At 37.8% G+C, this 65,663-nt stretch overlaps 2 protein-coding genes and 1 long non-coding RNA gene across 3 annotated transcripts; 1 reads left to right on the top strand and 2 right to left on the bottom strand.

Annotated features, from left to right (window-relative positions):
* The first annotated feature begins 10,240 nt into the window (after positions 1-10,240).
* LOC129277733 (ATP-binding cassette sub-family C member 5-like) lies at positions 10,241-35,125 on the top strand. Its single transcript, XM_054913885.2, has 9 exons — positions 10,241-11,135; positions 15,050-15,325; positions 16,829-16,960; positions 23,382-23,529; positions 25,850-25,998; positions 27,657-27,905; positions 29,099-29,206; positions 30,123-30,629; positions 31,044-35,125. The coding sequence occupies exons 1-9, from the start codon at positions 10,704-10,706 to the stop codon at positions 33,135-33,137; spliced, it is 4,095 nt and encodes a 1,364-aa protein (XP_054769860.2). The 5' UTR covers positions 10,241-10,703; the 3' UTR covers positions 33,138-35,125.
* Positions 35,126-39,089: 3,964 nt separating this feature from the next.
* LOC129278319 (4-trimethylaminobutyraldehyde dehydrogenase-like) lies at positions 39,090-56,607 on the bottom strand. Its single transcript, XM_054914519.2, has 9 exons — positions 56,270-56,607; positions 53,712-53,836; positions 48,572-48,717; positions 47,710-47,839; positions 47,124-47,455; positions 46,199-46,339; positions 45,043-45,231; positions 43,137-43,363; positions 39,090-42,064 (listed from the first exon to the last, which is right to left on the bottom strand). Exons 2-9 carry the CDS (start codon positions 53,818-53,820, stop codon positions 41,857-41,859), a joined length of 1,482 nt encoding a protein of 493 aa, XP_054770494.2. The 5' UTR covers positions 53,821-53,836; positions 56,270-56,607; the 3' UTR covers positions 39,090-41,856.
* A 1,644-nt stretch (positions 56,608-58,251) lies between these two features.
* Positions 58,252-62,062, bottom strand: LOC135156892 (uncharacterized). The gene is made up of 3 exons (XR_010295936.1): positions 62,001-62,062; positions 60,652-60,912; positions 58,252-58,755 (listed from the first exon to the last, which is right to left on the bottom strand). It is a non-coding gene; the product is annotated as an uncharacterized LOC135156892 (long non-coding RNA).
* Between the last annotated feature and the right edge of the window lie 3,601 nt (positions 62,063-65,663).

Genomic DNA, 65,663 nt, shown 5'->3' with positions numbered 1-65,663 from the left:
CATAAAACCTGAGACCGGATTTTGTCAAACGATGTGCATACAAAACTTGCGACATCATGCTTTGTGGGTTTCTTTCCTCTCATCCATTTTTCAAATTGACCTTGCCTTTGAGCAGGTTCTTACAGCATTCCACTACTTTTCCTTGTGGAGTATTTTCCCACTGGAGAGACCAAAATAAATAGATTAATATATATTTTTGTATACCTTTTTCAATCTCAAGTTGTTATTAAACTCAAGGCAATTTCAGACTCATACAAGCAACTTATAGATATCGTGATGCACTCGAGTCCTGGGGGCCGTTTCATAAAGCTGTTTGTAACTTAAGAGCAACTTTCAGAACGACTGGTGAACCTTTCTTACATGCCAAACCATCGCCAATTTATTATACTATTTACCAAAAGAAAGGATCACCAGTTCTTAAAGTCGCTCTTAACTTACGAACAGCTTTATAAAACACTCACCAGGGCCCTTGCAAATACTGTAGTTGCAATTCATCTGATCTACTATGGACGGCCCGCAACGTCAACATCTAAAATGCGAGTTTGTTCAAAATATTTTCTAGATATGATGTTGGCCCATATGCATACATTTATCATTCTCTTGAAAATTCAGTGTGATTCTATTTGTTTACTAAGAAGATTGTGCAAATTTTCTGTAGAAAAAGTATAGCAATAATGGATTTTCCATGCAGTTGAGATTGATTGGATCAATCGTAATTCAATAGATGGGGCCCTGAACCTCAAATTCTGAATTCACTATGGTTGATTTGAATCTGTGGCCTGAAACGAAGGGTTATGAAGATTTTCATGGATAAATTACGCTTAATTCTGTTTGTATATTGAGAAAACATTCAAACAATTTTTTTTTCAGTGTGTAAAATTCTTGCTTGTTACTATGGTTACAGCATGGTAAACATAAAAACATAGCAAATGGTAAACATATACAAACATGCAATCCGTAATTGTAAATTTACTTGAATTACTTTGCATGAAAAGAGGAATATGATCATATAAAGTCAAATTCATGTACTTCCATTTGATATAGGGATTATTCATGCTCTTCCTTGAGACACCTATTTTTTTAGCTTGAGAAAAATTATATTATTTTTAGAAAATATCACTAACTATAGTTTCTGAACAAATATAAAAAAATATATTTAATCCATCAAAGTCGCTAGAAATTATTGGTGTTCTTAATTGTCATATTTTTATGCATAATTGATAATGCTCAGATGCCTGTTTGATTGTAATGAGGAATCTAGTGGGAAAAAATATGGAAAAAGCAAGTTTCAGTATTTTAACTGTTTCATTCAAAATCCATTCATAGTTTCACAGGCCTGAAAAAATGATGTTTTCCAAGAACTTCTTTGAACTTCAAGTACTTGCTGAATATCATGAAAATTTCAAGTTTTTCCCTTTTACATAAAGACTTCAGGTATTTACAGGATCTCCAAAACTCTAAACTACTGACTGAGTGACTGAATTGGGGTGATACCTTAGTCCAGGGGCCTGAAGTTAAAACACAAATCTTAGCAATGATAGTAGAACATTTTTTAACGATTGATTGCATTGACTACAATGTACAATCAATCGTGAAAATCAAGCGTACGATTGATCGCTAACTTTCGTGTTACGGGACCCAGCTTGTAGAAAAAGAATAATGCTAATGACAATGAAATGATAAATACAAAATAATGTAAACTGGACAGTGGAGTGTATGATGGCTAATCTTCATATTTATTTAATTGATATCAATTTTCTAGTGTTAAAACTATACACAGCACAAAATAAGCTTTCTTTGTAGAAATGGAAATAGATTTTAAATGCATTTCAAAATTGTGTCAATTTTGACTATTTTTTCATGTTTATATTACTAGTATATAATATGCATACTCTGCATTTAAACATCTCTGTGTGAATTTCGAGGGCATACATTGTGTATACATGTATGATCTATGTCAGAATGTATTTTGCTTTTACTCTTTTAAACATGACTGATGCGTGCCAAGCAAAATGGCACAAAAATGGCCCAAATTATTATCATTTTCAGTTGTAATTATATCAAACAAAATTTGTTGTTATGAACATTCTTAATCCTCACCAGGCCATCGTTGTTGAATTCCATACATATATTTAAACGATGAACATATTGCTCATGCTCCGATATCCTTATTTACCCTCAAAGCTTTCCGTTTTAGCGTAATCTTTAAGGCTCAGCAAAACACTGTTACAGTGAATGTTCCTCTCAACAAATTTTTGCGTTGAAACAATAGCTTTGAATTACATGTACTTTATTTTTGGAAAAGCCCCCCCCCCCCCCAAAAAAAAAAGAGATTACCATAGAAAGGGTTTATCAATATTTAAAATATACTATTGTCAGGTAGGCATCTTATGGAGTTAACCATAACTTTGTGGATTTACTTGTGCTTCCGAGAGAACCCCTTTTGCTTGGCACACGGTGTAATAGGGCATAGAACTGGCCTGGAGGAAATGATATATTCAAGTAGCTCTTTCCAATCGAGATGAAAAAATGAAAACAAACTTGTACATAGCAGATTGTTTTATATATATGGAACATTAATTAAGTCAGTAGAGACGGTTGCAATAACGCTTATTTCTTCATCTGTAAAGTTAATTATTTTGGCAGTAAACCTATAGGTAGTCATGTTTTCTAGATGTATTTAGCCGCTGCACTAATTATTGTTTTTTATTTTACTCTGTTTAATTTGTCTTCATATCTAAGTGTAGTGTCATGAGGCAGTATATCTGCCTGAGGGTCCATTTCATAAAGCTGTTCATTAGTTATGCACGACTTAATGCTTGACCATTTTTTAGGTGCTTAATGAGAATTATCAGTCATTTTTGGTTCCCATCAAAATACAGTTGAGATCTGATCAGTTTTTAAAAATCTCACTTTTAACAATCATCTGACAAGGCTTGAATTAATCCAAGAATGTCCCTATTTTTTTTATGGCATTGCATGCCTATCCCCCAAAATGAGCACTGCCTTTCTTATTCCTTTAAGTGCTCTTTCAAAAAATGCTCCTTTGAATTTGAATTCGAGCCTTGATCTGATGATAATCAATATTTTAAAACTTTCAAGGGTCGTGTTTCGAAGTTCCCTTTTTTCGATGGAAATTCCTCTTTTTTTGCCATTATTTTTTCTTTCTTGCACGAGGTTATCAGCTCTGTTTGTTAAGGTTACAAAAATACATTCCCCACAATGGTAAAATACATGTAGTGAATCTAGAGAAACCCTTAGAGCAGAAGAAAGGATCTCCAGTCTTGCGTATAGTATTGCATAACCCTTAGGGCTGGACGGTGTGACACATAGCTGCTCGTTATGCATTACTTACTCAAGACTTCCAGGTGGGTGTTTCATAAAGCTGTTGGTAAGTTACGAGCAACTCTATGAATGACTGGTGATCCTATCTTATGGTAAATTATATACACCAAATTTGCATTGATGTTGGTTTAGCACCTAAAAAAGGATCACCAGTCGTTTGTAAATTCGCTCGTAACTTACGAACAGCTTTGTGAAACACCCACTAGTTTTGCTTTATTAGTCTAAACTACAGACCTTTTCTTCTGCTCCATGAGAGTGTCCCTGAATTTTACCAATTTAAGATTGTGGGAGTGCATTTTTTGTAGCCTTAATAAACAGAGGTGCTAACATCGTGCAACAAAGAAAGAAAAAATATTGGTCATCAAAAGGATGGCTGCCATGTGAATGCATGCTAGCTAAAGCCTTTAAGGGGCGCAAGAAGGGCTTTAGCTTGCATGCATTCAGCTATCCCTCTGATAACCATGGAATGGAAGATTGGTGGGATACGGCAGAAGAGCTTTAACAAGGCCAGCCAAGTTCAAGTCCAACTCACATGATTTATGTCTGTTACATGTACATGTAGGACACAAGTGTCTTTTTGCCAAATTGATTTGAGTGATATACCGACTATCATGTTGTATTAGGGATAGTCTTTATTTTCCTTTAGGGGAGATAAGAATGATTTTCACCCTTAAAAGCCCATGCCCATATTAATGATTAAAAAATGATTATGGAATGTACTTTTTATTCCACAATGATGATGATGATGATGATTACATATTTAACATCTCTCTCAGTTTATCAGAACAATGTATTTCAACTCAATTCAATTCATTTATTCAACCATCAAAAGTATAAACAGAACAAGATAAAAGATTAACTAAGTAACAGAAAAACAAAACAAATAGATGTAGTTAAGGTTTTTTTAAATGGATATATATACATGTATATATATATATATGTATAACCTTTTTCATTGAAATCTAGCATGCCACACAGAAAGCTAGCACAATATCCACTCCCTTTGGAGTATTCCGGCAATTAACAGCCAAGACACTCTATTGCCAACAGATGAGCATGTCTTAATGGATTCCCATTGATATACACATGGGTGGAGGGTGGCAAATGTAGATTAACGTCTTGCTTGTCAAATGTAGGATGCTCATAACTTGATGGGACTGAAACCTGGGACCAAGTATTCCCCAGGAAGTGTAGTGGGTGCACACAATGTGTGCAGGAGGGGAAAATGAATCATGGCTATGCAAATGAAGCACCATGCCTCAAATTAATAAGCAATTAGGTTTTTTTTTTTGCTTCTGAAATAGAAGTGATATGTCTGAATGGTAATTTCCTTCATGGTTGAGGCATCTCATGTGTATGCATTTATTTACTAAGCAATTTTGTAACAACTCTTATGTCGAGGTCTGGATGAATTTAGCTAGAAGTCACCCATGTACTCAAATAATTCAAACTTAAATCATTCAGATTCTCACCATTTTGGAGCTTATTTTAGCAATGAAGATTTCCCATTATTATTACTTTCTTTGTCGATATGTTTAATTTATTAAGGTCAGCACTGATCTAATTTCTTCATGTTGTGGGGCGTTGTGGTCTAGCAGTTATGACTCTTGTCTTTCAATCTTAGGGATGCGAGTTTGATTCCCAGCCATGGCGTGTTTTCCTTCAGAAAGATATTTACCCACATTGTGCTACACTCAACCCAGGTGAGGTGAATGGGTACCCGGTAGGAAGAAAAATCTTGAATACTTCAGCACCTATATGGCAGCACAGCTACATGTAAAGCAGGGGTAGTAATAGCAGCGCTTGTATCCTCAGACAAAAAGCGCTTCATAAATCTAGCTATTGTTTTTATGTTTTATTTTTGTCTTATTTCTGTCACATGTTTTTTTACACATTTCGTAATTTGGGTACATAAATTATTTAGAGTTTTTTTTTTTTTTAAACAAAGGTGGTATTTCTTTCCTCATGTTATGTATTGGAATGAATTTCCTTTAAGCGATTCACTAATAAATCATTGGGTATTTTTAGTCTGTTTGCTTCATTTGGACCACCAAAAAACATGAATTCTGCGTTCTGCATTTTGCTTTAGTAATGGGCATCATAAGTTGTGTATCCTTTCTTATGCACCTCGTTTTAGATGAAGTTTTTTTTGTTATCCTCCCTATTCTGTGGTATTATATGCAAATTCATGTCTGAGAATTTAGAATATACATTATCTTGAATCATTCATTTCAGTAAGCGATTATTTACTGGTAAAACTGCAGTAATAGTAAGCGAAAACAAGGCAACTCAAAATAGTTTGTATAAAGATAGAAGTGGATATTTTATTTGTGTAATAATTTTCCACCAAGAAATGTTTACATTGTTTATTGTTTAGGGTTTACATGAACCGTTTCCATTTGAACATTTTTTGTCCATTTCATACAAACAAGAATATACATACTTCCATAACCTTGCTTCATTCATTCTTGAATCATGCTCCAACACACACACACACACACACACACACAGGTATACATGTAGCAGGGGTGTGATAGATCAGATTTTTTGGTTTTGATTTTCAGCTTAATTTCAGCTTATTTTTGGCTTTCCTCTGTACAAAAGGTATGGGAGCTCTTTCTATTTCAGATTTTTCAACACTTCAGCTTTTTTCAGATTTTTTTTTTGTGACCACTCACACCCCTGATGTAGTTGTATGATTGATTGCTTATATTCGCCAATGCATCCATAGTTAGAAATAAGCAGTTTCACCCAATGATTAACTGTGTGTTACAGGTCACAAGAGGGCGTTTCATAAATCTGTTTGTAAGTTACCAAAGACTTTATGAATGACTGGTGACCGTTTCTTATTGGTACATGATGATACCTACGTAGCACCTAAGAATATGTTCCAGATGGGTGTTTCATAAAGTCGTTTGTAAGTCATGAGCGAATTTACAAACCACTGGTGCTCCTATCTTGTAATTATGCCCACCAAATTTTCATTGGTGTTAAAGGGGAATCCAACCCAAATAAAAACTTGTTTTTATAAGGAAAAGAAAAATGAGACAAGATGATAGGTGAAAGTTTAAACAATATTGGACAAACAACAAGAAAGTTATGAATTTTTAAAAGTTGTATATATTGGTAATCACTATACCCATGGAGACTTCAAATTGGCCACATATGGGATGTCATAGTGATGTAAGACAAGGACTACTCTTCCATGTACTCCAATACATATTATGGCTAAAATGTCATTTTTCCCAAAAGTTTTATTTCAAATTATATTTTTCTTTCATGAGGACATAAAACATTATACTACCTGGGTTATATATAGATTACTGCCCCAGGGGAATGGGTACTTAGGAGAAAACCACAAATCCCTGATAATAAAGTACATGGCCTATTGGAAAGATGTCATTGCCCCTTGTCATAATTTACTTACCCAGTTGCCAATTTGAAATCACAGTTATCGTTCGAAAACTCGCTTGTACTGTAACTTCCAAACCGCCTCATGAAACACTCACCTTGGGCCCATTTCATAAAGAGTTTCAACTGTTGTAACTTTGCCATCATGGCAATTACCATGGCAACAGGGCTCATCAGCCAATCAACTTCAAGGTTACCATGGTAGTTGCCATGATGGCAAAGTTGCAACAGTTGTAACCCTTTATGAAAGGGGCCCCTGGTTTTCTCACGGGGTCATGTATCAAAATAATCATGTGTTTGAGGACTACTCAGAAAACTACTTTCTCTTACTAGTAGTTTTAATTCCAGACCCTCTGAAGAAAAAGTGCAGTTCTCCGTGTGTTTCAAACGTAGAAGAGTTAAATATTGACAGTTACGTTTTTGTTATTTTAGCTAAATTTAGTGGTGCATTCTACTGCCAAAGATTCCAGTATTTAAACCTCAAGCTACATCAACAGATAGAATCAAAGAGAACTAGAGTCTTCGCATCATGTATTTGTATACATTATATGTACTTTCTGGTTTATTTTCATTTTTGGCAATGCAGCTTGATATAGATTGATGTTCATTCAATTCTGTGTGATGTACGTGTACTGCGCACATGGAAGATTATTTCCATGATTAATACAAATTGTGGACTTGTCCACAAACTTTTTTTTTGAGAGTTGCATCACCATCTCCATGTTATGCATATTATACTCGCAATGTTCCTCATACAGAATACACTGTATTGTACAGTGATTAAGTGTACTTACTGTATATTGTGAAATATGAAACTCAAGTGACACTTGACCTTATTTTCTATGTTTTTTTATTACTACTACCAGGACTGAATAATTTGTTGAGTCACACAGTCGTATATCTTTATGATATGTACTACAGTAAGACCTTTCATAATCCGTTTTTCTCTGTATGACACGAAACGTTATATAACCCAATTGTGTGTATAAGCTATACTCGAACAATACCTGTACAAAAATCGTATTAAAATTACTGTCATTATTAATGCTACACAGACCTGAACACCTTTCCTATGATATATTATTTTTGGTGCTTAGGTACGGATGGTAGATTGTAATAATTGCTCTCATGTTGTGAGAAGTGGAGAAGGAGGTGTGTTTATTTTTTGTGTGCTATCAGCCTTGAAGGATGCCTCTTCAGCCTTGGTCAAAACCCACTGTGTTTTTAGTCACGTTTTATTTATTTATTCATTTTTATTTTTATTTATTTATTATTATTATTATTATTATTATTATTATTTATTTTTTTTTTTTTGGGGGGGGGGGGGCACTGCCGCCACGTTTTTCTGAAAAAGGGGAGGAGAGGACACATGAGTTTCCCATACGGGGGTTGAATCCATAGACCGCAATCTGCGTAAGTTCTTTATGCGGTAGAAGTACTACGTCGTATCTGCGAGCTCCCACGTTTTTGCAAGTAGACAGCATGCACTGCCATGCACGGTCTATTTGGACCAAGCCTTAACTGCTTGGATTATTTGAAAGTATGGATCGCAGAGAGCGGGAGAGAGAGAGAGAGAGGGGTGGGGGAGAGAGGGAGGGAAGGGGATATGAAATAGAGAGTACACGATAATATATGAACTGCTACAAAAGAGCATTATAGGTCCATGAAAAGAGAGAGCAAACAAGTTTTGTTTTATCAATGGTTATCTGCAGATTTTCATGTTTTTGGGGGTATTTTTTTTTTTTTGGGGGGGGGGTCACGATTGTGGGGGTGTGCCCTGGAAGATAGGGGATGAGGCTGTTATGAGGGGGGGGGGTTAAGTGGGCGATGAAGCTATGTGTTGGGATGTGCGAGTGTGTCATCTGTCTTTTTTTTCTGTATCATATTTCCCTTTTTTTCTTCTTCTATAATCAGTTGTTATTTAGCCCCATTTGGTTGTGAGTAATGTCAAGAAATAACACCCAACTCTCACTGAGGATAAATAGTACGCATATCTCCTGTTCAGATTCAAAGAAAGAACCAATTAAATTCATTGCTCATTATCTTCCCTTTTAAGACACTGATTTTGAGGCCTTGTTTTTATCCACCTCTCAAGATGAAATGGAAAATGGTTGACTTCGGCAACCCCCACCCCCCTGGTGATAGGCTTCGCAGTGCCAGCACATCTTTAGCTGTAGCTGATGGAGAAAAACCTCCTCTTTCGTCTCCAAGTGATTTCAAGAAAATAAAATTATTTTTTCTGTATAGACGAAACACCATTTTGCCACATGGGCGGGGCGGCGAGGGGGGGGGGGGGGCTCCAAATAAAGCACAATATTTTGATAGTCAAACTGCGAATAAGGATGGGGTACTTTCGACAGGCTCCTGCTAGCTGCTGGAATATGCTTTAAGTTGCACGAACGTAATTTGCATGTAACTGTCAGAGCAATGCATTCTCTAATTTTTCCAAGAGGTTTCCAAAACATAAAATTTGCTTGAATACGTAGAAAACGCCTTTTGCCCAAATTAGTATACCTTTCTGTTGCTGCGCACATGCGTGTTAGTCACACCAAGAAAGGCGATGCCAGACCGATATAAGCTTTTGTACTTTCTTAAAAGGAATGCCAACGAGAGCATGGTCGATTCAATAGTGTGACAAAGACACGGGGGTTGCTTTTTGGTCACATTTTATCGCAATATCGAGTATATTTGGAAGTATTTACCCTTTATCTAAGAAAATTGGGTCATGAATACTGTCACGAAGCACATCAATTTTCTCGTTTATAAATTGCTCTTTTTAATTCGTGTCAAATGCTGATATTTTGCATTAGTAGCTGATGTTAATGATAAAAAAGATATATGCACATACAGATTTTGGACCAAAACATGACAATTTGGCATAAATTCTCATTAAAAAAACATTAACCGGACTGTCCAGAAAAAGATTGCAATCAATTTCTACTATCTAAATCATAATGAAATCCATATTTATTTACTTTTCCCATTGTCTGGGCAAAAGTCTAAAAATATTTGGTTTTCATGAAAAATCAAAGAGGCCGCCCAAATTGCCAATTTGGAACCCCATGTGAAACCATTTGGCAAAGGGAACATCAAGATTCAATAACTAGACACTTCAGGCAATACCAAAAAAGTTATGGTTCACGGCAACCCTCATTTCCAATTAGACTTTACCTTCTTCTGTGTTTTTCTCCAGTGTCCTTGGTGCTATCAAGAAGCATAAAAATTGTATAACATGCTTTTGAAAGAGATGCTGGCATTCTCGATCGATAATTATGGCGCAGTCACATTTTACCTACGGGCGCCGTACGACGAGTAAAAAACAGCCGTTTTAACATTTTTTTGTACCAGCCTACATAATGGCTGGTTTGAAAAGAAATTAGATAAAACGGCTGTTTTCGACTCGCCGTACGGGGCCGAAGGGGAAATGTGACTGCAGCATAGTACCTGCATAAATACATATAATCGCTTCCACCAATACCATTTCACACTAAGCCATGAGAGCATAGCTATTTTGATCCACGACACATTTTGAGCACAATGCATAAAAAAAAACATTTTATTCTTCCTTGACTGCACTACTACTATAGCGTATCCAGCATGACAAAGGAATGTATAAATTATGGGCCCATATACCAGCAAAATAGATAGGCCAAGAGCAACGTGGAAATTATTGTCCCCAGACAATTGGGCCCAAGAAATGCTTTGTAGGATCTGATGTTGGATACGCGCCTGCTACAGCTACATGTATGTTGTTTACTTCCTGAGAACTTTTATAAGTTGATTCATTTGCTAATGAGCCTTCGGGTAAAACAGACTGTCCAGCTAATCAAGTTCCCAAGCCATCTTTCCAGACTATCAAACTTTGCACTTTATATCTCGCAATCGATTTGAGACAGCTCATTGGGTCGGCGTTTGACCGTATTGACTAGACGAAGACCATCGAAGAGATGAAGCTTGAAAGAAAGGGAGAGAGGGATGATGATACGAAGGATGCTGAACAGTTTCAGGACAATCGGAAAGGAGATGGTGCCAGACCAACCATAGCGTACGAGGGAACTAATGACGACGCCGCCGCCAATAAGCGTTGGGCGACAAGGGGCATCATCAGCAGTATAACGTCACAATGGTTGACGCCGCTGTTCCGTACCGCCAAGAAACGCGGACTTCATGAAGACGATCTATGCGGTATTGCACCCGAGGATTCAGCGCAGAAAAATGCAACGATATTTTCGCGGTTATGGGAGGACGAAATCAAACAAAGCGGCGACGACGCGGTCAAAGCGTCACTCGGACGCGTAATTCTGCGGTTCGTTTGGTGGCGTATTCTTGGCAGTATGATAATGGTTATATTCAGCCAAATGACAGTATTCCTTTTGTCGGTAAGTTGAATTTTGATCTAAATTATCTTTATGCCCACCGCGCGCACACACACGTCTCGATGTAACTAATTATATTTGCATTATAAAGTTCCAAGAAGTAAATTATTTTATCTGCAGATTAGCATAATGCATTAATCATAATGCCGAAATTCAGATATAATGAAATTATATGACGTGTAATTCTGTCCTCTTTATTGAAAAGCATGCTTAAAATGTTTAGTTTTCGGATTACAATATAAAGAATTTCAGCTCGCGCTTCTCGCTCGCATCATTTCTTTAGCAAGATGCACATTTTTCTATGATTACAAAAGTGAATAGAGTGTCCAACTTTTAGGTCCAAGATACCAATTCTGATAATTGGTACAAAAAATGCTTATAATGTCAACCTCTCAAGTCAGCGTATAAAAAATAAGCTTGCGCTTTACACTCGCATCAATAGTTTATTCAAATAACATCCTAATGTATCAAACGAGCTTATAGAATGTCAATTTTTCAGGTGAAAATATCAAAAAGGTTTAGCTCGCACTTCGCGAGCGCATATTATTCGGTTAGTGGGGTGAGATATGTATCGTCATGAATCACTGCAAACATTACTAAATATGCCCCAGGGGCGGTGGAACCTCGTAGGAAAAAAATCCCTTTTCAAAATGAAATATGCCCATTTTCAAAATGAAATACCCTTTTGAAGTAGAACACAATACATTTTAGGTTAGGAATTCACAAAAATTTTGGCTCGCGCTTCGCGCTCGCATCAATTATTGTTGTGAGGTACTCATTCTGTCCTTGGTTACAAAAATACTTAGAATGTGCCGTTTTCAGGTTGGAATATCAATTTTTTTGCCTCTCATTTTGCGCTCGCATCAATTATTGTTTAATAAGTTACTCAATTGTTCTTGGTTACAAAAAGAGCTTAGAATGCCCAGTCTTTAGAATTGAATATCACAAATTTTCAGCTCACGCTTCGCGCTTGCATTATTCGATTGGTAAGATATGTATCTATTAATCAGTCACTAAATGCACTCCTTATCAGGTCCTTTTTTCTGATCAGTATATTAAAAATTTAAGCTCGCACTTCGCGCTCGCGTCATTTCTTTTCATTTGTTAGATACACTGACAACCATGATAACAAAAACTGCTTGGAATGTTTGATTTTCATGTCTTATGAAATGTCCAAAAGTTTTAGCATGCGATATTCGCACTCGCAACATCTCGCGAGGATGCCTTTTTAACAGTAATTAGCGCCATAAAAGCGAGTTTCACAGTTTCAGATTCATGGGCGGAAATCCCAGGGGGGGGGGGGGGGGGCGTGTCCCCCCACCATTTGGAAAGGGGGGGGGGGGAGGCACAATATCAATTGCCCCCTACTATTTGTGGTCTTTTATGATGGAAAAATACATCATTCCAAAATGTATGACCTTACATTTTGGGTGATAACCTTTTTTTTTTGGCCTGTCAAATTTATTTTGACGAAATGACATCTCATTTTGGGTGATATCCCTTTTTTTTTTGCTTGTCAAATTTAACGGGGGAAAATCCCGGATCCGCCCCACGTCCCCCCTCCTACCTTTTCGCCCATGTTCAGATTTAAAAAAAATCCAAACCGCTCGCTCGCTACGCTCGCTCGCGGAAAAAACAAAGCCTTTAATGTATATTTTATCAATCAGAAATCACTTTAAAAAAGGCTTTGCTCAACTTAATTACTACAAAAACACACAACTACTTCACGCAGATGACAATCTCATGGTGAAAACATCCGTCTGCACCAAAATGCCAATTTTGACATATAACTGCCCTTTTTGGCTTTGCCCCCCCCCCAAATGAAAAATACGTTTCGGCGCCCCTGACATGACCCTTTTCTGTTTTTATCTCGCGCTTCGCGCACGCATATTATTGTTCATTTACCGCCTTAATACGCATCTTGCTCTCAGCAGCGCTCACTTTTCATGTCCGATTACATAAAAAAAAAAAAAAGAGCTTGCCGATCGGGGGAAATATGGACCCCCCTATTGTCGAAAACTGGATCTGCCCAGGGAGTAACGGAACTGATCATATACTAGAAATGTTCACTCTTTATAATTCGGAACCCCCTAATAGAAAATCCTTGTTGCGGCCCTGCTCTCTATATATGTATACAATGTATACAATGTATATATACCGATATTACATTTCGTGTGTTGGACACAGATGAGATAAAAGAGACAAAGAGGTAATGATGCATTGTAGTTCCAACAAAGTTTATTTCCAAGTCCAAATTTTCGACGTAAACCCCACGACTCCGCCAGGGATACAAAGCTCACAGTCTGTGAGCTTTGTATCTCCCTTTGAGCTTGTATCACTGTGAACTTTGTATCCCTGACGAAGACGTGAGGTTTACGTCGAAAATTTAGACTTGTAAATAAACTTTGTTGGAACTACAATGCATTACCTCTTTGTCTCTTTTATATATCTATCTATCTATCTATATATATATATAAGATTACAAATACACCATGCTTTTGCCAATCAAATTTTTAACAAAGCCTCATTTTTTTTTTTTTTTTTGAATTCATGAAGAGCAGACATATATCACAAATCCACTAATGCAATCGTAAGCACGGACTGGAAATATTTTATATTCAGACCTGAAAAGGGGACAATCACTTTAAGAAGTCATGAAAAAGAACTACATAAAATAATTAAAAAACTCAAATTGCGAGGAAATATATTTCGTGTATATTGACTCGAAAACGGCATGTTTTAGTACCATTTAATCCCCCCCCCCCCTGAACACGATTCTTTATCCCATAAGCCCTCTACAGGAAATAATGTTTCAAAAAGTTATGCAAAAGATATTTATTATGTAATTATACAATATTATATAACATAATATAATGCAATAAAATATACAATATTTTTTCCTTCCTCCACTTCGTTTCTCTTTCTTTCTCCCTCTTTTTCTCCTTTCCCCCATTTTTTTGCCAGCCGAGGGGGGGGGGGCGTGCCCCCAGTAGTTACACCACTGTATAGAGAGTTTGGACTTGTGCGTTGAAAATTGGAGGTTTTAACCCCCCCCCCCTACCAGAACTTGTCAAACTGATGGCGTTCTTCAAGTTTGATTTCTGCATACACATATATATATGTGTGTGTGTGTGTATGTTCTAGGCCTTATGTCATAAGTGCATTATTTACATAATTATCAACTAATTACAAACCAATTATAGGCATCAAAACCCTATTCTCATCTAGTTTCTCAAACTGGTTTGGTTAAAGGGGAATTCAACCTTTGTCATAAAATGTTACGTTGGAAAAGAGACAAATAAGAAAAACAGAATGGTGAAAGTTTGAAAGAAATTGGACAAGCATTAAGAAAGTCAAGGCTGCTTTAAAATTGAAATCCCTAAGACTATCTAAAATTTCAAATTTGCAACTGGGTAAGTAAATTGTGACAAGGGGCAAGGACAACTTAATTATATTGTACTTAATTATCAGAATTTTGTAGTTTTCTCCTAGATACATATTCCCCTGGGGCAGTATTATAATATCCCAGGTATATAGCATATTCTTTTATTTCCTCATGGACAAGAAATATGATTTGAAGTGAAACCTTTGACCAAAAATGACATTTCAACCATTTTATGTATTGGAGTAAGTGGAAAAGTAGTCCTTGCTTTGCATCACTATGACATCGTAAATGCGTATAATTTGAAGTCTCCATGGGTACAGTGATTATAAATGTTTACAACTTTTAAATATTCATATATAACTTTCTTATCGTTTGTCCGATATTGTTCAAACTATCACACATCAACTTGCCTGATTTTTCTTTTCTGGTTAAGGGGAACCAATTCAAGAAAAGTAAATGAGAATGGGTTGAAGATATGATAACATTGCCGTTTACTAACTGTTTCACATTCTATATATTTTACATTTTGCAGACGGTGTCAATCCGCGGTCTTCTCCGTTATTCCGAGGACGCGACCGCGCCGCTTTACCTCGGTCTACTTTACGCGGTCAGTGCCATGCTCTTCACCATTCTATACAACCTCACACTGGGTTGCTGTTACTTCATTGGGGCGAGGACAGGGGCGCGGTTGCGGGGCGGTGTGGTGGCGCTTCTACTGCGAAAGATACTGCGGTTACGTGGTCTTCACAGGGCATCGATGGGAGAAATTGTGAATTTGTGTGTCAATGATGGAAACAGGCTCTACGATGTAAGTCAGCTAGGCATTCCTCTATGAGCAAGGAGGTCATCCTATTTATTGCATTAGTGCAGACATGTATGATCTTTTTATGTTTATTGCGTGAAAATGTTGTGTTGATATCGTTTATATATACCTAACTAAGTACTGGGATGATGATTTATTAAAGGACAAGTCCACCCCAGCAAAATGTTGATTTGAATAATGAGAGAAAAATCCAACAAGCATAACACCGAAAATTTCATCAAAATCGGATGTAAATTGATAAAGTTATTAAAGTTTCGCTTATTTTTCACAAAGCAGTTATATGCACAAATCAGTGACATTCAAACGAGACAGTCGACGATATCCTTTACTCACTATTTCTTTTGTATTTTTATTGTTTGAATTATATAATATTTCATTTTTTATACAGATTTGACAATAAGGACCAACTTGACTTAACCATATAGTATTAAGCAATGTCTATTCTACATGCTCTGGGAGGAATTAATCGTATTTCACTTGACACTAAGGAGAAAATTTGAATATTTCATAATTCATATAATAAAATACAAAAGAAATAGTGAGTGGATGACGTCATCAGTCTCCTCATTTGCATACCGACCAGGATGTGCATTTATTGACTGTTTTGTAAAATTAACCAAAAATTTAAAATGTCATAACTTTCTTATTTTACATCTGATTTTGATGACATTTTCAATGTTATGCTGTTGGATTTTCTCTTTTAATTCAAATCAATTTTGTTGGACAGAAAAGCCGATGTCAAGGCCAAGGCCAGACTAACCGTGCCCAAGGACAAGGACTTCAGAGATGGACGAGCCATGTAAAGGTCAAAAGGTCACATAATTATCGAGGCTGATCTCTAGAGGCTAAGGCCAGACTAAAGAGATCACACCAGAATTACTCCAAATTATTTCCTATAATAATTTAAAAAACACGAGTTGAGATATATTGAAATATGATTATAGCCTACAGTTTGGGCAATTATTATTAGACCATACTTGATGGGAGCTAAGGAGGAAAGTGGTATATAATTATACATTATATATTTTTCAAATTGTATAATATATATATTTTTTTCCGGCATCACTATATATATATATATATGTATATTGTGAAAGATATGGATGAAGAGAACAATGGTAGTCGTAGCTTAAATCAAGGTTCCCCATGCAGAGCTATCTACCCTTTGGAAAATTTGGTGATGCCGAAAAAATGTACATATATGATTTCACACATTAATATATATGTATATATATAAATATATATATATAAAACGACATGTTTTAATCACGGCAAGGTATCCTGGAAAAAAAATGGTATGACAGAAACCCTTTTCTCATCCTGCGATCGGTGACTTCTGCAAATTTAGAATCCGGAGAAATTTAATGAGGAGATTAATCAATGTGACCACCATTTCTCTCATAATCCGTAGGCATATACGCACCAAATATATCGTCGTCTTGCTTCTAACTCAATCTTCCTGTTTCTTTAAATTCGTTTTATTTGCAGGGCATGGTCTTTTCACCTCTCATTTTCGGAGCACCAGTGGTATTTATATGCGCATGCGTATTCACTACGCACATCATTGGCAAATCAGCTCTGATTGGTATGCTGGTCTACGTGCTTGTTTACGCAGCGCAGGTACGTACAGTTTATAAACTTTATAAACAAAGCTGCCTGAGTTTATGTGCTGATGAATAGAGTATTCAACAAATATTGATAATATTGATTAAAAAAATGTTAATCATTGTTTTGTACAACAATATCTGAACGACCGTTCTGAGTACCCTTTTACAGGAAAATGAAATTACTAAATTAGCTGCTATGAGTGCAATCACATAGGTCAAACAGGAATGGTAGATCTATCACCCAGGGCCCTAGCTGGGAACTATTTTTTTTAGTGGGGGTGCTGATGAAAATTTGAAAAGAAAAAAAGAAAAAAGTTTTCACTACAATATAGAGCTCAATTAGGTCCCGAGAAATTTGAAAAGCAAACAAACAATAAAGGTTTCACTACAACTGAATGAAGATCATTATTGTTACATTTTTCAATTTTTACATAACTTCCAGAATACCTGGGGTGCTGCCTATATGGAGAATAATACACGCTGCACCCCCGGAAATTTTTTGAGGTGCTTCAGCACCCCTGCTTTCCCAGGGCCATGCTATCACCACTAAAGGGCACCACCGTATCTATCTATTTATCGTTTTCTTGATAATTATCATACATATTTTAGTCCTTTTTTAACACAATTTGCTCAAACGAAATGCTATACCTATACCTTTGTCATTAAACGGTTACTCCAGGCTGAAAATAATATGATTTGAAAAGTAAAATCAGACAAACAAAACACTGAAAATGTCATCAAACTTGCACAAGGCAGTGGCGGATCCAGGGGGTGGCGCAGGGGGCGCGCGCCCCCCTAATATTTGAGCGGCGCCGAAGGCGCCGCTCAAAAAAAAAAAAAGTAAAAGAAAGAAAAGGTGCTACTTGAAAAAATAAAAATAAAGGATGAAAAGAAAAGGCGATGCTTAAAAAAAATATACACTGATATAATATTAGCAACAGTAAGGAAAGACTATCCCCCAGCAAAGCACAATCATATCATCTTCCTTATCTTTTCTTTTAACTACCCTTTTCCCAACAACTTCGCCGGTTAAAAATAATCAGCAGTGCGCTGCCTGCATATAACTGGCGCCAATCAAGAATAATCAGCGCCACCTTAATCTAAATCGGCGCCGGACAAGAATAATCAGCGCCATTTGGTTATAAATCGGCGCCATTCGAGAAAAATCGGCACTGCCAGAGTCTTAACCGGCGCCGATCTAGGATAATCTGCGCCACCTAAATCTAAATCGGCACCAGATAAAAAAAATCGGCGCCATCTGGTTATAAATCGGCGCCGGTACAGAAAAATCGACGCTGCCTGAGTTCTTAACCGGCGCCGATCAAGGATAATCAGCGCCACCTAAATCTAAATCGGGGCCGGACAAGAATAATCAGCGCCATCTGGTTATAAATCGGCACTGCCAGAGTCTTAACCGGCGCCGATCAAGAATAATCAGCTCCACCTAAATCTAAATCGGCGCCTGGCAAGAATAAACGGCGCCATCTGGTTATAAATCGGCGCCGGTAAAGAAAAATCGGCGCTGCCTGAGTTCGTAACCGGCGCCGATCAAGGATAATCAGCGCCACCTATATCTAAATCGGGGCTGGTCAAGAATAATCAGCGCCATCTGGTTATAAATCGGCGCTGCCTGAGTCTTAACCGGCGCCGATCAAGAATAATCAGCTCCACCTAAATCTAAATCGGCGCCGGACAAGAATAATCAGCACCACCTGGTTAAAAATCGGCGCCAGTAAAGAATAATCGGCGCCTCCTGGTTCTAAATCGGCGCCAATCAATTATGAATTGCCGCTGCCTGAATCTTACGTGACGTCGGTAAAAATAATCAGCACTACTTGTTCTAAATCGGCGCCGGTCAAGAATAATCAGCGTCCCCTGGTTCCAATAAATAGGCGCCGGTAGAATAATGAAGAAGGGGCTATTGCCAACCAAATCTAGATCGGCGCCGGTCAAGAATGATCAGCGGCACCTGGTTATACATTTTATTGTTGAATGGTCATAACAAAGCTTATCGCATGCCCTTACAGAGTGGACTGGGGCGGGGCAGTTGCCCACAGAATGACAGATGTCATGAAATCTTTAATTTATTTAAAAAATCCCAGAATCATACAAAAGCGTAGAGCAAATCCTTTAATTTTGATCTTATTTTCCAATGCTTTAATAAAAAGAAGGTCAGTCACTTTTCTTCTTTACACATTCCACATTGTGCCACCTCTATGGCCTTTAGTTTAAGACAGCTACTATAGTCATGATAGTGTTTTATGAAGATGATTCGATATTTTAGCCCAAAACTTTGCTAAAACCCGTTGCTAGTACCGGGAGTGTATAATTACGCAACCAGTTGTATGTTGAGATTGACCTACACAACTCGTTCTTTATTTAAAATCGTGCTTAAATTATCCGCTTCTCAGATTGGAATATAAAAATTTTCAGCTCGCGCTTCGCGCTCGCTTCATTTCTGTAGCAAAAACCCCATACTTTTCATGATTAAATAGGTGAATAGAATGTCCCTTTTTCAGGACTAAACGTCAAAAGAACTCCCGCTTCGATTTGCAATAATCTTTTGCTGGATATAATCTTGTTCTTTATTACAAACGTCCATTAAACTGTCATTTTTTTCAGATCGAAATATCAAAATTTTAAGCTCGCGCTTCGCGCTCGCATCTTTTGTTTTTTTAGATACCCATCTTAATCATTGGTACCCAAAATGCATAGAATATCAAGCTTTCTGGTCAAAATATAAAGAAATTTCAGCTCGCCCTCGGCACTCGCATTATCTGTGTATCCTCCTCATGAGTTTCTACAAACAGTCCTAAACAGGCACCTTTTTCCTGTTTTCAGGTCAGTATACTAAAAAATTTCAGCTCGCGCTTCGCGCTCGCATTGATTTGTTGTTGAGATATGTGTTTCTATCTCATGAGTCATATATATATATATGCATATGTGTGTGTGTGTTTGTGTGAGTTTGTTTGTTTTGTGTGATATCGAGCGCCTTTGGAAAGTTGATTCATGATTTTGCCCCGAAAATCTTTAAAAAAGGATCGACGCCCCTGTGTATATATACCTATATACATATAGTAAAAAAACCTTGTATCTCTATTAATATACAAAAGTTTTGGCCTCATCGCAATAAAAGGTTTAATACACGAGATTTTGAAAACATTCGCGATCTGCTGTTGTGAAAAACATTTTTCTTCCTTAACATTTCATGAAAACTATCCTACATTTTGAAAAGAGCATTTAACAGGGTCAGACTTTACCCCTTTTTCAACATTTTCTTTTATGGCGCCGGTGAAGTGCAAAAATATGTGCGCCGCTCGGCAGTGCGCCCCCCCCCTTTCGCCAAAAGCTGGATCCGCCTATGCAAGGAATAACAAATTTATGATATTTAAAGTTTGTCATTATTTTGGTGAAACAGTTATGTGTTTGTCTTCATGAATAGGCAATTGGCGAGCTGATTATATCAATTTGCCACTTATTTATTTTATTGCATGAAATTGTATATATTCAAGTTGTACTCACAAAGAATTTTTAAAAATGGATTTACAACTGATTTAGGAAATTCAGACCTGAAAAGGGGCATTCTAAAGCTTGTTTGTAGAAATGCACTAAGACCATACGTATTTCATTAACCAAATGATGCGAGCTGAAAATTGTTGATATTGAGATCAGAAAAAGGGACATTTTAAGGACTGATTCTAGGAATTCATGGAGAGCAGACATATCTCACCAATCCACTAATGCGAGCATAAGCAAGGACAAGAAATGTTTTATATTAAGACCTTAAAATGTGGCAATCACTTTAAGTAGTCATGAAAAAGAAGCAAACTGTCACAAAGTCAACAGGAATCTTAATCTTAGAACCATTTTAAATAAGCACTTTAAATAATGGAGATGGGAATCTTAGTAATCTTAGCAATCCTAGCAATCCATACTAACCCAGATAAACAATAGGCTCCCATATCATGCCAGAGTGGTCTGGTGGAGTAAGATCGAGAGGTATGTTAATGATGTGTGCAATGAGCCATGCATGAATGCTGCTGTATGTTGCATGTTCTTGCCACTGGGCAGAGCAATTTTGACACTGGTCAAGACAGGACCTATGTGCTGAGTGAGTAATTGGGGAGTGATTAGAGATGTACAGCACCTAAATACTTATTTATTTTGGTTGGCATCGACGGAAAACCGGGCAAGACAGGCCAGGAAGAAGACTCCTCTCAGCTCTACAGTATGGCTCTGACAACAGTAAGTTATATTTACCTGTTTTAGTAATATTTCCCAGATTTATTCATAGTTTTTTTTATAATGTATATATCATCCAGACATAGGGCGTGGCACCCGAACTAATCTCAGATTCATTATGGGCAATTGGTTAAGTTTATATTTTGCTAAAGAGGAATGGAAGTAACCATTTGAGTAATTTGATTAATTCAAATTTAATCATTTGATGTATTTTATATTTTTGCTATATATGTATATATTCATAGCATTTTGCCATAAAGAAGTCAACCTGCTAAAGGGTTTTGTTTTGTAAAGAGAATAATGTGCCCTGACAAGTAAGAATGTGCTCTATGGGCAGATGTTTTGTTTTCCTTCATAGATATTGGAATAAGGGCAATTTAATTCATCCATTTTAGGTTATGTTCAATTGATACGAAGAATAGAAGAATTTTTATGTTTCTTGAATAATCATGTACTTTACTAGGCAATGAGTGTTTTTGATTTAAATTGATGTGATCCAATTATAATATTCATATTGGTGCATTTTACGATTATAGTTAATATATGTTAGTTTCCTGATTTATTCCAAATGTTCCGGTATGTTTCTTGTGCATGAAGAAACAGCCATGCATAGACAATTTTAGAAAAGATTGTATTTATATATCTATATTTAGTATAATCGCAACTTTATGCTGTGACCTGTAGGCTGTACTATATATTGTTTTTGACAGCGGTCAGGCAGCTGGGTTCCGATTCCGATAGGGATTTCGATAGAGATTCCGATGATTCGAATTCTGATTCTGGGACAAGTCCTCCAGGATGGACTCTGTTCAACCACCATGATGCGAGTCTCCGTCTACTAGACGCGTATATAGCATCGGTGCACTTCTGTTAATCACTACAACTACGACAAGCTTTCGTCGAGGATAGAACGCGACATGCGTTCGTTCATTGAAGGCCTGATGTAAGAACAGTCCATATGAGTTGAGAACATTCGCGGATACTTATTGTTTGTTAATTGATTTAGCTGCAGAATTGCAGAGTTACAGAATTGCTGCAAGCAATTTCTTTGAGATTTTATAGTAATCTGAATTATGAGCTCAAGTGTTAGTTTGGCCACTTAAATTATTGCAGTACACCAATTTTGTTCTATTTACATGTGCCAAAAAGGAATAATTGTTTTTCGTAGGAAAAACAGGTAATTGAATATTTACAAAGTTTGCTATTTGGAAGAAGGATAAATAGACAAAGTTTTTTCATCTGAATATTTAGGTGAGAGTGAAGCATTTGCATTTGAGCATGCATGTATATCATCTATGTAAATGGAGATTATATTGTTTAAATTGTCATGTGAAAATCAATGAGATAATATTCATTCTGAATTGAAGATATTTGATTAATAAATCACAATTTCATGATTTGAATACATATATCAATGCATTGATTTTGATTTATTATTATTGTGTAAATTCTTAGTCAACTTATCTATATAACCAGAATAGCATCTATCGCCAGATAATGCAAAACAGTGCATGAATCTGACACATACTATTGTACATAAAACACTAATAACTCGAAGTGCGAGGAGGTATATTGGAAACGGGAGGTTTTAGTACAACAGGATTATATATCTCGTTAAAGTTTAATAGACAATGTGAGCACCAGGAACAATCAAGACATAGGCCATACTCAAATTATGTTTCATAAAGTTATGAAAAAATGTGTCTTATGTAATATAACAGAATTATAGTATAATATAACATCATAATGAACAATAATTTCTTTTTCATTACGTTTCTCTTCCTCTCTCCCTCTTTTTCTCCTTTTCCTCGTTTTTTTTGTCAGCCAATGGGGGGTGGGGGGCACCTGCCCCCCATGCCCCCCGTAGTTACGCCACTGCATGTAAGAACATAAGAAAAAGGAAAGTGGGGATATGACATTTTCAATCCACCTTATGAATATTCATGACGGTGTGCACAACGGTTTAAAAAAAGATTGAATTTCAGATTTCAATTACTTCGATCATTGTTATCGGATTTTGATGAAACTTTCAGCGTTTTGCTCAGGGAATTTTACTCTTATTTATTTAGAATTAATTACTTTCAGCCCGGAGTACCCCTTTAATAATCAGAAGAGTCACTCACCTCCGGCCCCACTACTCCAACAATATATCTTGAATGTCTAACATCAGTTTTGGGTCGTTTCTTTAACAGTTTGCGTTAACAGCAGGTAAGGTTGTCTTTCGTACAAACATGATGAAAGAGACTGATAAGCGGGTCCACACTATCAGCGAGATGCTAACTAACATCAAGTTCATCAAGATGTATGCATGGGAAGACTGTTTTGAGAAGAAGATTAATGGTAAGACATAGAATTTCAGGTTGTAAAGTGTCATAAGCTGCTCCTAAATTAACGCACGACCTTACACAAGACTACAAGGTGCCACTGGCGGATCCAGGGGGCACATCTGGTCCGTGCCCCCACTTTTGAGAGCCATAATCAACATTTTTAATGCAAACGTGCAGTTTTCTTTAAGTGAGGACCTTTTCTTTTTTCTTTTTTTTGCTAATGAAATTTTCCAAGAAGTGGCCTTCAATTTGAGGAGAAACCCTTTTTTTTTTACCGTTATCATTTTTGTTTGCTTGTCAAATTTGCCGCGCACGAAACGGCCTTCCATTTCAGGCGAAAACCCTTTTTTTTGCTTGTCAAAGATTCATCGGCAAATGTGCCCCCCCCCCCTTTTGAAAAAATCCTGGATCCGCACTGTTAAAATAATTTCAAAAACGCTGTTTACTATGTGAATAGCACAGTAGTTTTTTAAACATTTTAAACAAGTGTTTAAAATCTTAAACAACAAAGTTTAAATTCAAATATTGTATTATCAATAATTTAAGCATGGTTGTTTGAGATTTTAAACACTTGTTTAAACTGTTTAAACAACTACTGTGCGATTCACATAGTAAACAGCGTTGTTTAAATTTATACTTAACAATGCGCCCGTGTTGGGTCCTAAGCCATCAGTGACAAGACATCTTACAACATTTGATCCGGTCTTATTATCTCAGAGGGTGTGGGGTACTAGTAAAAGATATTTTCTTTTATTCACAATAATGTAAAGCAGTGGCGTAACTACGGGGGGGGGGGCATGGGGGGGCACGTGCCCCCCCAATCGGCTGGCAAAAAAAAAAAAAAAAAAAAAGAACGGGGAAAAGGAGAAGAGAGAGAGAGGGGGAGAGAAACGTAATGGGAAAGAAGAAATTATTGTTCATTATAATGTTATATAATAATTATGTTATGTTATATTACATTTCAAAAATTTCATAACTTTATGAAACGCAATTTGCTCAGGGCCTAAGTCTTCATTGTTCCTGGTGCTCGCATTGTCTGTTTAACGAGATATATAAGCCTATTGTACTAAAACCTCCCGTTTTCAAGTCAATATACACCAAATAGATTTCCTCGCACTTCGAATTATTGTTTTATGTAGTGACATATGCTTCTTTTTCATGACTACTTAAAGTGATTGTCCCATATTAAGGTCTTAATATAAAACATTTCCTGCCCGTGCTTATGTTCGCATTAGTGAATTGGTGAGATATGTATGCTCTTCATGAATTCCTAAAATCAGTCCTTAAAATGTCCCTTTTTTCTGATCTGAATATCAAAAATGTTCAGCTTGCGATTCGCACTTGCATCATTTGGTTGGTGAAATACGCATGGTCTTTGTTAATTCCTACAAACAAGCCTTAAAATGTTCTCGTCAGGTCTGAATTTCCTATATTTTTCAGCTCGCGCTTCGCGCTCGCATTAATTGATTAGTAAAATGCGTATGATAACTATGATTACAATGACTGCAAAAAGTGCTTCATGTGTTTAGATGTAATTCTAAAAAATCAGTATGCGCTTGGCACTCGCATTAGATGACTATGGTGAGATTTGTGTACTCTTAATGGATTCCTTAAAAAAAGGAGTCCTTAAAATATCCCTGTTTGTGGTCAATATATACAAAAATTTCAGCTCGCGCTTCGCGCTCGCATCATTTGGTTAATAAAATACGCATGGTCTTCGTGAATTCCTACAAACAAGCCTTAAAATGTCCACTTCAGATCTGAATTTCCTATATTTTTCAGCTCGCGCTTCGCGCTCGCAATATTTTATTAGTGTGATGCGTGTGATAATCATGACTACAATGACTAAAAGTGTTTCTTCTGTTTAGATGTATATAATTGTAACAAAATCAGCAAGCGCTTGGCACTCGCATTAGATGACTATGGTGAGATATGTATGCTCTTAATGGATTCCTAAAATGTAGTCCTCAAACTGTCCCCGTTTGGGGTCAATGTATACAAAAATTTCAGCTCGCGCTTCGCGCTCGCATTGTTTGTTTAGCGAGATAGATATGTATCATGATTACAAAAATTTGCTTATAATATCCCTTTTTGGGTCTGAATATAAAAAAAATTCAGCTCGCACTTCGCGCTCGCATTATGCGATCAGTGAAATACATATCCGTTTAATGGCACTGTCCTTAAAATGTCTGTATTAGGTCAGTTTATCTGGCAACTGGCTTCGCGCGCTCACTAAGTGACTAAAAAAAATTCTGGTGCCCCCCCAATGCCGTGACCCACGGTACGCCACTGATGTAAAGATAATGATTAGTGATCATTTATTTTTCCTGCAGATATTCGCAAAACCGAGTTACGAGCACTAGTTGGCCTAGGCGTCCTTCGTGGAATTCAAAAGAGCTTCAACGTTCTGGTACCAACAGTAGCTGTAGTATCCACCATCATGCTCAAACTCTTCCTTAATGAGAGCTTTTCATCAGACCAGGTATGCTGCAATCAAACCCTGTACTAATAGACATTCAGTACAGCATTGCTTGGAAAATGGGAAGAATTCAATTTCAATTCAATTCAATTCAACATGTATTTCCAAAGGTAAAAGCATGAATACATTTCTAAAAGTTACAATACAATGGAGGTAGCAACTCAGTAAGCAGAGCTTTAGAGGAGTGCACCGTGACATAATATAGACAATAAAGACATAATACATGAAAAAACTATCCATAGAAAGAACGTTACATAACAAGGGGAAAAACAAAAACGAAACAGGGCAACTTTATATACATTATATCAAATGAAACAGTAAATAAATCGTCAAACCTATCATACCACAACTGATACTAAGCACATCACTTAAAATACATCTGGACAAATATCTTCCTAAATTACATTTTGTTTTTCGATCTTTTTTGTGTTCCAATGTGTATTTTCACACTTAACGGCATATTATGACATTTATATTATAGATGACATACATTACCAAAAGTCATGAACCTTATACAGGCGCATTTCTACAGGAGGGGGAAGTCGAGCCCCTCCCCCGAAAATACCACAAAGAGACAAATATATATACATTGATTAATGCACATTGCCATCTAATGCTCTGGAATAAAAACTAGTACTCATTCAAGTTTTAAAAAAAATCTTCTTCGGTTGCTACAATCGCCGCAAAATTGTATATAAACTTTAAGTGCGAGTGTAATAATCCAATCATTTGTCTGTAAGAACAAAATTGCACACTATCCATTTCAAAGAAACTAGGGAGCCAAGCGATTGAACTTTCCTTCTTTATTGTCTAAAATGAATTGAGGATTTGCTAAATTTTGTTAAAATCTCAGTATGAAAATGTAAGTTTTCGAAATTTCAGGGGGGGGGGCAACTCCCCCTGTCGCCTCCCCTCCCCACTGCGTATGGCCATGGTCCCAGACGGATCATTAATCTGTCCATCTTCCTTAAAGGACAAGTCCACCCCAACAAAAAGTTGTTTTTAATAAAAGAGAAAAATCCAACAAGCATATAACACTGAAAATTTCATCAAAATCGGATGTGAAATAAGAAAGTTATAACATTTTAAAGTTTCGCTTAATAGTTATATTCACATCCTGGTCGGTATGCAAATGAGGAGACCGATGACGTCATCCACTCACTATTTCTTTTGTATTTTATTATATGAAATATTTTAATTTTCTCATTGTCAAGTGAAACAACGGGTATTTTCTCAATGAACATGTGGAATTAGCATTGTTTAATACTATATGGTTCAGTCAAGTTAGTCCTTATAGTCAATTCTGTAAAAAATGAAATATTGTATAATTCAAACAATAGGAAACAAAAGAAGTAGTGAGTGGAGGACATCATCGACTGTCTCATTTGCATGTCACTGGAATGAGCATATCACTGTTTTGTGAAAAATAAGCGAAACTTTAAAATGTCACAACTTTCTTATTTTACATCCGATTTTGATGAAACTTTGAGCGTTATGCTAGTTTGGTTTTCTCTATTTTTACAAATCAACATTTTTCTGGGGTGGACTTGACCTTTAATAATTTGTTTCAATGTCTTCCAGTCAAGAGATTCTCTACATCTTTGTGTTTTCAAATGATGTTATGTTTATTTTAGTGTTACTGAATAAATTCATATATACAGGTGTTGACCTATGTCGCTGTCATCTATAGCATGCGTTCTATGCTCACCATGACACAATTCGGTTTCCAATTCTTGAGCGATCTTCTTGTGTCTGTACGACGGATCAAGAACTTAATGATTCAGGCTGAGGTGCTGCCGATCGGTGCAGGTGTGACGGACCGGTCGAACGCGATTGAGTTGAAATCAGTGACAGCGACTTGGGATGACGGCACAACAAAAAACGAAAGGGAGCAACGCGAGACACAACGGGTACGTGTCTCATATTTATATATAAATATATAGTGCGTCCCAAAAAAAAGGAAGCCGTAATCTAGTTATTTTTTTAATTCACGATAGTGGGAAGCTGCTTGCATATGACGTCACAAATGAACAAAAAATCTAATAATCTTTTTGTTAATGTTTGATGGATTTCGTCAACGTTCACCAACATTTTTTTTTCTTTTTGCTGCTATTTTTACAATAATCTTTTTGTCGGTCTAAAATTTCCGTTTAAAAAGTAGGGGGGAAATGAAAAAAGGGAGAGAAATTAAAGTAACAATAAAGAGCATAAGGAGAGGTCTTGGCCATGTTACGTTTTATGGTAGGTACTAATACAGTGTAATACAGTGTATAAATTTATTGATTGGATATCCGATAGCTACAGACAAACAGACAAAGCTCATCTGTACTTTGTAATAGGTTTTATATATTAAAAAAAAACCAAGCAAGCAGATATTTTATTTTGATCGGGCAACAGATCAAACTAAATTTTCATGTAAAATAGGAACATAATCCTTTAAAACATATTTCCATCCTCCACATCATAACTGTTGTAGGGTATACTGCCGTACTTTGGCTGAGGGATCGAAGCAAGTTACAAACGTATCATTTGTTGTAAAGATGTGTGTTGTAAAGATGTGTATTCTCTCAAGCATTTTGCTTATGATAGCTAGCCACTGCATTTTATTTTATATATTATTGCTTACATGTATATCTATGTAAATTATTCTTCTATTATGTAATCGTCGCAATTTGTAATTATTTCATTTATTTTTGTATTTCTTTATATTCATTATGATTACTGTGTTTCATATATTGAATTTTCAATAAATGCAGAAACACCTGCAAAAAAAAAAAAATTTACAGAGGCGCCAATGCAATTTAACCGCATATTTTCTTCAATATCTGTCCATAGAACGATTATTTCTTACCCAAATTTTGCCTGAACTTGCAACACACAAAGGGTGTTTCAGAAACAACAATAACTCAAATTTGACTGATGTGTCACTTGCTTCCTATTGCCAAAGTTGGACAATATATCTATTCATATCTGCTAGTATGTGAATTGTAATAGTGCGATAGATGTATTTTGGGGATTAACCAGCAAAAGTACAGACAGGCTTTTAATACTTGTTTCTTCCTTTCCTTTATATTTCAAATTTCAACCTGCATTTTGGACGTAGAAAAGTGACGGTTATGAAACTTCGGACCACGTGGACCATGAAAGCGACCCGTTGTCGAACTCCCCCGTAACACATGCATTGAATGATATATCAATTGTATTAAAAAAGGTGAGGAATCGTATTTTGATTGTAGTTTTATGTGACATATGGCTTCTCTAGACATCTGAGCAGGGCACAGCAATTATTATTGCATATAGTTTCGAAGTGTGACGTCATCAATTTTCAGTTTTTGCATTTCAGCGCTTTTTATACCATATTTTGGTAGAGCATGATGACAAACCCCACAACCGAATATGGTGAGAATCGGTCCATGGGGCCCCAAGATATGACCTCATGAATACATGAGCTCCATTTCAGTCAATGCATATTGGCGTGGTTCTAAAAGTTATAGGAACCAGGCAAATACTAGTACTTCAATAGGGCTAATTATGTATTCATGTGGGGTTTTTCATCATGCGCTATCATAAAAATGGCATCAAATACGCTAAAATGCAAAAAAAAAAGGTTTTGTGACGTCATCACTTCGGTTCTCTATTGGTTTTACATGAAATCAGTATGTAATTTGATCTACACCATCCCTCCCGATCAATGAAGTACAAGACATGCAATGGCATCATCCTACTTTTGATATGAATTCGATTGAGGAGTTGTGGTATTGATAACAATAGAATTATCCAGTCCTTCAAAATTACAGAATTTGCATATTATTAGGAAAAGGACATGATCTGCGAGGGTTACATAGCAAAATGTTAATACATCTTTTTAATTACATGAACTACCCATTCCCGGTCAATTTGATAGCTTTTGAAGAAAAGAAAAATTATAATTTATTGCATGATTAGTTGTAGAATATATATTCATTACATACACATTTAATAAAAGCTGCATGGGTATTGGAAAGATAAAGAATTAGAGATCAAATTTGAAGAATTTTCATGATAAATAGGCCTTAGTTGATGTCATGACATCTAATGAAATGAATTAGACTCAAACTAGGTTAATATTTTGTGCACTATTTTCTCAGGGATCACTTGTAGGTGTGTGTGGGAGCGTAGGAAGCGGCAAAACCAGTCTGATACACACCATTCTCCAGCAGACTCGCATTGTACAAGGATCCGTAGCAGTAGAAGGGTCTTTGGCGTACACCTCGCAAGAACCTGACATTTTCCACACAACAGTCCGTGAGAACATCACCATGTTCGGTGATCCTCGTGAAGGTAGGCGAGAGACTGAAGATGGCAATGGAGAAAAGAGATATCGGGACGCAATCAGGGTCAGTTGTCTGAGTGACGACATCGCGGCGTTTCCGTGCGGTGATCGCACGGAGATCGGCGAGCGTGGCGTCAACCTGAGTGGAGGTCAGAAACATCGAATGAGTCTGGCTCGAGCTGTCTATGCTGATCGGGATATCTACCTGCTTGATGACCCGTTGAGTGCAGTTGATACAAGGGTGGCGGAACACATCTTTACTGAGTGCATTGCGGGTAGCCTCAAGAACAAGACGGTACTCTTGGTCACGGCAAACTTACAAGTAAGTCTCCTGCTGTTCACGATGAATCAGCTTGTTACTCTTTCAAAACGGGAGTGTTTGAAAGGGCAGACCTATGCAATATTCAACAGGGAACAACTGGATCACTGTCATTTGATTTCTGTGAGAGACTTATCGACTTATCATAGGCGACCCTTGGCATAATTACTTCACACAGTAGGCCTATTGTCAAAGCTTGGCATTTTAAGATGTGGTGTTTGCACTTCTTTAATTGATTTATTTATATTTTCATTTTGATCATATGAGATAAAGTGATATGATTTGCAAAATATATATATATTTTGGTCCTATTTCTATATTTTTGTTTTCACTGTTATTTTCATGTTCATATTAATGAAATGTTTTGAGTAAAATAGTAGGGCCTAACATCCTCATTGACATCTTTTTTTACCATAGTACTTGAGCAAATGCGATGAGGTGATAGTCATCAGCAGTGGACGGGTGATAGAACACGGTACGCCTACTCAGCTCATGGCTAACCAAGCCGAATATGCCCGACTTATACAGCAGTTCGGATCAGAAGACCACGCAAGAACAGCAGACGACTGCATCGACGGAGACGGTGACAACGGAAAGATGGAACCCAAAGGCCTCTCGGAGAAATTCCCAGCGAAGCATATGAGTGAAGACTGTCAGGATAAAACCAAAGATGGGAAATTGGTGAGCACAGAGACTCGTGAACAGGGCGAAGTCAATGCACAGACCTACCTTACCTACTGCAGATATGCAGGGGGTGTGATACCATGTTTTCTTTCCTTTCTGTTATACGTTTTATCGCCGGCAAGTGCTGCATTCAACAACTTTTGGTTAAGTTACTGGCTTACCAAGGGCAGTGGTGACCCTCAGAATGGTACCAATCCACAGCAAGACGATCAACCAGATATTCTGCAGAATCCTAAATTCTGGTTTTACAGGGATGTATATCTGTACAGCTTTTGCTGTGTGATGGTAATATGCAGTCTACGCATAATTCATTACGTTATGATTACGCAGAGAGCGTCCTTCAACCTGCACCGATCACTCTTCCAAAAGGTACTCAGTTGCCCAATGGAATTCTTTGATACAACTCCATCAGGAAGGGTCCTGAATCGTTTCTCTCGTGACATCGACGAAGCTGACAACGAAGTTCCGAATGCTCTCGAGACGGCACTCTGGACCTTTTTAAGTGTGCTTTCAGCAATTATTATAGTCATAATTGTCTTTCCGTGGTTTATCATAGGTGTTATCATCGCTGCAATTGTTTTTGTGTATTTATCTCGGATGTTTCTACCAGCTATTCGTGATATCAAACGTATTGAAAATATCAAACGATCACCACTCATCAGTCACATTAAAGCTGCAGTAGAGGCTCAGACAACCATCCTGGCATTTGGGATGGAAAAGGGATTTATTGAAAGATGTAACAATCTTTTAGACACCAGTGCTGTTCCAAAAATACTTTTTGTACTGGGGCAGCGATGGTTGGCCTTCAGATTGGACTTGTGCGTATCATTAGCCCAACTGGTACTTGGTCTTTCTGTTGTGTTCACACACAACACTACTGCTGCCGCTTTTGCTGGTCTTGCTCTTGCTTATTCTGTACAGCTTCTAGGAACTCTTCAGTATTCTGTGCGACTGATCACAATCACACAAGCCCGTTTTACATCAATTGAACGAATCATTGATTATGTTAAAAGATTGATATCAGAACGATGCACCAGTAAAGGGTTGACGATCAAGCAGGGTTGGCCAAAGCATGGAAAGGTCACATTTGATTCAATTGAGATGAAATATCGAGACAACCTTCCAGCAGTACTGAAGAGCGTTTCATTCCAAGTTCATTCTAAAGAGAAAATTGGAATCATAGGAAGAACAGGATCAGGAAAATCATCCATTGCTGTCGCTTTGTTTCGTCTGGTCGATAAAATGTCGGGCAGAATTCTTATAGATGACCTTGATATCAGTAGCATCCCTGTCAGGGAGCTTCGTTCATGTATCTCGGTGATCCCTCAGGATCCAGTTCTCTTCAGAGGAACTCTCCGTTTCAACCTTGACCCCTACGATCAGTTTTCTGACCTTCAGATTTGGGATGCTTTGGAGAAAACATTCATGAAGAAAAGTATATCTGGTATCCAACGACAACTCCAAATCCCTGTGAGTGAAAATGGGTCAAACTTTTCCGCTGGAGAAAGACAGCTTCTTTGTCTAGCTAGAGCTCTCCTGCGGAACTCGGTGATACTGTTCCTTGATGAAGCAACTGCTGCTGTTGATGTAGAAACAGACAACCTCGTCCAAAGTACAATCAGAACAGCATTTTCAAACTGCACAGTTTTGACAATAGCTCATCGTCTTCACACAGTCTTAGACTCTGATCGCATTCTTGTTATGGAAGACGGTTTTGTCTTGGAGATGGATACACCATCAGAACTCCTTGCCAACCCAGACTCTAGACTGAACGGATTTTTGAGATCAGGACAAAATAAAAACGGTGATATGGATGTCTCCTTTTAATGGATGCAACACATTATGGCTATCAGAGTTTCAACAGGAAAATATATGGCAGATTTACTTATTGAATTTACTGGCCTTTTTGGGTGTTCTGGGTCAGTGTTCTTCTCGGACATGGCCCCAGGTGCCCTAATGCCTATTTGGTCAGTGCCTTAGACTTGAGCATGCCTTAAGGATTTGAACCTTGAAAACCCAAGGCAGGGTATATAAATTTTAGATTTATTTTTGTTGTGGATAATATTAAAAGTAGTAGCAGATGAAGTAGAAACAGTAGTACTAGAAGTAGTAGAAGGTTCACTCAGTTATTGTAACTTGTAATATCACATCTCAATTAACTTACTACCATAAGAATACTACTACCTCTATTAGTATTACTACTACTACTACTATTACTCATAAAATGATTATTATGGTAGTCATTAACTCTGGAGAAATCATTGCTTCCCCATTATCCTGGTCTGTATAGTTTGCCCCAAAAGATATAAATTGCATTTTCCGTTTTCTTCATTATACTTGCCATTCCAGTTCAGTGAACTTAAAAATAGCTGATTTTGTGGATAACTCTCCCTTTTTTGTTCCCAATTCTTTTAAGATTTTCCCCATTATCTTTCGAATCGCCTCTTGACACGTACTAGCACAACATATGCCACGGGAAATTAATTCACACCACTAGTATGTCAAGGTTAGGAGGAGCATGGACTGACTGTACTAGTACCATAAAATATGTAAGATAAAGGGAACATCTGAAAATTTGTGGACACAACCAATGGAGAGTTGCCCGCAAAGTCGACCATTTTGAAGCTTGTTTGTCAATTTGAGGTGTCCTATCTGCTTATTGCAAGAACTTTCAAACTTCCTCAACTCTTTTATTTTATAACCGATTTCGGTTAAACTCATTTCAAATTGTCCCTCTCATTTTCCTTTTCCAATAAGATTGCTTCTCCCTTCAAGTTGTTTTATGTCCTGTAAGTGTGATATGATTATCACTGACTTTAGGATAGCTAAACATCACACTGAAAATCGACTTCTATGTTTATGCATCTCTTCCGCAACGTTCCTATCTTTAGGAGTGGACACAAATAAAGAATAGCTGAAAAAAAAGGTGAGTGTTGACAAAAAAAATATTGAAAGAGCTCCCATACTTTTTATACAGAGGAAACCTAAAGTGATCTGATATTAAGCTGGAAAAAAAATTGTTGTATGGCTAGAATTATTGAAAAAGTATGAATTGATGACTGTCACAGGCTTTCATGATGGTGGTGGTAGTAGTAGATAATTAATGTGGAGCGTTGTGACCCAGTGGATTGAAACCGAGGGTCGTGGGTTCGAATCCCAGCCATGGCGTAGTTTCCTTCAGCAAGAAACTCATCCACGTTGTGCTGCACTCAACTCAGGTGAGGTGAATGGGTACCCGGTAGGAAGAAATTCATTGAATGCTTGAGCGCCTAGGCAGCTCAGCTAAAGCCGGGGTAATAATAATAGCAGGGCCCGCTGGGAGAACAGTTTTCTGAACTAGATGTGGATACCCTGGGTAAATATAAATACCTATATTATTATTAGTATTATCACTAATGTAACTATGATTACCTTTTTTCCAAATCACTTTTTACATATTCTTGTTTGTTTGTTTGGTATTACATTAACTGTTCTGTATTAGTAACAAGATACATTGTAACCCTCTATATTGTTCCTCGAGAACTGAGATCCCAGGTGTGTATTATGTGTTATTATCTTTGTTAAGGATATAATTATAATAATTTATCCATAAAAATGTGTTTTTTGTAACGGGGTTATTATGATTTACCAATAAAGAGGTAATGTGATACATGTACGTGCATATTTGGAATGATGATAAATTGATATTGGTATAATGATAATGCATGGCAACGATGATGTTGTTGATGCTGGGAATAACGATGTCGATGATGGTGACGATGATGATATTCAGGGTCTGTTTTGTGTTTATTTATTAAACTAATCAGTTTGCCTAGAAGAGTTTGTGTTGTATATAATTTTTTTTAATTCCTTTTTTTTTTCAGTTTGTATTTTGCGATCCAACCCCACAGATTTTCAGAACTTTATAAAAAAAAAACCTCGCGTTCAGTAGTAGTTTTATAGTACTTTTTATGAATTTATCTTATCATACAAAATTAATTAAATTGTTGATGACGATGATCAAAATAGAGAACAAATGGAACACCTTCGGAAGCCTCGCGTGCCGTATGGAATTGAATATAGCAGCAGTGTTGACTTTGAAGACTACATAACATTCATTTTATATCAAAATAATAAGTTCTTCTGACCTCAACGACCTTTAACCTTGACTAAGAAACCTGTTTTCCATGTCATATACGTATCACGAATTGTAAATGGCAATCATTGCTTTAAGATGCACTTTATAGCTTATTAGATTTCTTTGGGGATCCACTTACTTGTGGACCCTTGTTCTCATAGAAACTTATCCTCACAGACCCTCGTCCTTGTGTGCTATTGTGGACCCTGGTCTCGTAGACACTTGGCCTCATAAACCTTTGTCCTAGTAGACCCTTGTCCTTGTGTATCCTTATCCTTGTGGGTCTCTATCCTCATAGATCATCGTCCTTGTGCGCCCTTGTCCATGTGGACCCTTGTCCTCATAGAAACTTGTCCTTGTGTGCCCTTGTCCTTGTGGACCCTTGTCCTCATAGACCCCCGTTAATCATTAATGTGCCCTTGTCCTTATAGACACTAATCCTTGTGGTTCCCTGTCCTTGTGTCCCTTGGCCTTATAAGACCCTCGCACTTGTGGACCCCTGTCATCTTAGACCCTTGTCAATGTTTGCCCTTGTCCTTGTGAACCCTTGTCCTTGTGGGCCCTTGTCCTCATAGACCCTCGTCCTTGTGGACCCTTGGCCTCATAGAACCTTGCCCTTTTGATCCCCTGTCCTTGTGATCCCTTGTCCTCACTTTTTTCCAAAAACGTAAAAATTACCATATGATTGTGATTTTATGCGTCTATTATGGTCAGCCCCCCACTTTTGAAACCGTTCTGCTGACTCCTTGTGTCCCTTGGCCTCATAGACACTCTTCGTCATGTGCCCTCGTCCTCATCCTTGTGGGTCCGTCTTTGTGTCCCTTGGCCTCATAAACCCCGCCCTTGTAGACCCTCGACCTCGTGGGCCCTGTCCTTGTCCTCATAGACCCTCGTCCTTGTGGGTCTTTGTCCTCATAGAGACCCTCATCCTTGTGGGCCCATGTCCTTGTGAACCAATTCTCTTAGACCCTCGTCCTTGTGGACCCTCGCCCTCATAGACCCTCGTCCTTGTGGACCCTTGGCCTCATAGAACCTTGCCCTTTTGATCCCCTGTCCTTGTGATCCCTTGTCCTCACTTTTTTCCAAAAACGTAAAAATTACCATATGATTGTGATTTTATGCGTCTATTATGGTCAGCCCCCCACTTTTGAAACCGTTCTGCTGACTCCTTGTGTCCCTTGGCCTCATAGACACTCTTCGTCATGTGCCCTCGTCCTCATCCTTGTGGGTCCGTCTTTGTGTCCCTTGGCCTCATAAACCCCGCCCTTGTAGACCCTCGACCTCGTGGGCCCTGTCCTTGTCCTCATAGACCCTCGTCCTTGTGGGTCTTTGTCCTCATAGAGACCCTCATCCTTGTGAACCAATTCTCTTAGACCCTCGTCCTTGTGGACCCTTGCCCTCATTTTTGTCCTTGTTCTCATAGAATATTGCCCATGTCCTTGTGGTCCCTTGTCCTTGTGTACCCTTGTCGTTGTGGATTCTTGTCCTCATACCCTCGTTCTCATGTGCCATTGTCCTTGTGTACCCTTGTCCTCATCCTTGTGGACCCTTTCATCATACTAGGGCCGCGGAAGCGGGGGGTGGGGATCCATACGGATACCTGACATCACATGCCAGCAACAAAGACAGATCCACAACCTCGGTAGATTCTCCCTCAAACCCCGCCCTTGTCCTTGTGGACCCTTGACATCTTAGACCCTCGTGTATGTGTGCCCTTGTCCTTAGACCCTCGTCCTCGTGGGCCCTTTCCTTGTCCCGATAGACCCTCGTCCTTGTGGGCCTTTGTCCTCATAGGTCCTTGTCATCAAGTGCCTTCGCCCTTGTGGACCCTTTCATCATACTAGGGCCGCGGAAGCGGGGGGGTGGGGATCCATACGGATACCTGACATCACATGCCAGCAACAAAGACAGATCCACAACCTCGGTAGATTCTCCCTCAAACCCCGCCCTTGTCCTTGTGGACCCTTGACATCTTAGACCCTCGTGTATGTGTGCCCTTGTCCTTAGACCCTCGTCCTCGTGGGCCCTTTCCTTGTCCCGATAGACCCTCGTCCTTGTGGGCCTTTGTCCTCATAGGTCCTTGTCCTCATGTGCCTTCGTCCTTGTGGACCCTTTCATCATACTAGGGCCGCGGAAGCGGGGGGTGGGGATCCATACGGATACCTGACATCACATGCCAGCAACAAAGACAGATCCACAACCTCGGTAGATTCTCCCTCAAACCCCGCCCTTGTCCTTGTGGACCCTTGACATCTTAGACCCTCGTGTATGTGTGCCCTTGTCCTTAGACCCTCGTCCTCGTGGGCCCTTTCCTTGTCCCGATAGACCCTCGTCCTTGTGGGCCTTTGTCCTCATAGGTCCTTGTCCTCATGTGCCTTCGTCCTTGTGGACCCTTGTCATCGTAAAGGGGCCGCGGGGGGAGGGTGTGGCTTCCCCCACTTTTTTCTAAAAACATAATTACCATATGATTGTGATTTTACGCATGGTCAGCCCCCCCCCCCCCCACTTTGAAAACCGTTCCGCTGCCTCTGTCATAGACCCTAATCCTTGTGGGCCCGTCCTTGTGTCCCTTGGCCTCATAGGCACTCTTCCTCATGTGCCCTTGTCCTCATCCTTGTGGGTCCATCCTTTTGTCCCTTGGCCTCATAAACCCCGCCATTGTCCTTGTGGACCCTTGACATCTTAGACCCTCGTCTTCGTGGGCCCTCGTCCTTGTGGACCCTTGTCATCATACAGGGGCTGCGGGGGGATGGTGTGGCTTCCCCCACTTATTTCCAAAAACATAAAAATTACCATATGATTGTGATTTTACGCATGGTCAGCCCCCCCCCCACTTTGAAAACCGTTCCGCTGCCTCTGTCATAGACCCTCATCCTTGTGTCCCTTGGCCTCATAGGCACTCTTCCTCATGTGCCCTTGTCCTCATCCTTGTGGGTCCATCCTTTTGTCCCTTGGCCTCATAAACCCCGCCATTGTCCTTGTGGACCCTTGACATCTTAGACCCTCGTGTATGTGTGCCCTTGTCCTCATAGACCCTCATCCTTGTGGGCCTATGTCCTCATAGAGACCTTCATCCTTGTGGACCCTTATCCTCATATAATCTTGTCCTTGTGGGCCCATATCCGTGTGAACCCATTCTCTTAGACCCTCGTCTATGTGTGCCCTCATCCTTGTGGGCCCTTGTCCTCATAGACCCTTGTCCTAGTGTGCCCTGGTCCTTGTGGACCCCTGTCCTCATAGACCCTCGTCTTTGTGGGCCCCTGTCCCTGTGGACCCTTGGCCTCAAACACTTGTTCTCATAGAGCCTTGTCCTCATAGACCCTCATCCTTGGGGGCCCTAGCACTAGTGGGCCCCTGTCCTCGTAGACCCTCGTCCTCATGGGCCTTTGTACTTGTGGACCCTTGCCCTCTAGGGGGGATCCCAAAATGACTTATTGCCTGCATTAAGCGATTACTTTTGATGAAATCATACCAAACTAATGGGGATAATTGTGTGAGGGCAAGAATGTGCAAGTCTGGGTGACAGTGGCGGCACCCAAGGGGAAGGGGCTTGCTCAACAACAAATAAATTAAATATCGCGCAAGAAAAAGAAAACATCATCCTCGCAATATTACTGACAAAAAAAGAAATGACTGATGAAAGCACAATTCTGAAGCAGGAGTTATAATTGTATAAAAAGAATCATTTTTTTTATATATAAAAATGAATATCATTGAGAAAGTGCAATTTCTCCCTCTTCATTTCCAATTGATATAAATCTGCCACATGATGTGTATCTTCAAACTTTATACATCAAAATTTAAAGGGAATCTTGTTTTCCAAAAAGATTACTTAGTACTGTAATGGAAAAATGATATAGGTATAATGAAATATGAATATTTTTGCTTAAAGCACATGCACACATATATATTTTTTTTATATACTTATATTTTTAATACATGTAAATATGCCTAGTGTATTAGTTCATTTCCGTTAATACCACATTAATATCAAATAGAAAATATTTACTTTTCCCGTTACATAAACAATTGGTATAAAAACAGGTGATACCTTGGCTGACTGATTTCCATGTCATTGGTCGTCATTTTGAAAAGCTATCCTGTTAGTAAGGTTAGTAAGGTTCCTTTTCCTTACTATGTCATAATCACACTGATGAAAGAGACCCACCAAAAGATTTACATCGGTCGGTTTGGAATCGGTTTTGCAGGTGTGACTGCAACATTTCTGGGCCCTGTTGCATAAAGTTACTATTGTGGTAACGTTGCCATCAAATAGCAACTGCCCTGAAATCCTTGATTCTGATTGGCTGATTAGCATTGCTACCATTGGATGGCAAAGTTACCATAATAGTAACTTTTATGCATCCAGCCCCTGATCAGTTTCCATCAGGGAAACAAAAATTACGCAGGGACTTGGGGCGATTTTGCCCCCAAAATACTCAAAAGAGCCTTGAAAATGATTTTTAAAAAAAATTCCCATTCACTGCAATGATGAAGCTCATCCAATGTTACAGATTTAGGCAGTACGTTGTTGGAAAGTAGCCCCTGAAAATAAAATATATATTTTTTGTTTTCCATTCACTTCATCCATTTTACCTAAACATGGAAAAAAATCAAATCTATACCATTGTCTTTTTTGTGCATGGTTTCAGAGGAACAAGAATTGATAAACTAAGGGGCCACTCTTTCATATTCTTGTAAATTTTAACTTCAATATATGATAATCTTGAATAATATCTCTCTAATTTTGGACAGTAGCCGTAGAAAAAACCTGGACCCAGGCTGACCATCGTACCCATGGACAGAAACACTTCAATTTTATTGAATTACAATAAAAATACTCAAACAAAACACATATGAAAGAGAGTATAATTATTTCAGCAGAGTTAATAGAGTAAATAAAAATGCACATAATCTTTAAATTGATAAGTTCAAACATGTGGTAAATACATGTATCATACACTGAAACTTGTTACAGTCGAAAAACAATATAATCAAATGAGCAACAATAATGAAGATTATATAAGACTCTATAGTTCGTACTGTATTTTCCAAGTACTCGAATTTGGTGACCTTTCATTGGCTAATGCTCCTGCAACGATTCTCTTTTCTTAATTCATAAGAAGACGTACATGTAAATGCAGAGTTTAAGTTACAAAAGGGCTTTACGATTATGGGGAGAATTTCATGAGACAAATAGTCATTAATTTCCACTGACTATTGTTACAAGCTACTAAAAATCCTTCCATTTTATCGGCTAAGGGCAATAATAATAATATAGGTTTTGTATAGCGCAAGTATCCACCTTGCTACATGTAGGTGCTCAAATCGCTCCTATATTACCCCGGCTAAGATAGTCTACCTATTCCGGTGCACACAGCTTTTTGAGGAATTACTACCAGCCGGTACCCATTTACCTCACCTGGGTTGAGTGTAGCACAATGTGGGTAAATTTCTTGCTGAAGGAAAACACGCCATGGCTTGGAATCGAACCCACGTCCTTCAGATTGAAAGACGATAGTCTTGACCACTAGATCAGGAGGCCACCCAAATAGTTTAGCAATTTAGTCTGTGAAAAATCTTTGAAACTTTTCATGAAATGCCCCTCGGCTTTCAATTTTGACTTAACCCTAAAAGGGCTGGGCTATTTGAGATGTATTGAGGATGGGGGGGGGGGGCATGATGGCCCCTCTTCTGATCGTGGCCGCCGTTCATCGCGCCGAAATTTGGCACACACATTCTTTACCACATAAACTACAAGACAGTATAAAAAAAATATGCAAATTTATTCATGAAAAACATTATTTGCACATTTAACACCCAATTTCACTTCAAATATTATTCTTTTTTGCAGATGTCATCTTTATAATCTAATTTACACAAAGAAAAATTGCGAAAGCCAATTTTTCCTTATGTATTTCTTTGTTTTTAGAATTTCTTATATATTTCCTTCTTTTTTCATCTTTTGTTTTTCATTGTTTTTTTCAATGGAAACTATTACAGACCATTTAACAACTAAATTAAACCCCAAATTAATTAAGCAGACCAATAAGAACGAAAAATAATCACCCTTTTATGACTTTCATTTCCCATTGACTTTGTACACAAAGTATAAAAATGAGCCATTTTTGGCATGACATTGTTTCGTAAAAAGTCACGTGACGTCGCGATGCTATACCAGTATGTCGCGAATTTGGTCTCAAAAGTTGCCAAGACTTCAAAGAAAAAAGTCATTAAATTTTGCGGGGCTATCTTTTTGCGTTTCGGAAATATTGCGCGAAGCGTCGACGGGGGGACCATCATGGCCCCCCCCCGTCCTTTAGGGTTAGTGATGTGCAGATTTTCCAAAGGAGCGATTGTTGCTTGAGCTACCATCATGGAATCATTGAGTTGTTATCTGTAAAGTGGGCTTGGCAATACATTAGTAATTTAGTAAGGGCAGTCGATATCACCCATCTCCACATAGACACTCTTAACCTGGGTGAAATGGTTGATCGTATCCAAGGCATTCTCACGACCGAGGCCGGACTGCTTGTAACCGCCGAACGGAAGACCAAACGGGTTCATGTTGTAGTTGTTGATCCAGCAGAAGCCCGCTTCGAGCTTTGACGCTACACGATGAGCACGCTTGATATCACTGATGAACAGGGAAAGGAATGAAGGGTTGAGATAGAGTCAATAAAATTAAATGTACATGGAAAGAGAATGGCGGGAAAGATGATGGATGGAAGGAATGATGGGAGGGCGAGAAGTGAAGTGGGAATAGATTAGTTGAAGGAAAGTGAAGAGAGGATAGAGGAAAAAGAAGAAATGAGGGAGGAGGGAGAGAAGAGGGACAAAAGCTATAGGAAGAAGATTGAGAGAGACATGTAGGAGGAAGAGGGGAAAAGGAGGAAGAAGAGGGAGAAAGGAGGAAGAAGGGAGAATGGGATGTGGAGGAAGAAAGAGAGGAGGAAAAAGGAGGATTTGAGAGGGAAGAAAGCAATAGGAATGAGGTTAAAAATGGGAAGGAAGGGAGAGATAGAAAAATGATAACTTGTGAAAGAGACACTGCAGAAGGAAAGGCAGAAGGAAAGGGGGAAAGTGGAAGAGGAAACTATGAAGTGGTGAAGAAGATGAAAGTGTAAGGGGAAAGAGGGAGAGATATTGAGAGGGGAAAAATGAAGAGAAAATAAGGAAATAGGGGAGAGCTAGGGGAGGAGACGAGGGTAGAAGGGGGTGGGGTGGTGGAATGAAGCTAGAGCAAGGAGGTGGAAGGGATAACGAGAATACAATGAAGAAAGGGGAGAAGAGAGAGGAGTTGACAGACAGGGATGCGGGGGTATTATAGACATCTACACTTTCAACTGTTACATGTAGCTGCATATCATTTAAATATTAAATATAAAAAAAACCTTACTATACCTGCCATTACTAAAGGTACAAATTTCCTTGCATGAAGAGAACTTTTTTTTTAAACATTAGAGCAAACATATCACAGGAATTCATAGTCTCTTTAATCAGACAAGGTCTAAGGTTAAAAAAATATGGTGGTCAATCAGGGGAGCATGTCAACATTCGTTGTCGGACAGGTTGTCGGGTCTGACAACTTTCCTTGATTTTTGATTGGCTAAGGAACATGGTCCCTATGGTAACTGTCGGCTAAAACAGGACTTGTCAGATCAAACGTCTGGTTAGTCCGTTCATGAAATGCTCCCCAGGATACTTACGTTGTAAAAACACCGCTGGCCAAGCCATAGTCTGTATCGTTGGCTCGCTTGATGACCTCTTTCTCCGTGTCAAAGGGCATGACGCAGACGACCGGCCCAAAGACCTCCTCCCTAGCAACCGTCATGTCATCGTTAACGCTGAGGACGGTTGGGCTGACGTAGTAACCCTCTTGGCAGTTCTGGTCAGGCGGGCTGTGCCTACCCCCTCCGCAATGCAGAGTGGCACCCTGAAAAAGGCAATGGTAGGATCTAATAATCATCAGGTGATATGATAGCTGGATATTCTGCATATGAATGTTAGTGGCACTAGTCAGTCATGGATGCTGCAATGATTGTCATATCTGAATATTTGATTCAAGAGCTAGTATCTTGATTTAAAGTGCTAATAATTTTCATGACAAGGTGACCTGTTCATTCCAAACTCTATTTTGTACTGAACCCATTTTTTTTTTTTTTTGGGGGGGGGGTAGGGTTACATCCACCAGAGAATGTGTGAGATGTCACAAAATATACAGGTATACAGACAACACATGAGCAATTAGGAGTTTCATTTAATGAATTAGAGAATGATTTCATGCATAAGTTAGTGTAATAAATCCATAATTAATCAGATTTTCAAAGTAATACAACAAAAAAGTTTTGGAGATTATGTAAATTCATCCCGAACCTGTGGTCAAGGACCAAGATCTCGGGGGAGGGGGGGGGGGGAATGAACCACCTCCCATCCCTCCCTTTCACCCCCCCCCCCCATCTAAATCACATGGCTCTATAAGGGTTAACTCAATTACAGTGATTACAATGATAAATGTATTATATAAGTACATGTATGAGTGTACATGATGAAGTGTTTTCCGGAAATAGTCCACAAACATCCATGCTGTGAAAAAACAATCAATTATCCTCCGCAAGAACACATATGTTCTATTAATAAATAATAAGATACGATAATTTTTTTTTTTGCATAATTCAATGATAGAAACAGTAAATTCTTTATGCTACAGTGAATTGCTATTTATAGATAAACAATCAATTTAAACCTCCACTTGATGACCGTACCATTGCAATTTGATAGCCAATTTAGAAATTATACAAAATTAATACAAATAATAGTATTTCAGTGGCATCATTCATACCATATGGATGTCAATTAAATGATAATTTATTACAGTATCGCATTCCATGAGTGGTTCACAATTTGTTTTTCTTCAGAGCTGTATACATCAAGGTATGAGCATTTCACAAACCATGCATCTCTAAATCCATTATCATGAGATGCCTAATCATTTCATGCGCCGAAAGTGAGAATTGAACAATTAAATAAATTTTTAAAGGAAAATTAAACTCTGGGAACAAGCTAGCTTATGTGAAAACGGAAAAATCAAGAAAAAAAATTGATGAAAGAGTGAGAAAAATTGAAAAAAAAAGAAGAAAGCTATGAAATGAATGTTAAGATCACTATGATGTGGACATCCTCCCATTGGCAATGTGACCAACAAGTGTGATGTCACAATTGTAAAACTCCCCAATTACAATGTACTTTTCTACAGTTTTACCAAAATTGTATCAAGTCTATTTACAGACCAGTGTACCGTCTTACAAAGATGTATGATTGATCAATCGACCTCAGTACAGTATACAATGACCATTGCAACCTTTGACCTCTGTCCTCATGACCCCTACATCTAAATCAGATCATGATTACTCTTATTTGCATACATGTACTTGGACCAAGTTTGAATTTGATCCCTGAAGCGGTTCTTTTGATATCACAAGAACGAAAGCAGGATAGATGGAAGGATGCTCCGAAACCATAATGCCTACAGCAATTACCTAAGGTGGGCAGGGACGTCAAAATATATGTTGACTGCAAAATTCAATGAAATAAATTCATTATACTGTAATATACCTCTTTCTTGGCGCCATCAATATATCCCAGGATCTTTGACATTTGACCTTCGTTGATGACCGCACCCATCATAGTGTCTTCCTTCAGAGGGTCTCCTATCTTTAAGGTCTTGGTCTTGTTGACAAAGTTCTCCAGGAACTTATCGTGGATGTCCCTCTGAACATAGACCCTTGTCCCATTACAGCAGACCTTCAAGCACACAAAAGTAAATGGCAGAATTTTCTTATTCTAGTTTGAATAGACTATTGCCCAACAACCACCCCCCCCCCCAAAAAAAAAAACATGTACAAAAATAATAATAGTAACAATAATAATGCTAATAATGTAATGAAAATAGATAAATGCAGTAAACAAAGGCTGTATGGTTAATTTTTTTTTAATAATAAGATTTTTCTGAATTAAGTATGCCAATTTATGCATGAAATAAAACATTTGCTCTAATCAATTATAATGTGGTCCCAAAACTGCTATTTTTTTATTCACAGACTCTTCATAGGTTCCCAATCAAATGTACTTTTTAAAAAATGGTATCGCAATTTTTTTCTTATGTATTTTATTTTATTTTTTAAAAATTTCTTGTGTATTTCTTTGTTTTTTACTTTTAGTTTTTTGTTTTTTCGATGGAAACTGTTGCAGACTTAATTCTGATCATAAACAACACAAAATTAATTAAGTTTCATCAGTAAAGGTAGAAATAATGATACATTTACAAAATTTTGCTAAATACACAATTTGCATTTGATTTCTACATGAATTCAAGTTTTTGAGCAGTTTTGGGTCTGACATGCACTTACATAATGTTGCGTAATTTCGTAACCGCGTACCAGGGTATCGCAAATTTGGTTTCAAAAGTTGTGCGAGATTTGAAAGTAAAAAGTCAACGAGCAGCATGGTTGAAAAAAGTAGGGCAGCGGATTTATCGTGAAAAATGTAGAGGGGGGTGGAATCTAACTGGAATGGCATGATTGTTTTGCCAATATTTCAGCTGCAACAACACCTTTTTTTTCTTAAGAGTACCATTTCACATATTTTTTTTCTATCCATACAACTAAACACTTTGGTGGTCATTTTATTGGATTATGTTTGAACTCACTTTTAGATTGTTACCAAAAATTGTAAAAAAAACAACAACAAAACCTTGGGCTGCCCAACTTACCTGCCCTTGTGTTAGGAAGTTGGCAAGCATGGCTCCTTTAACGGCATTATCCATGTCAGCGTCGTTAAAGATGATTAGTGGAGACTTGCCTCCCAGTTCGAGGGTCAAATTGGCAACTCGATTGGAGCAACTCTGCATAATCTGCAAGGAATCAAATGTTTCAAAACGTGAAGAACAAATTAAATGTGTCAAAGCATCAAGATCAAATTGAGTGTTTCAAAACGTATAGAGCAAAATCAAATGTAATATGAATGCCTGTGTATTCTGTTTAAACATGCTTGAAAAACAAGGAACTATAATAGCATAAGTTAGATAGATACATGCATGTACCTGTATATAAAGGAATTGAAAGAATATTAAGGTCTCCAAAACTATTTAACAATTTTTGAATTTTTTCATAGAATAAAAAATGGGCTTTTGGCTTTCAATGCCAACGCCCTTAGAACTTGACCATGGAGATGGGTGGTAGTTTTAGAGACTTGAATTTCTTTTAAGTAATTTTTTCATGAAGGTCAATAGCAGGCCAAAAATCAAGCTGTCCTTTTAGAAGGAAGAAACAGTGTAGAGATTAGTTACCTAATGCATCTTTCATATAAAAAAAAAACGTCAAGATCTACAAAATAGACTAGAAACTGGTGACTTATCAGAGGAGAAATTGACTAGAAAAAGACCATGAGGAAAATCTAAAACACAATTAAATATTAAATGAAAAAAAAAAGAAGAACCATCACACATGAAATGACTGACAGTTGAGAGTGGATAAATCTGATCTTCCTGTCTGAATGAACAATGGCCTTATAGGCACTGAAAACATGAAACACAGCTGATCTTTACACACAAAATTGCCTAAAAAGCACTGCAAAAAACGAACACCAAACAAACAAACACATATAATGACTGACAGGTGATAGTGGAGAAATCTCACCTTCTTTCCTGTAGGCACACTACCAGTGAAAGACACCTTGGCCACTTCAGGATGCTTGGAAAGATACTCTCCCGTCTGCCCTTGCCCCTGGACAACATTAAACGCCCCCTTCGGAAGTCCACACTCGACAAAGACCTCGGCCAGGATGGGTGCGGTGATGGGGGTAAAGGGGGATGGTTTGTACACCATGGTGTTCCCGCAGGCCAGGGCGGGTGCGGCCTTCCAGCCGATGTTGGGCAGGGGGTAGTTCCACGCCCCTATACCTGCGCAGACTCCTAGGGGTTCACGCCTGGTGTAACCAAAAGACCCTCCTGCGCAGGGCACATGCTCTCCTGTAGAAGTACACATCACAGAAAAGAAAGGGATAGAACTTATAACACCTAAGTGTCAATGTCATTCTGAATTACAGCCTTTTTAGGTAGGATATTCATATGTACAGGTACATGTAGTTCCAAATCTCGAAAATTGGCAAAGACGCCTAGTGGCTCGCGCATAATGTACATCACCTGACTTTGTGGGAGTGACAGGGGTGCAACTTGCGCACATGCATTAAGAAGCACACTAATTACATAAAAGTCTGTCTTACCAACTATTCCTGGAGCCAGGCCGCCAAAGTAGTCCAGACACTCTATGATGTTCTTGATATCCTCTCTAGCCTCCCATATAGGTTTGCCATTGTTCCTTGTTTCCAAAACGGCCAATTCCTCCAGTCTCTCCTGAATACAGATAAGTGAGGTTGGACAGGAAGCAGTTAAATAATTGGACTTGCATTGCAATAATGAAAAAATAACAAAAATGTGACCGCCACCCGAAAACCAACAATAAGTCGCCCAAAATGGATTTTGAATATTTTATTGAGATCGAAAAGCAAATCCTACGCTTTAAGACAAGACACAAGTACATGTATATAATACATGAAAAGTGACCAAGAATAACCTACATGAATACTTGATTGAATGCAAAAACTCAGTGACAACAATGCTTGAAATGTGAGGTTCACTGAAGTACATGTATGAGATGCGCACCGTGTGCAATCTCAATCAAACTTCCAAGCAGTCCATGGAAAGCTAGTATCAAAGCTTCTCTTGTTCCTTGTTTTCTATTTGACTTCACAACTTGAAATTTGACAGAAATTTGCTCCCCCATTTCCATTTAGTTTCAAATTTACTATTAGAACATATCTTCTACCAAAACATGGACATGGCAAAGATTCTTTTCCATCTCAAAATTAAGATTATCCAGAAGTCATTATCCAGGAAATAATTTTCCTGGTATCGCATGATTCGCATCGCTATTTGCTCCATGTTTTTAAAAGACTGCTACACAAAAACGATGCAATGAGGCAGAATTTTTATACGAATGTATCGAACTTAGTTGAGAGCTTTTCTCTTATGACCACAAATGCTAATCAAATTCGCTATGCAAAAGTATTCCCTTTTATATCTCACCTCTAGTTTCCTTGCAGTCTTCTGCAAGATACGTCCCCTCTCCAAGGCTGAGACCTCGGACCAGACTTCAAAAGCTTCCTTGGCAGACTGCACGGCCCGGTCTACATCCTCTTTGCTGGAACTCTTGCACTCACAAAGCACCTTACCTACATGTACAACAACGAGCAATTATTCAACATTTATTTCTTTAAATATTTTGTATGTCATCCACTTTATAAATGTTTGTCATATACATGTATGGATTTTTACAGATGAACATGTATTTGTAGTGTTCAATTGACTACTTGGTATTAAATGTGTTATATCCACAATAAGTTAAAAGTGAAAAATCATAGAAATTTGGAAGAAGTTCACAGAAAATTCAAGGAAAACACAATGTGGAAAGCAAAGCCTCAAAGTTAATTACCAAAATATAGCAACTTATACTATAAATAAACAAAACAATGGTCATGTACATGTTTCAGCAGAAATTCTGTATCAAAGACAAGACAAAATGTTCATACAGATCTTGCTATTCAAAACTGCTTTGTATCAACTGAGAAAAAAAGTAAAATCGAAAATCAGAACACTGAATTTTTTTTTTTTTGACAACAGAAAACTGATAACTTTTATCGTGATGAAGAGCATTATGTCTTGATGTATCAGGGGTTTTAAATGTTCTTTGCCTAGTAACAATAAAAAATTACTTCCAAACCCATAGTTGATTTTGGAGCTAATAAATCAAGCCTGAATTATGCAATTGACATCAGCACCGAACACTGTACTTGCAAACATTTATTGCCCCAGGCAAAATATATGTTCTAGAATTGTGTACACAGAGTAGATGTCTTTCTACATCCGATTTCATAAAACAGGAGAGGTTGCCCTTTGAAATTACAGTTTCCAGATGTACAACACAGTACTTGCATTGGACCTTGTACTTTGAGACTCTCAAAGTAAATCTGTGACCTCCCTAGCGTACGGGGGGGGGGGGGGGGGGGCTGGGGGGACGGTACATGTAGTGTCCCCCCCTGCAGAATTTGGATGGCCCTGGATGATGATTGCCTGAAGTCAGATATTTCTTACAAATAACAGTGAGCCAGCCCAGTGACCTTTGGCATCATATCCCCCCCCCCCCTTTTTCAGAATAATATTGCCCCTTCTGACAAAGTGCTCTGGGTACGTCACTGTGACCTCATATATCATTCTGAATGACCTCATCTAAGCTCCTTATCAGAAGAATAAAAAGCAGAGGATATCCTTTCCGATGTGCATTAGAAATCCTGATAACGCTTCCATTTACCATTTTGCTAATACATTTTTGAAAAATAATAAAGTACTAAAAGCAGCAACTTTGTAAAAGAATATGATTTAATTCTTCTACTCAACTTGTTTTTGGTATTTATTGTATAACCCAGATTCCCATAATTCCATACATTCTATAAAAGATTATTTGCTCTTTCATTACTCCTATTTTAAACTAAAAAAAAAAAAAACATAATATACTTTCAAATGCGGTGGATTAGTGAGGCATTCTTTCCAAGGTTGCTGTTATACCTTCCCTAGAATTTGTACGAAACATGTAAACCTAGAGCGAGAGTTTGACCAATTATTCTCATGGTAAATTGATAATTGGTCTACATTTGGTTTGATTTTGCATTTGGGCTATCTTTCCTCTTGGTCTAAATAATCCTACTTTTTATATTTACTATAGGCAAAATAAAAAGCTTAGTTTACCAGTAAGCCCCTTTACAATTTTGTCTAATTGCCAGTTATGGCAGGCTATACACATTTTATCTACTATGACTACCCTCTTTGTCTAATAATGATAAAAAATCTATGTGATTATGAACCGTTTAGTCAAAAAATATTATTTAGGTAAGTGAAAAATAGTACAAAGTACTTAGACAATACAGAATTTAGACCATCTGGGCATAAGACCAAAAGATGACTTACACCAAGTAATGGTTAGACTGAATAGTAATTGGACCAAATTGGTAGCAGACTAATACCCCTTTCATAAACCCAATTATGCGGATAATATCCGCATAATTTGGTCGTAAAATCGGAGCGGGACCAGAGTTATCCGCATTATTTCGATGCTGCAATTATCCGCATAATAGCGGCATCGGGACCAGATTTTGACTCTATGGACGCATTTCCAAAGTAATGCGGATAATTGCCATGGTGCGGTCACAAGGTCATCCTTTTCCAACACACCCCCATCGGAGGGGGTGTGTGCAGTTGCCATGACAATTATCCACCTTTTTTCTGGTCGGGCGCTCGTGAAAAATAGTGCGGATTATTTTCGGAGTATGTGAATGCAATTTTATTGAATTATCCGCATTAATCTTAGGCGGATAATTGGAGGATGGGTTTATGAAAGGGGTATTAGTGGATTAGACGATCTGAGAATTAGACCATCTGGGCATTTTCACCACAGATGGACACAGAGGCAAAAAAATCAAGTTGATATTCATGTCAAATGCTTTATGTTTTTTAATAAAACAAGACCTGAAGTTTCCGAGACAAAAAAATTTCCGACTCTGGCAGCCATTTTTTATTTCAAAATGGCTGCCAAAGTATGGATACAAATTAGTGTTGAAAATAGTATATTGATACATATTTTGTTTTGACAGATTTTTAAAGAACAGGTTTGATCATGATGTTTTCGCCTGTGATTTAGCTTGCTATTATAACACTTTTTAAAATCCCACAGAAAGAACACCAGTAATTTATTCATCTGATAAAAAAACATTGATGAAGTATGTGATATGGTATGTAATGTCAGTTACCGAAAACATGAACTTTTTTTTTCTAATTTCCTGGAAAAGAGGATATATTAAATGAAACTTGGTAGATTTCCTCTCTAGGTAACACCCCTCCCTTCTACGCCAAAATTAAAGATTACCAATTAACAATGAAGCCATAGGGTACCATTAAATATATGTAATGTCAATTACCAAGTGGAAAATGTAATGTCAGTTACCGAGATGTAATGTCAGTTACCATGATAAAACGTTGGTTACCAATATTGAAATGCAAATATGTGGTCAATTTTATGGTGAAGAAATATTGTATACTTGTTATTTAAGTCTTTCACTTTAAAAGTCACACCAGAAGGAGCTTGCTATTGACTTTTAAAAGGTATAGTTCACAAGGAATACTATATGAAATTATGAAGGAAGTTGCATTCCCATCAGGCAAAAAAAAATTACTATGAAATTGTTTTGTACATGCACTTACCAAGTACCTAATTGTATCAGACAATTTTTTGTTTGATTTTCGGGGGGGGGGGGGGGTAGGGGGTACTTTTCCCAACCTATTGCCTAAATCTGCAACATTTTTAAAGCTTAACATTGTGATGAAGGGGATTTCCAGTGTCCCTTTTTTAGTTTCTAGGATTCTTTTGAGTATTGCCTCGCTAAAAGTATATTCCTGGTTTTTATACCTGTTAGTAGTGTGGATGTGTGATACAATTTTGTTTTTGGTTTACAAGTATAGATGAAAAGTGAAATTTGACAGTTCTGATCAATGTTGCATGGATCTACTAAAACTGTTTTTTTTTTTCTAATTTACAAATAGTTCATTTTCAGTTTAGAAGCTGGAGTTTATTTTTTGTTGACAGTTTAAAAAAGAAATAAGCAAAGGGAATGATTAAACAAATTATGAAGAGAATTGAAATCCGACAGATATGAACAAGCATCGCTTGCACTGACCAGAATAGAAATCAATAAAAATACATGGCTGCATGAGATTCAGGGGAGGGGTACATGTAGCCTAGGGGAGGAGACCCTTATTCATTTTGCCTTTTTTGAGGGGAGGGGGAGGTTGGAGAAGGAAAAGGTTTAAAAAGTCAATATAAAACTGATGAATATATTATGGGTGTATAGTCAGAAAAATCCATGTGTACAGTCAATGCAATATTAAATTACTATAGGAAAACATGTAGCTGCTATGACCCCCCCCCCCCCCCGAGTAAGTAAAACATACATTTCTTATCTTTTGATAATTAAAAATGTGAAGTATTATGAAACTTTTATGATTTTAAAAAGCCTTACATATAAGTATCAAGAAAATTATGCCTTTGAAAATCATATAGCACTGGTAAATGTTAATGTGTATTGTCAGTTACCGACAAGTAATGATAAAAATGTTCAAATCAAAGAAAGGAATTAAGAAAAAGAAAAAGTTTTTTCATTGAAATGTTCCTAGAAACTCGGGTATACTTCCACATCAAGCTCACTTTCATGTGAAGCTCTGCACAGAAGATACAATGCAATGATTCCACACATTTGACTTCCATGTGTATATCTCTATGGCAAATTAAGTGTAATGTCAGTTACCGTAATGTCAGTTACTAGCATGGTTGTGGAAAAATTATCATAGCCCCCAAAAGACAAAAACGAATTGTTGAATATTTTGACACATCTTAACCTAGTAACAGAGGTATATTTACATATTCAAATTATAACTCTATCTACTCAGGGACATGAGATATTTCAATTTTAATGAACACCCTGAAATTGCATGTCCTTTTGCGTAATGTCAGTTACCGACACATTTTTGCTTGCTGATGCGTAAAAAAATGTGGTTACATAGGAAAACTTAGTATCAGGTTATACAGCAAGGTTCACTTTATTAACTCTATCAAAAGCAAACTCCCATCATTTGTTGTTTTAGAGATACACACAATGAAAGGTGTGAAAACATTGTGCCGTGTAATGTCAGTTACCGTGAAAATGCCCCTCTGCTAGTAAACCTACATGTAACACACACATGGGCGAAGTCTACTGCAGTTCAGTGTAGGAAGTACAGGAGGGTGACGGGCAATTTTGCCATTGTAACAATTAGCCCATAGCCCTGAAATTCCCCAAATGGAATGCTCTGGGGTGACCACCTTTTCTGAAGTCCCCCTCTGCCACAAAAACTATCTAAGAACATGCATTTAGAAAATCAATATTCCACATGCTGCAGAATGACATCTTGCATTTATCCCATAGCTGCTTGTGGCCCAAACAAAGCAGCACTTCAAATGAAAGAAACAGCCCCCAAAATACAGCAATTGCCCGAATGTGAATATAAAAATCCCATCTAGAAAAAAATTATCTCCTGTACCCTGCTGCAGGGACAAATTAAAAAAAGAAAAAGAGAGGCTTACCAGTGGCTGGCTCATATACTTTGAAGTCCTGGGTATCATCAGTATTTGTAGGTGAGACCCTTTCACCATTGATGAAACTTAGGGGTGCTGTCAAGACAGTGTCCGACATCTTTAGACGGGTTAATCTAAGAAAAATGATGATTAAATAGAACATTAAGAGTTACAGTATTTGGAACATAATAAACATGCAGGTACTGCATCTGACTACATACATGTAGGGGAGAGTAGGGGGTAAATACAACTGTAAGGCCATGGGGTAAAAAGGCCGCCTGTTAGTCTTTAAATCACTGCTCAAGAATGGTAGGGTCAAATGGATTCCCGTTTGTGTAGTATTTGAGACAGTTCCTTAGCACAGATTCTGAGCATAGAGAACGTCTCACAGCCCAGTGCACATGGCCAGGAGCACAAAACCAGCAGCATCTCAAAAGCAAAATTTTGAAAGTAGCATTGCCACTTTAGAGAGGCAAGTACTGTACCTACCTATTCATGTGTGCTAACTTTATCTCAGTTTACTTACAAGTGTAAGGTATTTGTGCATGCCAGAACTGTGGTAAATTTCATCACTTTCCCTCTTTTTTTTTGTCTTAATGGATGCCTATGAACTCAACACGTCCAATGGGGCAAATGAGGCCACCCTGGATTAATACATAATTTAAACTCTATATTTTACATAGATCTGTTAAAACTTTAAAATGCAGTGTAGCCGTTTGGTACTGGCGGTATGGGGTATAACTATGGTGGTCCCCAAGTCTGCCCACCTAACGATTTTTAGTTAAAATTTAACATGAATTTCTTTTTATTTCACAAAATCTTTCACTCAGTTGATGTTCCTTATAAGTGTTCCAAATATCTTGCACAATTTTGAAAGAAATGTATGATTTTCTTGGGCAGTTATTTTCAGATTGAACAAAACAAAATGGTGCCCCACGACATGTCTGCGCACCCATTCACTTTGCACCTGATTCAGGGATTTTGATGAGAAAGGCTGCAATAAGAAAATAATTTTGTATTTGAGGCCGTCACATGAAATGCCCTCTAGAGACCAAAAGCTTCGACCTCTGTTATATTGGTTGTTCCGCTGAACTCTGTTGGCTCCACTCACCAATTACATACCGAAGTTGTAACTCGATCTGTACAGGGACTCAATGGCCATATGTTTATGTATTAAGTTTGGATAAACCAGGGAAGTGGGAGTTGCGCGACAGCGGAAGTCACTGTTTTCTTTTCCTTTTTAAGTTTATTTTTCCCCATTTTGGTGCATTTCAGGCCAAAACAGAATTTTATTTTGGTCCAGTTCATTTTGTACATTTTTATATAACAAAGACAAAAATCGATGAGCCCCGTCGGGGAGATTTTGCATTGTTAACACCCTAATGGTAGGGTGTCTGGAGAAAAAAATTATTTTTCTTATTTCAAGAAAATATCATATTTTCTTTGTGAAATTGAAAAGAAATTAACTTCAGACTGACAGAAATGTAACATTTTTGAAAAAATTCCAATTATTGGCTGCAAAAAAGAAGAATGAAATTAGGTCAATTTTCAGCATTTCTCTGCCATAGACTGTGTAGTTTTAAGAAATGGACACACACAAATCCAAATTTTTAGCTTCCGAGTGCTGTTATAAATTAATTATTAATGCCAAAAACTTGTCCATAAAGAGTCCAATAGGATTTTTTATGCTCTTTCTGATGGTATGATTTTTATAAAGATTTGGAAACCAGATCACAATGAAAAATTGCGACAAAGTGAAAAAAATTGTGCAAAACAGAAATTTCATTTTCCCATAGGAAATGCATGGGGAAATGGCAATCTCAACACACACAAAAATAAGGGTTTGCAATTTATCTCTAAATCCTTATTTAAAATGATCATATATGATATAAACTTGTCCTTACTGTCAAAAGAAGCCCCTGAATTTTCCCTTTCCATACATGCCAAACACAAGTCAATAATCAATTCAGATCACATTTTTCTAGTAGCCTGAACTTCCCGAAAAAAATTGCCATATTTTCCTGTTTTATGCCGACACTTTTCAGTGTGGCTTCACCTTCAGTCACGGCTGCACGATCGTGAGCCGTCTGTGTACGAGGAGAAATAAATAAAAAAATGTTTAAAAACTCCTCGAAGACGGCTGCCAGCTGTCTAATGCCATATGCCCAAGTCAAAAATCATTTTTCCACCATTTTGAGTCGGATTTTTTTAATGAATAGTTTGTGTTCATTGTGTATAAAACTAGAAAAAGTAGAATCGAGCAGATACACACGTGCGCAGACTTGGGGGAACTTGCCATACCTAGGCCTACTAATCAGCTATCCGGCCGTCGGGCCCCGGGCCCATTCGGCGACCACATGCTACACCAGCTGGGAGAGGTCTACAGTCTAGTAACAGTCCAGTACCGTTGCTGACTTGGAACTTAATTAGACCTCATACACTTCTTTATAGTTAATATCATCATACCGTACTTCGACTACATATGTAGTCTAGAGTAAAGCCTCAATCTAAATTAATACATTTCAAGGAAAATGTAATCAAGGGTACAAATTATCTCTTTGACTTACAGAAAACCAAGACAAGAAAAAGACCGAACGATGCTCGCCCACGTCCACGAGAAGACAAAAGTTATTATGTCAAGCTAATAATATCGATATTTGTATTGGTTCGTTAAACATGAAATTATGATCCACACCACATTTCAAGCAGTACCTAAGGTAAGCCAATTTAGTTTTACAACCAATAGGTAATAAAAATACCCATCACTAGCAATAAATTCAATGGAAAGTCTATTTCATTTGGTTTCTATGTTAGAATTCCTCACCATATTTCGCACTTCATAACACTTATCAGCGAGGTGGGTGTGGCAAATAGGGTGCCTGTGGCTGTGTAGAATCCCAGGGGCGAGCGAGGTGGGCTGTGGGCATAGAGATATATATTAATAATTAGTATACATCTCTATATGGCTGTGGGATTGTTTAGGTTAGTTTACTCCAACGATATCGTAGGACTAAGCCTGTTCATCGATCAAAGTAGAATGTCTATTGCTGCTCTCCTTCAGACAAAATTGCGCTGCTTATGTTGGCAGGGAGGGGTGGCAGGCACTAGCGTACCTACGGGGGGGGGGGGGGGGCAGATGGGGCAGACTGCCCCCCTGACCGTAGTCACAAATACCCATGCAAGGGACATATCCCTGCCCCCCTGACGAGTCTTGAAGACTTATTAGATAAAATACTGAATATTCTAATTTTCACCTCATTGTCAAGTGAAACAAAGATTAATTCCTACCTGAACATGTGGAATTAACATTATTTTAATACTATATGGGTCAGTCAAGTTGGCCCTTATTGTCAAATATGTAAAAAAATGAAAAATTGTATAATTCAGAAATAAAAAACAAAAGTGAGTGATATCATTGACTCTCTCATTTTCATGTGACTAAGTTATGCATATAACTGTTTTGTGAAAATAAGCGAAAGTTTAAAATGCCATAACTTTCTTATTTTACAGCCGATTTTGATTAAATTTTCAGCATTATTATGCTAGTTTGATTTTTCTCTATTTATTCAAATCGACATTTTCTGGGATAGACTTGACCTTTAAATGCAATCACTGAACAGGCAGTAACTACATCTCCTGGGACTCTTCCACACATCTATCACTCGGTTAGCAAAGAAAAACTTACACACATCAAGACGTGAATATCTTTTCTCTAGCTTTAAGGAAGGGGAGGACGAAGAGGATCGGGGGGGGGGGGGGGAGAGGGAGAGAAAGGGAAAGAGAGAGGAAGGAAGGGGAAGGGGGATACTCAGATTTGTGGGGCGAACGTGAATAGGCCCTATATATGCAGCGGGATTCTTTTATAGGCGACTGCATGCATGCACGCCTTTCCATTTAAAGCAGCAAGTTCAGGAGCCAGCAGGCAGCATCCTTTAATTTAGCGCCACAATCCCTCAACCACTCACATCTGGCCAGCTTTATGCAACATTATGAGCTGTGTAGTCTAGTGATATAGGAAAATTGAAGCATAACATACTACTTATTCACCACTCAACAGATTCATATGGTCCCTCCCTTTTATTTTTTAAATTAAATAGAAAAAACAACATTAACAGAGGGCGTCCCCACTTTAAAAGCTCAGGTTGCTGGTGTAAATGCAGTGAGAACTTTTCCTTAGCAAGGGCCTTTATTTCATGCTTGCCAGAGATTTTGGGGGTAAAATGTTTTTGTAAATGGGCAGAATATTTCATTTTATTGCTTGCCAGTGAATTTTGGGGGAAAATTCTCAAAAAAGTAACTTTATTTGTGTTGTGAGCGAATTTCTAGAGAAAACATCAATCCTGAATCCGTCCATGCATGCCCCACATCCACACACGCACATCAGCATATGAATTATTTATTTAATTTTTTTTTGAGGAGCATCTTTTTTATATTGACTCACACCTATACCCTAAATCCCCTTACACACCCTCATCCACACACCCTCTGACAAGAAGTAATGAGAGAGGGCGCTATGATTTAAAATGTAAGAATTTTCCATATTTAATTTCGAATATGGCCGACTTATAGCAGAACAAAAAAGCATATGTCCAGTAGCTCATTTTTACGCTATATATAATATTGTCACAATTTTAAAAACAAAAATATATGTTGAGAACGAATATGTTAAACGAATTGTTGAAGGCCATCCATCCAAACAAAATCCCCAAATATCAGAACGAAAATGGTGCGTTGAAAAATAACGACTGTTACAATTTCACAAGCGATGATCACTTCATAAACCCCATGACTGTCTCATTTCATTCTTTATTTTCAGAGCCCAGCCTCTCTTATTTTCTCCGAATTCCTTTTAAATATAGTTGTTATTGTTAATTTTCTTCATTTATTATATGTTCAAAGATCGCCGCAGTGTTCATTCGAAGTGAAATCTTCGCATTAGTGGCGACTACGTCATTTGCTTTGTATTTCCCTGTTAACACTCCTTCCTCTATCAGTAAAAGTTGCATCAGCGGTCATCATGACGTCACAGCCGTGTAGATAAATGAAAATTGATCTAAACAGGAAAAGACAAATAGGGAAATTTATGAGACCTATCGGCTCCGAATTATCCAATATCGATCCAAACAATTATCTGGTACATAAAAGTTTATGACAGGGATGTGCACCGACTTATGCAACTTTGCACCATTCCTTGAGAATATAAACTGATGATAAAAAATATAAATGAAGCTCAATTGAACTTCTGCCCAACCAACGCCCCCCCCCCCTCCCCCCGTCCCCAACCGCTAATCCGCGCATGTACAGTACATGGAAATAATATCAATGGCAATCAAATTGACTTCCTCATTAAAATTGTGTTTTGTTATTTTGTATTATTCGCCTATAGCTATTTATATACACCAAGATAATAGCATGACTACATAGCGGTGAACTATATATGACTAAGTGTGTGTGTGTGTTGGGGGGGGGGGGCAATGTCCCGACACTTAAGCAGATGAAAATTAAAATAGCGCATATCATGCAAATAAGTGCGAAAGCTCAGACTGTAAATATTGTCTGATTTACAGTTGTGCTCAAAAGTTAGTGAACCCCGGCCGCAACCATAAAATGAACTCATGCTGATATAGACAACCGTGACACTGTAATGTTAGACGAGCCCTGCTGGGCCGGGGAAACAAACTTTATTGAATGCAATATTTTTATCACCTGACTTCACCATTAAATATTTAAAACGGATGGCAGAACTTGAACAATTCAATTTTTATTTTTCATTTTCTGATGGGGTTTCCAAACTTTTGAGTACTACAGTATACTTTTATATTGATTGCTCTGAAGTTCTATAAATTTTATTGTAGTTTCATATAGACATCCAGTATGTTGCACAAAAAGTGTGCAAAAACAACAATGCATGCTATATTATCAAAAATGTTAAATAATTGATATAACAAGTTAAGGGGGGGGGGGCAATTTGCCTTCCCAAGAACCGAACTTCTACATTCAAATTATCTTTTACTTTTGTGGGAATTAAGCTGGGGGCACATGTAGTGCTCAAAAGTTAGTGAACCCCACCAGAAAATGAACATATCTAAAGTGTTTAAGTTCTGTCATGTTTCTGATTTTGAAGTCAGGTGATAAAATATTACATTCAGTAACGTATGTTTCTTTGCATGGGCTTGTTGTCGACATTCAAGATTCAGTATGAATGAATACATTCTGTGGTGGGGGTCACTAACTTTTGAGTACAACTGTACGTGAAAATTATTTGGTTCCGTTAAAGCCAAGTCCACCCCAGAAAATTGTTGATTTGAATCGATAGAGAAAAATCAAATAAAAATAACGCTGCAAATTTCATCGAAATCGGATGTGAAATAAGAAAGTTATGACATTTTAAAATTTTGCTTATTTTTCACAAAACAGTTAAATGCCCAACTCAGCGATATGCAAATGAGAGTCGATGATATCCTTCACTCACTATTTCTTTTGTTTTTTATTGTTTGAATTATACAATATTTCAATTTTTACAGATTTGACAATAAGGAACACTTCACTTAACCATAAACTGTTAAAATATTGGTAATTCCAAATGTTAAGGGAGGAATATATGTTTAGGGAGGAATAAAATTTTCAAGACAATGAAGGAGAAAATTAGAATTCTTTATATTTCATATAATAAAATACAAAAGAAATAGTGAATGGGTGACGTCATCAGTCTGCCAATTTGCATACCGACCAGGATCTGCATATAACTGTTTTGTGAAATTAAGCGAAACTTTAAAATGTCATAACTTTCTTATTTTACATCCGATTTTGATGAAATTTTCAGTGCTTTGCTTGTTGGATTTTTCTCCTTTTATTCAAATCAACTTGTTGTTGGGGTGGACGTGTCCTTTAATAAAGCATATAAATCCATACATCATTATCTTGGGTATAGTATCAGAATATCATATACCTCTTTTACAATGCATAGAAGTCAGTCACAGATAATATGATGCAATGAGGCAGAGATAAGAATTGGGTGCTCCAATGACTTCTCTCCATAAGAAGCTGAACCTCTCCCTGAATCGTGTCCTCCTCGCCTCCCCTCGCGGTACAGTCGAGCTCTCGCGATGGTAGACGGGGAACAATGAATCACGGGGCGTGCCCGCAACGGGGTCGTAGCCACAGTACTCCCATAGAACTCCGTCAGAGTTGCGAATTCTTTCGGAGTCGTCTGTGAAAGAGATGAGACCCCAATATGATTTTTCGTTCAATCTTGCCAGTGAAATATTATTGCTCTAAATAAGTTTTGCGGTAAATTATTACTGTTAATATATATATCATTTTTTTCTTAAGTAGGCCTAATTAGACATTTCTATCAACGATTTTTATATGAAGGTCCCCATTTTTTTTAGTTCATATGATATATTTTTAAGATTAAAAAAAAAATGCAGGTATATTATATGCCTATTTGAAAATAATGTGATGTATTTTTATTATTATGATGGAAAATGTTCGCTTATTGTTGTAATTAAAAATGATTAGGCTTGTTTTTTTTTTTAATGTAGAAATCAAATCAAATCAAAGAAAGTCACTATCTCAATAATAATAACCTCATATTTTAGAGAACTATTCAATAACAGTATTGATTGCCCCAAATTCCCCCCAATGGGGCCTTCAGCATGATTGGTGGTGGTGATGAGGATGATGATGAGGAGGAGGAGGAGAATAATAATGATGATTTATGGTGATGAAATGATGATGATGGTAATGAGATGACGAGATGATGATGATGGTGAAGACGATGACGGTGCATAGTGATGATGATGATGATGACGACGACTAACAAGGGATGCTTATGGGATGCTGTTGCTGATGGAATGATCATGGTCATTATGCGATGTATTGGTGGTGGTGTTGGTGAAAGTGGTAGTATCATAATTCCATAACCATTATTGCTATTTACCTGAAGGTGTTTGTAGCCAAATCCCAATTGCAACGATTGAAACGAGCAGAATCAGATGTTTAAACAGAGTCCAGTTTATACAATTCTTAGATATAGGTGCCGGTTTTCCATCCCTGGTGTTCTTTTCTGTACCATTTGAAGTTTTAACCATTATTTCCGTTTGTTGATATTCCATCTTAACTAAATTTGCCTTTTTCGTATCGTTAATTTATTTACAATGGCACAAATCTATAAGCATGATTGTAGTCATAATCGTATATGCATGCACGTAATCTCTCTGAATTAACATTAACATCCATAATAAGCATGCGTTTACATGACAATGGTGACGAGTTTGATGCGCGCGCATAATTTACCTTCAAAGTTTACCCACTGATTATTACGTCATCAATGATTGTTCCAACCTTCAGCCCCCGGCCTTTGTTTTGTAAGGAAAAAAAATAAAAAAAGACATTTTCACTCCAGAAGGAGCCACAATGCATCCCCAAAGGATGCAAATCCCCTCTCTAAAAAAAAAAAAAAAAAAAAAAAAAAAACACGACCGCCCCCGCCCCAATCCGAGAGGAGTGCAATAGGGGCCCGTTGCAGAAAGAGTTGCAATCAATCGCAACTCTAAAAAACTTGGGCAACTTGATTATCAACCAAGCAACAGCGCCCATTTGGACCTTGCGATGGATTTTTTTGACTTGCGTTTAAACGCAACTCTTTCTGCAACGGACCCCAGACCAGCTCCCTCACATTTAAAGTGTTTAATCACTGTATACTTGAACTTACTTTGCCTCAGCATCCCTTGAAAATAAACTTGTCCCATTTTCTGAAATGGTTTGTTAGTAATTATAAACCGAGCTCTGTTCAGCTAGTTTTCTTTCTTCTTATCTTCTTGTATTTTCTCCTTAATCCGGTTAAGTGTTGGCGGATCTTTTGTGTTTCTACCATTTTTAAAATCATATACTTTATAGGATAATCATATATGATTTAATAACTGAGCCTCTCCTCTATATAGTTAAACCTTCCACGCCAACGTGAACATATTTTTTAAAATCTACATTTGCAAGAGTTGAAGCATGTCCCCTTGCTCTTTCCACATATATATATAGTTTTTATATTATCACATGAAAAAAATATGATCATAACGTTTCTTCTTTTTTTTTATACTGCAAAATGAACATAAATCATCTGTTGTCATTTTAAATTAATAAAAATAGTTTTTATGTATACTAATAGTATATTATGTAATATGTTATATTGAAATTATCTGATACCGCTTTCACACCAAGGCTCGGTCGTAAAGACCTAACCATGCAGCGACCGATCGGACGTGCTTTCACACCGCCGTCAAAATTTGGTCAGGCCCAGAGCGTTCGGTCGCTGTATAGCTGACCTAGCCGGAAGCGGAAGTAGATATAGTGCGTGGGCATGTATGGGGGTCATTGCATTTCGATCGGTCACTAAGTACGTGTGCTTTCACATCAAACTTGCATCGGAAACAGAAGTAGGGAATAACAGGTTATCAGAGCCATACTCCGAGTAATGGAACTCATATACTAGCTGGATTAGCTTACAAAAGGTTTTTGACAGTGGTCAAAAATACAGTATTAAGATTAATACCACAGTATATCTAACAAATTGTAGGTCATGCTTAGGAAACAAAGACGTTGAGAAAAAAAGATTGATCTCTGTTGACGCGATGAGATTTATCTTGGATAAGATTAAATAAAAAAAAGAGTGGGCTCGATTTAAAAGTGATGGAAAGCATAGTCATTTTCACCCATATAATATTATAAAAGAAATAATAATAATAATATAGAGTATTTCTAAAGCGCCAAATCCACATTGATTATGTGCTCAAGGCGCTGAAAATATACTTGGTATATTATCACCCCGGCTGTAGCTGAGCGACCATATAGGCGCTAAAGCATTCAAGGAATAAATCCTACAGGGTACCCATTCACCTCACCTGGGTCGAGTGCAGCACAATGTGGGTAAATTTCTTGCAGAAGGAAATAACGCCATGGCTGGGACCCTCTATTTCAAAGTCCGAAGACTAATCCACTGGGCCACAACGCTCCATTCATTATAAATAATGAATAATTCATAGTGTCTTCTGCCTTGGAAAGCAATTACGATCGGATTGAAATTATTCTCTGGTTTTGTGCTCTGATTCGTTAATTACGTTCGATGAAATGAATTGAATTGAAATTGAAGGTTTGGCGGATATATTTCACAATGTAATCGTTAGAATGACAGAGTGAGAGCACGATTTGTGAGGTTCAGTAAGCTGATAAAACAGAAAGTCGAGGCATTCATTTTGTACCGAAGAATTAAATCATAAATGGCTCGTTGTGCTTATATCAAGGACTTTTTGGGAACCAATTTCGTTAATGGGTTCGTTGATTTTATTCCTAATCTTGAAAACTAATACAGAAGATTATTTATTGATAATTTTAATTATCTCTATATGCCTATAGATTATTTCTTGTGATTATTATAGATGTGAAAAATGATGCGTAAGAAATTTTCCCGGCGGGGGGGGGGGGGGTGGCACTTACATTGACGAGTGGATACCATGCGCGACCAAAAAGCACATAAAAAGGATGTATTTTTCAAGGTAGGGCACGTTACGTACGTGTCAAAACACTAAAATAATGAAAAAAGGGTATCTATTTCGCGAGGAAAGCTATACGTGTTTAGGGTCATATATTTGCGAGTGTATAAAAATTAAGACTAAAATGTTTTATAAAGGATGTACTTTTTGCCCCAACAGTCAACACTGTCTGTCTATCTCTGTTTTTCTATTCTGTTCCTTAATAAGCACATTTGACTCTTTTATATATAATGTGGCTTAGATATAGACTTTTCAAAATAAAGAACCCACGAAAAATAAGACTTCTAAACTTCTAACCGCTTTTAGACGTGTATTTTGGCTTCCAATGAAAGTTTGTTGACCTTTCCTTGACCTTGTCTTGACCTTTTATATCTTCTGGGTAAGAACTTCTGACGATGGACTTATCAGAATCGAAAATAAAAAAGTACACACATGCATAAAAACACGGAAAAATTTGCTCTCTTAACACCTTCAGTGAAATTTGCCATCTAACGAAAGTTCGTTGACCTTTGACATTTCCGGTCATAACTTTTTAACGGAAGGTCAAGAGTATATGCTTGTGTACAATTTCTTGTTCAGTATAACAAGACAGGGTTGGCGGATCTTTTGTGTTTCTACTTTTTTCTAAAATCATATACAAGTACTTAATAGGATTATTATGGGATTTAAAATTGAGCCTCTCCTCTAGTTGAACCTTCAACGCCAACGTGAACACCTTTTGTAAAAATCTATATTTGTATCTTAGGAGTTGATGCATGTTCCCTCACTCTTTCCATACGGTTTTTATCTTATCACATTAAAAAAAATGTTTCTTCTTTTTTTTAACTGCAAAATGAACATAAATCATCTGTTGCCATTTTAAATTAATAAAAATATTTTTTGTGTATAGGCCCTATACTAGTAGTATATTATGTAATGTGTTATATTGAAATTATCTGATACCGCTTTCACACCAAGGTACGGTCGTAGAGACCGTACCCAACGACCGATCGGACCTGCTTTCACACCGCCGTCAAAATTTGGTCAGGCCCAGAGCGATCGGTCGCTGAAAAGCTGACCTAGCCGGAAACGGAAGTAGAGATAGCGCGTGGGCATGTTTGGCGCCATTACACTTTGATCGTTCGCTAAGTACGATTTAAAAAAAATATCGGTCGCGAATTTTTGTATTCATGATACGTACCTGTCTCACTAAATAAAACAATGCGGACGCGAAGCGCGAGCTGAAATTTATGTAGGCCACTAGCGTACCTACGGGGGGGGGGCAGTCTGCCCCCCCTGACGAGTCACAACCAATGCAAAAAACGTATACATGCCCCCCTTGACGAGCTTAAAAAAACCTTTTTTACCCCCCCTGACGAGGTTGAAGAACTTTTTTGCCTCCCCTGACGAGCTTGAAGACCTTTTTTTTTTTTTT

This window comes from Lytechinus pictus, chromosome 15 (assembly GCF_037042905.1).
Source record: "Lytechinus pictus isolate F3 Inbred chromosome 15, Lp3.0, whole genome shotgun sequence".
NCBI classification, from domain to species: Eukaryota; Metazoa; Echinodermata; class Echinoidea; order Temnopleuroida; family Toxopneustidae; genus Lytechinus; species Lytechinus pictus.
This window is presented reverse-complemented; position numbering and strand designations above follow the sequence as displayed.

Excerpts from the sequence above, each read along its gene's own strand:
- LOC129278319 (XM_054914519.2), bottom strand. The coding sequence starts at position 53,820 with ATGTCGGACACTGTCTTGACAGCACCCCTAAGTTTCATCAATGGTGAA. Across the intron at positions 45,232-46,198 it reads ACTTCCTAACACAAGGGCAG|GTCTGCTGTAATGGGACAAG; the intron begins GTAAGTTGGGCA and ends GTGTGCTTGAAG. Across the intron at positions 42,065-43,136 it reads GCCAGCGGTGTTTTTACAAC|TGATATCAAGCGTGCTCATC; the intron begins GTAAGTATCCTG and ends CCTGTTCATCAG.
- LOC129277733 (XM_054913885.2), top strand. The coding sequence starts at position 10,704 with ATGAAGCTTGAAAGAAAGGGAGAGAGGGATGATGATACGAAGGATGCT. Across the intron at positions 15,326-16,828 it reads ATGGAAACAGGCTCTACGAT|GGCATGGTCTTTTCACCTCT; the intron begins GTAAGTCAGCTA and ends TTTTATTTGCAG. Across the intron at positions 25,999-27,656 it reads AGAGCTTTTCATCAGACCAG|GTGTTGACCTATGTCGCTGT; the intron begins GTATGCTGCAAT and ends TCATATATACAG.